Source organism: Accipiter gentilis, chromosome Z, assembly GCF_929443795.1.
Source record: "Accipiter gentilis chromosome Z, bAccGen1.1, whole genome shotgun sequence".
Taxonomy (NCBI): Eukaryota; Metazoa; Chordata; class Aves; order Accipitriformes; family Accipitridae; genus Astur; species Astur gentilis.
The window spans coordinates 61,782,945-61,854,687 of NC_064919.1; the positions used below are offsets into that span (position 1 = coordinate 61,782,945).

Here is a 71,743-nt window from a genome sequence, read left to right on the forward strand (position 1 = left end):
TCCTTTTCCCTCCAACCTCTGCCCCAGACTTCTTTTTTCCTCCTTCAACCAGTGACTGCCAGATTTTCTGGCTATGATAGAAAATAAGAGCCTGACTATCAAATTACTCTCCCTGTTGTGACCCCATTAGAACTGCTCCAGTCCCACTTGGCCTCACAGGCCAGGGGCTGGGGTTTACACGAAGGGATGAAGCAAGCTCACATCACCTTGGAAAACCATGCTGTCAGCAGCATGTGCTTGGACTGCAGTCTACCAGCACCTAACAGGATCAAAGGCTTTCTGAACAGGAGTCAGGTATCTCAGAAGTTTCAACCACTGTAGTCAGGTATCTCAGAAGTATTTTAAGAAACACTGTGTACTTACACACTAAAGAAGTTTCTGTTTTATTTGCAGGGCAACTCTGAATGTCAGTCCTTTATGAATATTGCCACCTTTGCATACCAATTCTGCGTAGGGATAACTTAAAGAATTAAAATCCATATATGTAAATTTATACTTAAAGTGCTGTTTTGAAGAGAAGCATGCAGAACTTTCAAGATCTGCTTAAACTAGTAGGCAAAGACAGAAGACAGACACACAGTCTGTCACATGACTTCAATATATTAGCATGGGCTTTGTAGTCTGATTGGGGAGCAAATGAAAGGGTATTGCAGCTGTTGCTTGTGTTGGATGTTCTGTAAGATCTGCCTCCGAAGCTTTATCTGTGCTGTGCACTGTGTCTTGCATAAGCGATTTATATAGCGGTTGCTAGCAAGAAGGTTTATTTACAAAGCACGGTGCTAGCCCTGGTGGTGTCTGTTACCAGTCTTAGGAGTAGCTCAGCTGTGTTAGTGTGATACCTGCCCAGGTTAAATTACATTTCTGTGCATGGTCCAGGTCCAAGCACATTACAGGCAACAGCAAGAGCTAGCTCTGCCTTAAATCTGTCACTAAAGGATGAGGATTTCAGCTAAAGGTAATTAATTTTTTTCCCCAGATGATTATCTGGAGTATATGTGCACAAGACCATGCTAATTATTTAAAGCCAGTTAGTCACTGGTTATGTCTGTAATGTTTTGAGGTTAAAAAGTTAGGGCAAACTGCAGTTCTTCACTTAAAGCTGGTGTTAGTCACAGGTGAAGCACAGAGACCAGATACTTACTGAGTCCAGACACACAACCTTGCTGTGCTCGGGTCTTGGCTGCTGTCCTTCATAGCTGCTAGGTACTGCACATCACCCTACTGGTAAGATCTTGCAATCTTCAAGGAGCAACATACTTTCCTTTGAGAGACAGAGCATCTCAGCAGCCCATGTGAGTCCTCAAACACTCTCCACTGACAAAATGTATTTGCTAGAAATGCCTGAAAAATTCTCATTAATCTCAATTATACCACAATGTCTCAAGACAGCAGGTCTCAGGACAGCAGGAGGAAGAGTTAGAAGAGTATTGAAGAGTCCCCTCACATACCTTCAGTATTTGCATACAGCTATGCAGGGGGAAGGAAGGAGGAGTCTTGCTTGTGTAACTACAGAAGCTGAGGAGAAGCTGTGGGAGGCTGAAGAGCAATACAGCACAGCTGCATCAACACTAATAAATTCAAGCACACCTGGGGACAGTCCCAAGCACAATTCCCTGGGACGGCACCCTTGCACATCACACCAACCATGCCTGTGGCTCCACTGCTCCTGCGCAGCAGAGCAGGACCCTGCTGGCCACCCTTGTCCAGGAGCGGTGGGCAGCTGGCAGAGGAGCTGGTGCCTCTCAGCTCTAGCCATGGCAGAGGTGGGAGCGTGAAGGGCATGGAACCATGAGGAGCTGCTCTTCCCTTCCCTGTTTGATTTCTGCACATACAAGAGGCGGTCACAGGATTGTGCTGGGTCTGAGGCCTGGGGCCAGGCAGAACGTGGCCACTGCTGCAGCTGTGGCCTCCGCTTGCTCTGTCAGCTGCCCGTTACTGATGTGAGAGGGACTGCCTTTTCTTGCAGGCACCTTCCTGGGCACTAGTGCCAAAGCAATCGAGGAGGATCTCAGTCTTGGTGAGCAGACTTGTGCACTTTGTTGCATTTGCTGTGACCAGCCACAAAGTGATGGGGAAGGTGGCAACGTGCCCTGTGCCTCAGGCAGTTGCTACGCTAATATGCATTCCTGCTACTTCTGCTTTGCATGCCAGAGTAGCCCTGGGACACTGTCACTTGAGAGCATAACAGGTCCCCCTTCCTCTCCCCTAAAGGACATTTCTTGCCTCTGTGTAGCACTGGTTTCACCAAGGACCTACGTGACCTCAGAAGATGCCATGCCCCCTCTTCTTTCCATCAGGCAATCTCAGACACAGTTTTCATTCACCAGCTCCAGGCTTGAGGGCCTGGGTTCCCAGTTGCTGCTGATGACTTTTGAAAGAGCCAGACCCTGGCCCCAGGTATCAGCCCCAAGCAGTTCAGAGAAGGTCTTTTCCATTAGTTGTCACTGCCTGTAGTCAGGCCAGGCAGTCCATCTCCAACTCCTTCACACAACCCTGTAGGGTATCAGAAAGACTGAAGAGAGATAAAGGAACAAAGTGTTCAGGAGAAAACTTCACCACCCTGTGGCACAAAGTGGTCTGAGAAGCTTGATTATAAGGAAGAATTTTTGTGTTGTGAAATTTTCCAGATTTCTCTGAAGAGTCATTAAACAAGGGTGCATTTATCAAAGTCACAGACCTTTGCCACTGGCAGCCATCTGGCCCCTCTGAGAGTTTTAATGGCTTGAGAATATATTTATTTCTCAGTACAGTATAGCTGTTGAAATAAGTTCCTAATTCTCACCCAGATTCCTATTCAAGATTACGCAAAGAGTAAAGCAGTATTTTTATATCTCTGTCCCTGACGGCTACTCTGGTAAAAGACAAATTATTTGTTATTAAAATATCTTGAAAAATCAAGCTAGCACAGGGCATATTTTTCTCCTCTCATCTGAAAAGCTATTAGTGTGCTCCTCAGGGAAGAGGTGATTAGTTTGTATTGGCAATGTAGTAACAGAATTCTCCCCTAAGTCCTCTCATTAGGCAGAGGAAAATATAGATGTTCACCCCAGAATTATGATGCTGGGACTAGTTAATGACCAAGAAGTCATTTGAACACAGACATGACAGCAAGCAGCATTACACTTTCGTACTACAGCATTCTTGACATGAGTAGCTGGGTTATGAGCACCATTACGAGCAAGTAAACATCCATGGTGCTATGCCTCCACTGTATGTCACCAGAAGGACAGAATTACATTAACAAGTTCTGGTGTGAGGGACCCCACTTACCCCCAAGGTAAGTACCACCTACATTAGTAAGTATGGATTGAGAACAAACAATCACTGGAGCAACCTCCCCAGAGATGTGGCAGAGCCCCTGTCGCTGGAGGTTTTCAATATGAAATTGGACGGACTTCTAGATAGAAATCAGACAGACTTCTAGATAATCTCATCTAGGATCCCTTTCCCACAAAAGGTTGGACCAGGTGATCCTTTGGTATCCCTTCCAACTCGTGCTGTTCTATAATTCCATGAAAAATCCAGGAAAAGTACCTGAGAAAAAGACTGCCAAGAAATACCATTTGAAGAGAAGAGCCTGGTTAAACCAAACGTTTGGAAACAACTGGTTTGCAAGAAGAACCTCCATATGGAAAGAAACCATTGTAATAGCCTTTGAGGAAAAGAAAAAATGTGTAAGTTGAGAAGTGCTTTGAAACCATGGTCTTGGGGGAATTTTCACTGCTAACCTTCCTGCTTTCAAAACACAGATGCATTCCTGCTTACTTGTCTAGTGGACAGCAAGACAGAACTTTTGCAGGGCTCTGCTCATATAAAAGAAATGCTGATTTTTGTGGTTTATTGATGTTTGGAAAGCCAGCTAAGCAGGGTGTTGAGAAAAGAAAGACATCGTAAGTTTCACCACAATGCAGAGTGATCCCTCCAAAACACCTGCTACACCTCCCTTCTCTGGCTCTTCAGCAGCATTTTTAGAGGTGAGCTGAACCTCAGCTATGGTGTGTCCCTTCAAGAGCACAGCCTTCCTACTGATGCTTTGTGTCCTCCTTGTTATAAATATTCTTCACGATCTGTTTTAGAACTTGATGGAATATTTTGGGAAAATGATATAAATATTTCTAATGAGGATTACAGGAGGGAAATAGTTATGTCCCTCTAAGTACAATGACTCAGAAAAATTGCATTTTTCATAATAAAAGCACTAAACCCTCTAAGATTCAAATGTGTGTGTGATGTGCAAATACAAATTTACAGTTAAATGCAGAGACAAGTTCTTACAGTACCTCCACAAATACCTTTTTAAAGTTTCTACTGAAAGACCCTGTTTCAGAAGGAAAACTCTGGAACATTCTCTTCCAGGACACACCAGTCCCCAGAGGAGAAACCACAGGAAAATCATAGGGGCATAATTGGGAACAGGATATCATGTCGAACATTGCTTATTTGACACAACTTTTGTTCCGTTCCAAAGAGATGGAGGCTGTTCTGGATGTGAGGAATGAATCAGACTCAAGAGGCTGCTGAGAATGAAAAAGAGCTAAAACCCCACAATCCTAAATGTTACTTTACCCCAGAATAGAAAAGACAGTAATTTTGCAGAAAAAAGTACATACTAGATAAAAATCGTATGTATTGTCTATGTCTCAGCCCAAAGAGTTGTAAAAATTAAAAATTTGTCTTCATATCAAAACCACTAATAACCTGGACATTGAATTTCATTTGGATTTCATTTAATTATCTAATAATAAATAGTAAAAATTGAAAAATAATTGTATTTCATTTTAACCAGATTAAATCCAATTTGGCTCTTATTCAGATAATAAAGCTACTACGATCATTTTAATTCACCAGGCTGCCAGTGGAAGATCAGGTAATTCATATGGCATACTTATTAAAACAGGTCACACCTGATTTGCTCTTAATTAGAGTCTCAACGTAATGCATTGCAATATGAATAGTTACATGCATCTCTCCATGGCTATAAATGACTACAGCAGTTTTGTGATCATTATGCCAGTTAATTGATAATACACATAACAGAATTTCTCAAGAAATATGAGTCAGCTGAACAGAGCTGCCAGTTTAATTAACTGGGTGATGAGGTTTCTTCCTACCTTCCCTCACAAAACTGTCTCTGGGGTTTTTTTGCCACAATGACCCAGATAAAAAAGGACTACATTTGCAAGAAAAACTCCTTTAAAGAGAGCCCTTTAGTTGTCACCGATTTGTTTACAATGTGTCACAAATTCACACCTGCACACCATTCAATATTTCTGTGTTCCTTTTGATTCTCCATTAAAACGAAAACCTAAAAATTATGCAACCTGTAGCATGACCATAATGGGGGCAAGTGGGAAAACTGCAACTTGCACAGCCAATATTTAAGTACTGCAGATCAAATAGGTGTAACACTCACATGTTCTCCCAGTGTGATCAGTCATGAAGAGGTGGACACACTTCTCTACCCATCATTTTTATCACGTGATAACGAAGTCACAGGCAGCTTTCTTGCTTTTGAGCCACCTGCTTCTACATTGGCCTGTGTGACTGTCTCTCTTTCTGTAACAACCACAGACATCTTGATACCTGGGGCATGCTACAGGCAGAGAAAAGCCCTGTACACAGTGTGTAGGCAAACCACACATGTCTATGTAACTGCCCAACCCTTGTTAATTTAAGGTTTGCAGAGGCCAGGGTGAGGAGTAGGAGGAGCATCAGCTGGGCTGGTACAGAAGTGCAGGTGGAGCAGATGGAAGTGGGACTGCACATGGGTACCTGGAAAGAGCAGAGTGGGAAGACACGTTACTTGGGTGCAAGCATACCATAGGCATTTGACACCGAAAGAGCATACCCCAAGAAAGGAAAGAACAATCTCTCCTGCTGCTGCACTGACGAGGAGGCATGCACGACAAGCTAACAAATCCACCACGATGGTCATGCTAGTGGCATCCTCGTTAGACGAGGCTGTAGCATCTCAGAGAGGGTTAGCTGCAATAATTTTGGCACCATTAAGAGCAGATGTTCTTCCTTCTGGGATCTCCAGCCTGAACCCCTGGTATTGAGCTCCTCTCTCTTCAGAGAATAGCCTACATTTACTACTCTGACTCTTGCCTGCATTAATCTATTTTTGCCTTTGCAACTGAGCAAAATTGTCAGAGTTTGTTTGAAATGACTAAGCGAAGATGGCAGACATTTGGCAGCTTTATGCCACTGGAAAAAAGTTGAATAGCCTTTATAAAACACGGAACCAGAGTTAGAATCTAAGCCAAGGTGTTTAGGTTGGTGCTACCTCTGTGACCTGTCCCTGCTGGCAGGTGGACTCACAGCAACAGGTCTGTATGTGTATGTGCTGTTTGAGGAGCTGCTCAGGGGGTAACAAGAAAATGCAGGCAATGCTGTCCTTTGTACAGCAAGAAAGAGGCATCCATATTTATTCCTCTGCAGTTAACATCAATTAGAAGTTCAGAGAAGAGCATTCCAACTTTGGAGCAACTTGGGTGCCTGTGTTAAGGTGTCTGTCCACTTTACAGCACTGGAGATACAGATATTTCCCAGCAGCAGCGATTCCTAAGGAGAAGGGTACGAAGAAGCTGACTGTCTCTTAGACGCAGGTGACTCACTCTCTCCAGGGTACCAATTGCGACAGAGGCAACAGGCAAGCCTTGCTCTGTTACTGTGCTGGCGGCCCTTAGATCAGACCATCTCAAGGGACAGCAACAAGCTGTTTTCGGTGGCTGACTCCAGCACCAGTTGATTGAACAAAGGTAAGATTTGCTATTTTTTTGCATGTGCTGCTTTTGCCCAGCTCTTTAAGAAAACTTCAGTGAGATTGAGGAGCATAAGGCAGGCTTCCACCACTCATCAAGTCAACTTTATAGCCCTGTTTGTGTGCTTCTATATTGATAACTCGCTTGTGTGCCCAAGCCCAAATTGCATGGAGAGAGGACGAAAATCAGGTTAGAAACCTAGCATTTTGCCTAGTTCAGCAGTTTTCAGGACTGTTTCCCGGCATTTAAAAAACCACAATACTTAAATGCCATCTAGTGGTAAAAGCTACTTTCTTTTTACATTTCTGCTTTACCGAGAAACACAACTGGTAAAGGCACACTGTGCAAAGTCATGGTTAGACCTATTTGGATTTTTTGTGTTTCTTTCACGTTCCTATCCTCGAATGTCATAAGGTCAGAAGCACCAGGAATATTGGAAATACATTCACAGGACTTAAGCTCTGCAGTGCTGTGTACTGTGGTGTCCCACTTTCAAGTGTCTCAACATGGGAGGAGGATCCCTAGTTGCAAATGAGGAGACTGTTCTTGCAGTAGGACAACAGGTGTGTCTCCTACATGCAGTAGGTCTACGTGTCAACCCAGAAGCCTCAGGATGCTGGGAGGGGAGATGGCTACACATTATGCAAGAATAAAATGAACGTCACATGCAGAAACTTTAAAGCCAAGATATGCTTTATGGTATCTTAAAACTGGTTCAAAGATGCTGCAAGACTGTAGCAAGCAGTGCCAAGCAAAACACCAAGATGTAGTTCACTGATTCTATTTAAAAACCCTGGGCTGGCTCAAAACAAGCTGTCAACATTGGCTAAAACAGTCTGCATAGCATGAATTCCAATTAAAATTACTGACTTCTTGGTAGTACCTTGCAGTCTTTTGCAAACACTTCCAGGTCCCACTTGACAAAAAGCCTGTGCCCCAATGTCCTCAGTACCTACCAGAAGAGAGATCACAGACCAGCTGCCTCCTGTTTGAATACACGTTGCTTTGGGGCTGCATTTCTGCAGAAACACTCCTCATGTCTCTGAGAGGATGCTGCTGGGACCCCTGGCCAGCCCAAGACCAGATCAAGGCTGGGCCACTTTGCTGCCCAAACTTTGAGGAACCAGATGGAGTCCTCTGGCATGACACAGACATACTGTCCTCCTGTACTTTCAAATCCACATTACAGAAGAGGAGCCTTTAATCCATCCCCAGGCAATTTGCCTCCTCCGAAGCAGCGCCATGGCAAGCGGTAGACAATGTGATCCCAGTGGATGCACTAAGGTCAAACACTTATTCTCCAAGCAGTGCCACTACAGCCAATGCCCCCACCATTAAGAAAGCTTAGGAAAACACCAGAGAGACTCGATCAGGTTTAGAGGTGTCTATTTTTCAAGCAATGTACATGCATATGAAAAGGACGGTGGTGGGAGAGCAGAACAAGTCCAGCTCTGGATTCCTTGCTGAAAAGAGCTGCAGCCTAATCTGCTGCAACTGGTTTTCTCTTTCATTTCTTTTCCCTGTAGTTGAGTCCTCTTTAAGACATATGCATAGGTGGTGGCATGTACAGTAGTGTTACTATTACTAAAGTAGGTTGTCCAGGCACTGAACTTGGCATATGTCATTGCCTGATCAAATGTGATACGCTGATGAAAGAATCATTAAGCTCCAGGAAGACTTCTGAGGATTTCCCTGTGAAAAGGCAGAGCTCAAGGCATGTTATCACCACCTGAACAACATTTTGGAGAATCTCCATATCATTGGCTAGAAACAAGTATCAGTCAGGCTGTCATCACCACTTCCTAAGAAACCCAAAACCAGAAAAGAACAGCCAGAGGTCTACCACCTGCAAAGCAGTGGAGCTGGCTCCAGCAACCCACATGGAGAAGACGCACAAGGGTACAGGATAATGAGCACCAAGCCTACAAATTGCATGAAATTAGGAATCGCTATGTTTAAGCTCACTTTTACGACAGAGAACAGTTGCATTGCCACACACATGAAATCACATTCACAGAAGCCTTTAACATCTCAGAGGTGGGACAAAGCAATTGCCTCAGTCAAAAGAGGCACTTTTGATGAGGCACATGACCCTCTACTGAAGCACCAAGCAAAAGCATAGAGACCCATTTCGCTTCAGAGATTCCCTCATTTTCTTAATCCAAAGCAGCGCAGGGCACAGTCAGGGCAGCTAATTTGATGTTACACATAAAGTGACAGCTACTGCAGGCAAGCAGGTTGTATCTGGATGAGCGAACAGAACGCGTGGAGGGACAGAAAGCTGAGCAAAGCAGCCAAGCTGTGAGAGAGCAGTGGGAGGTCCATGGTTCACTGGCAAAGGCAGATTGTTTGAGACATGCAGTGGCAGACAGCAAAAGAGGGCCAAGCAGGTCAATTTTCAAAACTCACTGTAGAGAAAGATGGAAATGCCCTAATGATTTGCTGCTGTAAAAGGACTGTGGTTTGACCAGGCCATGAAGACTGTGATGGCAAAGATGGCTTCAAGCACTCCTCCACCTCCTTCATTTCTTTGTGCTGCCCCTCAGGAGAAGGGGAAACTTGGAAAGGAGGAAACTGGAAACAGTCACAGATGATTGTTTCTCGAAATAAGCATTCGGTGATTGAGTTAAGTATTCTTTATTGCAGCGCTGGAAGCACAGGGGATCGCTTCTCCAAACGTGCTTCCCGGCTGGGACTAATTGTATAGGTTAAATATATGTCTTACATACATATTCATAGAATTTCCGAGAAATAATATACATATTCATTGATTTTCCGAGAAGTCATTAGCATATGTAAATGTCCTTTACACATGCGCATTGAAGGTCTTCGGTGGTCTTCTGGAGTCCTCTGGTGGTCTTCCATAGTCTTCCTCACTTGTCCACTGTTTGACCCTTGTTGTATGAGTTTGCGCAGTACGATCCCCTTCTGGACCCCACAAACAACTTCTCTGCTTATCACCTAGCTTTTGGCTCAGTCATCACAAGAGGCAGAACATATTTTCTCATCAAACAGAATACCTCCTCAAACAGGGCATGTTATCTTTACAGACACAGGAATCTTGTGCTTTATGTCCTTGGCTTGTCTACGTAAATCAACTTATGCAGACAGTCGTTAACCTTCTAACAAATTCCTGAGTCTTTTATTTGGCAATACACTGAGTCTAAACATACGTTCTATTTCTACATCTGCTAGGCCTAGTGTCATTCCCTGCATCGATTCCCCCCTTTTCTTTATGCTTAGGCGGATTCTTCCGCCTGTCACAGATTTTATGTGTGTATTTAAGCTTCATCAAGCTCCATTTGAGCCAAGTAATACCTTCATTATCATCATGATTTGGAGAATCGCAGAGTTGTGGGCCCTTTAGGGACGACTGTCCATGGTTTCTCGGGTGCTTTCTTCACTCTCAAATAGTGGATCCAGGCAGGCTGTTCTTTGATCCTGATAGCAGTGAAGGTATTCAGTAAGACTTGATAAGGTCCTTCCCACTTCTCCTCCAAGGGTTGTCCTGAAAAAGTCTTTATATACACATAATCACCTGGTTTAAAGGAATGAATCGGTTGATCTAATCCTCTAACTCTAGCTCCCAAAACTTGTTTATTTTCTCTAGTTGCTTTTGGAGGGAGATCACATCATTATATATATCCCGTACCTTGCTGGGTTATGTCCTCCCCTGTAAACTGAAACAAGTATGGTCTCCCATACAGTATTTCAAATGGACTTAGATTCTCCTTCGTTTTTGGTTTCACCCTCAATCTAAGCAGTGCTAAGGGGAGAGACTGGGGCCATGTTAAGTTAGTTTCTTGACTGATTTTTGCTATTTGTTGTTTGATCAAATGATTCATTTTTTCCACTTGCCCACTTGCCTGAGGTCTATATGGGGTATGCAATTGCCAATTTATTTTTAGGATCGTACTTACTTGTTGTACTATTTTGGCGCAAAAATGAGAACCCTGATCAGAGGATATCATGGCAGGAATTCCAAAACGAGGAATAATTTAATTCAATAATATTTTAGTTACTTCTCTCGCCTTGTTCGTTCGGCAAGGGAAGGCTTCTGGCTAGCCGGAAAAGGTGTCAGTCATAACTAATAGTTATCGATACCCCCCTTTTCTATAGAGCTCTGAAAAATCAATCTGCCACTGTTGTCCTGGATAATTTCCTCTGCCGATCGTTCCCGATTTTACTTTGTTGGTCACATTGGGGTTATTACGTAGGCAGGTTTCACATTGTTGGGACACCTGCTTCACTATAGTATATAAATTTCGTCCTATCGGTTTCTGATTTAAGCTCTTATACAAGGCATCTGACCCCCAATGTGTTTTATTATGTTCAATTAAAACTGTAGGCCATAATAAGTTAGATGGTATTATGACCCAACCATCCGCTATATGGACTCACCCATTCTCTTCCATTTTACCTTTTAAATCTTTAATTAACTTCAAATCTTCCTTTGAGTAGATTGGTTTTTGATTTGTACTTACAGTTTGGATTTTACCATCTGGTATTAAGGATAAAACCTTTTCTCCTGACTCCGCCACTCTCCTGGCTTCATAATCAGCCGGACGATTTCCAATTTCTGAGTCAGTATTTCCTTTCTGATGTCCTCAGCAATGCATAATGGCCACTTTCTCTGATTGTTGTACAGCTTCTAATAGTCTTAGGATTTCTTCTGCGTGTTTTACTTGTTTTCCTTAGGCAGTCAATAGTCCTCGCTCTTTCCAAATATCCCCGTGAGCATGTAGTACACCAAACGCATATTTAGAGTCCGTCCAGATGTTTATCCTTTTCCCTTTTGCTAACTCTAATGCCCAAGTTAGAGCAATTATTTCTGTTTTTTGGGCCGAAGTTCCCGGGGGTAACGGTTGCGATTTGATTACCTGTTGAGTTGTTGTAATGGCATACCCAGCCTTACGTTGTCCTTGTTGCAGGAAACTGCTCCCGTCTGAATACCAGGAGTCCTCTGCATCCTCCAAAGGTTCTTCCTTGAGGTCTGGTCGGCTTGAATAAGTGGCTTCCATGGTTTCAATACAATCATGTATCACTGGCTCATCTAGGGTCCCACTGAGGAAAGAGGCTGGATTGACAATATTAGTAACCACAATTTCTATATCAACTTGTTCTACCAATATTGCTTGATATTTCAGAAATCTTTGAGGTGAGAGCCAATGGCTCCCTTTCTGTTCCAGGACTGTTGATACCGTGTGGGAGACTAGTACTGTTATTTTCTGGCCCATAGTGAACTTTCAGGCTTCTTGAATATTAATCACAACTGCTGCTACAGCTCGAAGGCAGCTCGGCCAGCCTTTGCTTACTTCATCTAATTGTTTAGAGAAATAAGCCACTGCTCATTTGTAGGGACCGTGTCTCTGTGCCAGGACTCCTAAAGCAATTTCTCATAGGAGAACAACCAAAATGGTTTGGAGACATTCGGTAACCCTAGGGCAGGGGCCCTCATTAGTTCTTGTTTAAGGCTGCTTAAATGCATTTCGTGCTTCACCTGTCCAGACCAATTTCGACTGATTTCCTTTTATCAGTTTGTACAGAGGTTTGACTAACAATCCATAATTGTATATCCAAAGCCGGCGCCAACCTGTCATTCCCAGAAAAGTCTGCAACTCCTTTACCGTCTGTGGTTCTGGAGTCCGACAGATGGCCTCTTTCCATTCAGGTCCAAGTTCCCATTGTCCTCCGGAGATTTCCAGTCCTAGGTAGGTCACGTGTTGTTGGACTAGCTGGGCTTTCTGTTGAGAAACTCGATATCCATTTAAACCCAAGAAATTAAAAAGATTTACAGTCCACCGAATACAATCTGCCCGAATTTCTGTAGCTATTAGGAGATCACCTACATATTGCAACAAGACTCCCTCTTGGCTGGGCGGTTCCCAAGTTTCGAGCTCCTTTGCCAATTGATTCCCAAAAACGGTAGGGCTATTTTTAAAACCCTGAAGTAATACTGTCCATGTTAATTGAGTTTTTCTTCCTGACTCTGGATTTTCCCATTCAAAAGCAAATAAATTTTGGCTCTCGGTGCCTAGGGTCAGGCAAAAAAAGGCATCCTTCAAATCCAGTACGGTAAACCAAACTTGATTATCTTTTAATTTTATTAGTAAAGTATACGGATTTGCTACCACAGGATGTATATCCTCAGTAACTTTGTTTATTGCTCTCAAATCCTGAACTAGCCTGTAACTCTCTCCGTCAGCTTTCTTAACTGGTAATATTGGAGTATTATATTCTGATTCACATTCTATCAATAGACCATATAGTAGAAACTTGTCTATTATTGGTTTTATCCCTTTTCTGTCTTCTAATTTCAAAGGATACTGTTTAATTTTGACAGGTTCCTTTCCACCCTTTAATCTTATCACTATTGGTGCTGCATTCTTTGCTCTTCCCGGGACTTCAGAGGCCCACACCCCAGGATATACTTGATTTACAATCTCCAGAGGAGTATTCGTATCGCATTTCACTTTGGCTTGTAACAGAGCTATACTTAGGACATCAATCAATTGGTTTTCCTTAATTCTCAAGGCCATATTTCCTTTATCAAAGGTGATTTTTGCATCTAGGTGTTCTAATAGATCTCGTCCCAATAGAGACTGTGGGGACTCTGATAAATACAAAAATTTATGTATTCCAATTTGTTTACCTAATTTGCATTTGAGTGGTTTTAAAAAGTATGCTCTTGTTTGTCGTCCAGTAGCCCCTCTTGCTGTTACAAATTCGGTGTCCTCTGGTATTAACTTTTGATTTAACACTGAGTATGCTGTCCCTGTACCTATTAAAAAGTCTATTTCTTGCTGCCCCTCCCTAGCTTAATTTTAACCAGAGGGTCCGCTAGGATGGATTCCTCCGGTTCCCTTCATGCTTCGGAGGTAACATTGGCAACGACAGCACGATTCTCTAATTTAGGGCACTCTCCTTTCCAATGACCCGTTTCTTTGCAATAGGCACATTGATCTGATTTTAAAGGCTGTAGGGCACCCCTTCGATTCCCGTTTCCTCGACGTCTCCCGCGGAGTGAGTTGCCTTGTCGTCCTAGTGCTGTCACAGTGCTATGGCAATTGCTGTCCCCAGTTTCTGTTTCTCATCCCTTTCCCTGTTCCCATATACTCTCCAGGCTTCCTCTATTAATTTCTCTAAGTCTCTAATATCCGGCTCCTTTAATTTTTGGAGCTTTCTTCTTATGTCCTCTGAGGATTGCCCAAGAAATAAGGATACTAATTGCTGTCTCCCCACATCAGATGAGGGGTCTAAAGTGGTAAATTTTCACATGGCTGCTCTTAACCGATCCAAAAATTCCACTGGGGTCTCGGTCTGACCCTGTTTTATGGCATACAGATTCGACCAATTAACTGCTTTTGGTATTGCATTTTCAATACGTAATTTTATCCATTCTTGATATCTCTTCAAAAGCCAATATTCAGTATTGTCATTCGGGTCCCAACTGGGATCCGTCCTGGGCACATGATTATCTACTGTGCCTGGTAAGGTTCCAGCAGTGATTTGAACCTGAACCTGTGTTCGAGCTGTTCTTATTACTAGTTGTTTTTCGGTCTCGGTTAGAACATCCAACATTAAATCTATGTCTTTCCAATCTGGGTCCTGATTTTTAAAAATCAGTTCAAATCTTTTAGCAATCCCTTCAGGATCATCACAGTATCCTTTTACCACTTCTCTCCAAGAATCCAAATCATTCATGGTGAAAGGTATTTTAATTCTAGTGGGGCCCGCCGTTCCCGTTGCTTGTCTTAAGGGGGCCAGAAGCACCGGTCTTGTCTTACTCCAAGTACGAGCTGTAATCAGAGTAGAACCCCGGTCTTCGGAGTCCTGTTCGGTGTTACCATTACCCACACTCGCCCCTGCCCCTTCTCCTTCTCCTTCAGGAGATCCTTCCATTACTGCCGGGACTGGGGGTGGTAATGGTGGGGAAACAAAATCCTCCATTCTCTCCTCAATTTCTCTTAGTTCTAAACACCTCTGCCCTATGTTACAGGCTGAGCAACATCTCTTCAGTTTCTCAGAATCTCTTTTTTCCTTTTCCATTGCTAGCAAAAGTGGGTCTTGCGGGGCTATATTAACGCCGCACTCTCTTTGCCACTCTGGATGGTTTCTCAAAGTGAAAAACATATCTGCATACATGACTTCATCCTATTTTCCCTCCCACCTTAGAAATAACATCAGTTGTAGCAATGTGTTATAATTCAAAGTTCCATTAAAAGGCCACACTTCACTACAGTCCAGTTTATATAAAGGCCACCACTGATTACAGTATTTAATTAAGGTCTTTTTGTCTACACTTTTACCTGGAGGTCCCCCGATTTCCTTCCAATGTGCCAGGATAGAGCCTAAGGGGCTCTTTTTCAATATTCCACCGCTCTGTTTACCTCCCATTTTACGTACTCTGATTTCTATCTTTCCAACCACAAATTATTTCCACTATATACGTAGCTCTCTCCCTCTTGTCTCAGGAAGTCCAAACCCGACACTTATGGCATTCAATATCCTTTCCACAATCTATTTTCAACCTTTGTTTACACCACACACACTCTAGGATATATATAGGTTTACACTCATTTCTCAGATGCAAAAGACACCATTCATATACCCACATTTATATAACACCACCAAATAGGGAACTTCTTACAACACCACCACCACAGGATAAGTAAATCAAAAATCAAGCTCAAACTTATAACTATAATAATAATGTACAAGTTCACGTCCCAAATCATCAGTGAGTCAGTCACACCTCATTCATCTCCGGCCGTACCTCCTACGAAACGGGCACAGATGAGGACCACATCCTCTGCGGGGTAGGAGAATGAGGGAGCAGGGAGAGCAACCCCAGAGCCATGCATGCTGGGCTGGCACATCCCCCTGCAACTCTTGGTTGTTCCTGCATGGTGTCAGCCTGGGGAAAGAATAGGCAGATAGACCTCTGTGTCTTCACCCTTCCTACCCCTCCAGGCCCTCCCTGCAGGTTTTGGGCTCCTGTATTTCACTCACGCAGCATGCACAGTGGCATTTTCCTTCATGCAGATTTGGGGTTGTGATAGCTGTGTGCCCTTTGTGTTGTGGTTTAAGCCCAGCCAGCAACAAAGCATGATAAAGTTGCTCGCTCGCTCCTCCCCACTCCAGCCCTGGTGGGTTGAGGAGGAGAAAATATAAAGAAATGCTCATGGGTCAAGACAAGAATGGGGAGGGGTCACTCACCACTTATGGTCAAGGGCAAAAAGACTCAACTCAGGGAAAAAACAAAATCGATTTAATTTACTACCAATCAAATCAAAACAAGGATAATGAGAAATAAAACCAAATCTTAAAATACTTTCCCCCCATGCCCCATTCCTCCCCAGCTCAACTCCACTCCCGATTTTCTCTACCTTCTCCCCCACAGTGACACAGGGGGACAGGGAATAGGGGCTGTGGTCAGTTCATCACACCTTGTCTCTGCTGCTCCTTCCTCCTCAGGGGGAGGACTCCTCACTCTTCCCCTGCTCCACCGTGGGGTCCCTCCCACGGGAGACAGTCCTTCACAAACTTCTCCAGCACGGATCCTTCCCACAGGCTGCAGTTCTTCACGAACTTCTCTGGCATGGGTCCTTCCCGTGGGCCGATCTTCAGTCACAGACTGCTCCAGCACGGGCTTTCCCATGGAGTCAAGACCATCTTGGGGGGGCATCCCCCTGCTCTGGCATGGGCTGCTCTATGGGCTGCAGGTGGGCATCTGCTCCCCCGCTCCCCTCCATGGGCTGGGGGGGGGGGGGGGGGGGGCGGGGACAGCCTGCTGTCTCACCATGCGTTGCAGGGGCATCCCCTCCTCCAATGCATCTCCTCCCCCTCCTTCTTCTTCACTGACCTTTGTATCTGCATAGGTGTTTCTCTCACATTCCAATCCCCTCCCCTCCTGCAGATTCTCCTCCTCAAATACGTTCTCCCAGAGGCACTTCCACTGTCGCTGATTGGGTCGGCCTTGGCCAGTGACAGGTCCAACTTGGAGCCAGGGAAGCTTCTAGCAGCTTCTCACAGGAGTCACCCCTCCAGCCCTTCCCTGGCTACCAAAACCCACCACACAAACCCAAAACAGGTGGCAAACTCACCTGTGAATGAAGTCTTCTTTAATACAGAAGGTACAGGAACCAGGCACCTGTTTTCCGTTTACCTGGACTGGGATCCCACCTACATTTGCAAGTGTAACTACCCCATCCCAGAGGAGCAAGGGGTATGGACCAGGCAGCTGCAACAGCAGCTCATCAGTCCATGTCAAGGGCTCACCAAGAACATGAGCAGCAAAGGGGCACATTCAGAGGCACTGACAGATTGGCTTTATCATGAGATCAAAGAAGAGCAGAACTGAGACCTTAGACCTGTGGCTAAACCATTCACCTATTAAGAGATCTGTCTGCAAGTTGGTTGCTTGTGGGGACTGCTGCCACCTCCTTCTTCTTCAAACAACACCACTGCAAACAGATGCAAATCACACTCTGCATACCCCATTCCTCCACCTGGTCTGCTGCTATTCCCATCTATTGCTTCCTGACAGCAAGGCACAGTGGAACAATAGCCTGTGGTGACAGCCAAAGCACCCCAACATGTTTCCGCAGCTAGCAGTGGTGTGCATCTCCTCCACCCCTTCCATTTTGATCCGCTGCAAACCTTTAGGAACACACACTACTTGAAGTGCTGGCATCATTTCTCATCCTCTTTTCAACGCTTAAGCTTTATAATTCATTATTTTTACAATGAAATACATGACTTGCTCATCAACAGCCTGAGATGAGGCCAATCTTTTAATAAGAAGATAGTGTGATTCCCTGAACTTAATACAACCTAATACAAGACAGTGGATGAAATCTCTGTTTTTTCGGAAAGTATCTTCCTCCAGCTCAGGTCCTTTTTTACTTATACACATTAAGTGAAACCATCTTGGTACAAACAAAAGCATTACCTGAAATGAAACACTAATTCTCAGCCAATAAGACATACCATTCTGATGGGAAACGATGGAGGAGCAAAACTGAGGTCTGAAATTGTGTTTTTTGTTTTAACATCTCTCAGGACCTACAGTCCACACTAGAGCTTTATCCCCTTTTACAAAATGCTTTAAAGACAACAAGCTACATACGCTTTTTGCCCATTTCCTTTTCGTTGGAATATGAATAGATGTAGATTTGCCTCTTGCCTGCTCACGTAGGCCACCATCTGGAGTTCACGCATTTGGTTCTGTCAGTTTCTGGTCAGAATGGTACTTAATCAGCTGCATTTGAGGGCGAGACCTGATTGCCTTTGCAGTAAAAAGTAGTGTTCATGCTAAAATAACAGTGCAACATACTATGATTTACAAGTTCACATGTCTTTGCACTTATTATTTATTGGAAATGGGTCATTATTTCAGTGTCTGAAAGAAGTGAATAAAGGTAACACTACCTCAGCTTCTAACTCATAGGCTGAACGTGTTGTATTATCTGCTCTCCACAAGAGCTACACAAGGTTCAGGCTTGCTTGCGTTGATTGAGGTCTAGCCTGGAACCTATTGTAGTCCTATGTTGCTACCAAGCTTTAGTAAGTAATGGCATGAGGCCATTGTGCCTAGATAGAAGTGCCTAGATAGATTTCAGAAGTGCCTAGATAGATTGCAATGGCAAAAATAATCACTTATTTGATGGTGAGACAGAAGTTCTACAGGCAGTAAGCCACCCCCTTGTATTCAGCAGCCAAAAAGCAGAAGCATGGCTACAACTCTGTGGCCTGCAGCATGACACACTGCAAACTTTAAAGCCCTCATCTCTTTGGAGACTCCTTCAGCATAGCAAGGACCAGCAGTCAAAGAAAGGCCTAAATAAGAGAAAAGGTTATATAACATATCACCATATATGAAACATATATATGAAATACCTCTTATACATATATATGGAATGTATACATTACTTCAAGTAGTCATGCAAACACTTCCTCTAAAGGTGGTGCGTCATTCAGGACACATCTGCTAGCAGGAGTCGAAGTCCATGTGTGCAAAACATTTACTATTGTCAGGTCTAAAAACTATTAGGTGATGACCTGCTATGATGTGCTTCTTGTTTCTGGAACAAGACACAAAACTGACAAAGGATATCACATTTACGGTTTGTTAACAACTGAGAAGCATTGTGGTCATCAGAGACAAAGCACACAGGAAACAGATGCCTGCGAGGTGAAGGTTTGAAAATTATAATATTGAGATGAGGCTGCAAGGAAAACCCAAGAACCCCCTGCAGCTGCCTCTAGAGATCCCAGCAACAGAAATTTACACAGGACTGCAACACTGCAATTCTCAGCACAGCAATACTCTCCAAACATTGCAATTTCTACCCAGGATATGAAGTGGTTTGTCACAGTACAGGCTAAGAAATCTCAAGCAAAAACAACCCTCCCTCCCCCACCCAAAAAATAAACCAAGCAAAACCACACAGTACTTCTGTGGAATAGCACACATGCTAGAATTACTTTTCACTCTATCGTGTGTCACAGGTGAAACCCTGTAGTAGGCCCACAGCAAATAGCTCTCCCTGGCACGACCAAGTGCAGATGCCCGTGGAGGCCGCTAGCAGACTTCGAGCACTTCCAGCCCCAAGACAACCCCCTGCAGGCCCTGACCTTAACACCCCGGCTCTCTTTGGGGGTTTCGAGTCACCCCTCAGCTTCTCTCCGACGCTGCCTCCCTAGCCCCCAGATGAAGATTCACCACCCCACCCCCACAGAGTTTCCCGCCCGCAGCTGGTTTTAGCGGACCTGGGCCCCGCCCGCCCCAGCGCGTCGCCTGGCAACCGCACGCTGGTTCCCAAGCGCATGCGCACTCACACCCCCCCCTGCCAGTCACTTCCGGCTTCTCCTGGTGCCTTCCGGGTTGTGCAGGGTTCCCGCCGCGCGCCGCGGGGAAACTTTTCCTGCTGCAGCGGCGCCGCCGGCTGAAGCGGGCGGACGTCGCGCGCGCGCGCGCGCCCTCGCCACTGCTGCCCTCGCCCCCGGCCGGGCGCCATGGCCGGGGCCAGCGGGCGGGGCCGCGGCCGCCGCTTTGTCCCAGGCGCCGGGTGGCGGCCGGCGGGTGGGCGCTGAGGAGCGGGCGGGCGGGCAAGCAAGCAAGCAAGCAAGCATGGCTTCCCCGCCCGGCGGCGAGCAGCGGGCTCTGGGGGAGCGGGTGGCGGCGCTGGAGGCGGACCTGGCCGCCTGCCGCGGGCAGCTGGAGCGGGCGCAGCGCCGGTTGCGCCGCACCGAGCGCCTCTACCGCGAGGCGCGGGAGGACAGCGAGGCGCTGAGGAGACAGGTAGGCCCCCCCCCGCCCCGGGAACCGCCTCTCCCCACCCTCTCTTCCCCCTCCGGGCCGGGCGGCACCCGGCCGCAGCCCTCTCGGGCATCCCCGCTGCCGTCACCCCCGACAGGGCACCCCCTCACTCCCCCCCCGCCCCGTCCCGACCGGGCTGAGCTCATGGGGCAGGTGGGCGCCGTGAGGCCGCCAGCAGGCTCCCCTGGCCTGCGGGACTTCAGCGACCGGAGAAAGTGCTGCTGCTGCTGCTGCTGGCTCGAGTTTGCTGTCCTGTTTGGCTCGACGGGCTGAGGGGGGCTGGGCTGGGGCGGGCTGGGGGGGGAGAACGGTAACGTCTTCTCAGCCGCAAAGCGGGTTTCGCAGTCTGAAGGAAAAACTACATTGAGAGGAAGGAAAGAAGCTTAATAAACAAGGTGAGGTAAAGGAAGCGTGGAAGAAGTGTCCCACGGATGCTCATGGCAGAATAGGGAAGTTTCATAAATGCCACAGCTTGTCACCACAGAACCAGTGGTTACTGCTTGAAACCCAACTTTTCAGGGCGGGCATCTTAAAAATAACCTCGGCTAAGTATTTTGTTTTTCTCCCAAGTGCTTGCCTTTATTATTATACCCTTCATGAGCAGGAGTTGTTTTTCATCATTTGAAACACCTATGATGCCATTATGCTGTGTTTGAACTGTAGAATGTAAAATAGGCTGATACTCTTTTCTGACGTAGGTCCCTAAAGTGCAGCGTTGTGTTCTGTAACATGCTGTTCTTCTTTCAGGTTGAAGAGCTTACTGAGGAAATCCACAATAGAAAGGAGAAAGATACATCTAGCGTAGAAGTCCAGACAGAGGACTATGCTGCATGGTCACAAGCAGGTAGAGAGGGTGGTGGTTGCTTAAACAGGCATCTAGAACAGTACCTTGTTTTGATGTTTTTTTAAATACAAAATACGTTTCAAGTCTGTATCCTTAGCTGCATTAAATTTAGTAACCTGACATTATCTTTTGGACCATTTCCTACATATTCAAGCCGTTCCTTTTAGAACAGGATAAAATGTAGCATGGACTGCAGCAGAATTCATGCCATACTATTCTGTTACATAGTAATCTCATACATTACACACGCATATGTTTTACCAATTTTTAAAGTACATTAAAACAAGACATAATTTGTTCAGTAGTAGTAGAATAAGTTCAAAGCAGAGGCACTACCTAATAATTGATTTTCATTAGACTACTTACATGCATAAATTTCCAGTTTAAGATTTGGATTCTTAATCTGCATTGTGCAAAATATTGCTTTGCTAATTTATGCATCTGCATCTCCCCCCACCCCCGCAGATTATTACTACTATGAAGATTATTACAATCACACTGATACTCAAGATCATGCTTCTCAACTGCCAGTACAGCACAATCATGGGACTGAAGGCACTGAGCATAATTCCACAGAGGAATTGCAGACTGGTGTTAATATTCCTTTAAGGATGGATAGCAGCAAAGTTGCTGAAGGTGGAGAAGAGGAAAATTTTGTCCAGAATTCACAGGTTATAGAACTGTTTGGGGTTTTACCAATTTCACAGTCAGCAGTCTATTAGTATTTTATTTCATTTAAAAGATATGCTTTTGGTTTTGCTGTCACTGTATGAAGTGATTTTTTGTGATGGTCTGGTGCTGATGATAGCAGACAAGCATCCTTGTGCTTTAAAACTATTTCTTCTGTAGTATGTTCCAAGTATAACATACTTGTAGATTCAGGGTTTTTTTACAAAAAAAGCACATTCTAAAACATATGTCCTACATAGCCTGGTCATGGCATGTTTTTAATCAGCAGAGTATGCTCAATATGGCCTTGTTGACTTTCTTAAAGTGTGCTTTTTTTTTTCTCTATTGATATAAGGAGGCAACATATAAGAAGAAAGTTGTTGGGGGGTGGGGTTGCTTGCTTATTGTGTTGTGGGGGGTTTTTTTGTTGTGGGGTTTTTTTTTTCCTCTGCTATCCAGCCTTCTATTAGATCATTCACTTCATCTCACTCCCTTAACTGACTTTGTGCCTTAGCACGTATAGCAACTGAAACAGAACAGAGAGCAGAAATCTGTTTTAGGAATATACTGAAAGATACTCACTGTGTGTATTTTTGATGTGAACCACTTTTGAATAAAGGTTGGGGAAAATGAAAGGCACAGGATGAAGTCTTGGTCCCACTGAAATCAGTAGGAGTTTATCAGTAAGTTACAGCTAGATTTTTGCCTTCTTGTTTAATAGTTCTTGAAACAATCCAAGTCCATAGAGCACTAATTTATTTTATTTAAAATAGGGCATTGTAGAATGCTAAAGAACCAAGCAGCTTCTTTTTAGAAGAAAATTTAATTGTTTACTTTCTGATATCAGGAAGCAGAAGATACATCAGTACCAGAGGGTTCTTTGGCAGAGAGCTTGAGAGCTGCTGCTGAAGCTGCTGTTTCACAAACCGGATTTATTTACGATGAAAATACAGGATTGTATTATGACCATAGCACTGGATTCTACTATAATTCGGTAAGGATCATTTTCAAAACCCTTGGCATTTTTTTGTCCATTGCAAAAGTTCTAGTAGTAAAAGTTGATGTGAGCAAAGAACTAAGATCCAAACTGACTTTCTGATTTGAAAAACATGTTACTGAAGATGAATAGTAATGGAAGCTTGTTAATTAGTTGCTAAATTATTTCAGTCCAATTAAATATAGCAGGCTAAGATATAAATATAGATTTTCATTCAGTTCTTTTTGATATCTCCTAGATCTTTAATTTGCCTGGCATTGTAGAAATCTTATACTATAAAGCTGCTCTGTAACTCTTTCAAAATTAAAAGCTTGAGGTAAAAGATGACTTGTTTAGAAAAAGACAGAGGTTTTGTTTGCAGCACTACATTCAACTCAGTTTTTTTTTTTTTTTAAAAGTGCATGTGCGCCATGGTTTAACCCTAGCCAGCAACTAAGCACCACGCAGCCACTTGCACCCTCCTCCCTTCTCCCAGTGGGTTGGGGAGGAGAATTGAAAAAAAAGTAAAACTTGTGAGTTGAGATAAGAACTATTTAATAACTAAAGTAAAATGTAATAATAACTGTAATGAAAGGGAATATTTAAAAACAATATAAATAAAACCCAAGAAAGGGCAAGTGATGCAGAACGCAGTTGCTCACCACCTGCTGACCAATGCCCAAGCAGCGATCGGTACCTCCCAGCTAACTTCCCCCCCCAGTTTATATATTGATCATGATGTTCTGTGGTATGGAATATCCCTTTGGCTAGTTCAGGTCAGCTGTCCTGGCCATGCTCCCTCGCAGCTTCTCATTGGCAGAGCATGGGGAACTGAAAATCCTTAACTTACGATAAGCACTGCTTAGCAACTACTGAAACATCAGTGTGTTATCAACATTATCCTCACACTAAATCCAAAACACACTGTACCAGCTACTAAGAAGAAAATTAACTTTATTCCAGCCAAAACAAGGATAATGTGGTACACAAAACAACTTGTTTTGTTTTCAAGGACACTTCGTGACCTAATTTTTAAAGTCTTAAATGATAGCATTGCTTTTGACGTAGTTTGTGGGTATAGTTGGATACACAAATGTGTAGAGCTATAGATTACCGTTTATGGTACAATTACACAAAAGATTATATTTTCTTGTTCAGTAACTGTTCTGAATTACAGGAAATCTTGTATTGTGTTTATTGGCAAGGTTTTGGTAGTGGGGCCAGGGGCTGCAAAGGCAGCCTCTGTGAGAAGAGGTCAGGGGCTGCCTGGATATGACTGGTTCTGCTGCAGGACACCACTGAGCCCACAAAAAGAGCTGGTGGTGCCTCTGTTGAAAGTATGTTTAAGAAAGAGCAAAACGGTGCACAGTGGAGTGTGTATGGGGTGGGAGGGGAGTGTGAAAAGCAACGGTGCAAGGTCAAAGAAGGAGTGGGAGGAGATTCTCCAAGCACTGGAGCAGGCAATTCCCTGCGGTTTGTGGAAGAGGACCACGATGGAGCAGATATTCACACTGCAGTCTGTGGAGGACCCCACACTGGAGTAGCTCCTTAAGGAGCTGTGGCCTGTGGAAAGCCCATGCCAGAGCAGGTTCCCCTGGCAGGAGCTGTGTCCTGTAGAGGACCCATGCTGGAGCAGTTCTTGAAGGACTGCCACCCATGCGAAAGACCCGTGCTGGGCAGGGGAAAAGTGTGAGGAAAAAGGAGCAGCCGAGAGGAACTGTTATGAATTGATGGCAACACCCCATTCCTCATCTCCCTGTGCCACTCGGGCAGGGGGAAGAGAGGTAGAAGAGTTGGGAATGAAGGAGTGAAGTAGAGCTTGTGGAAAAAGGGGCAGGGAGAGGTGTTTTGTCTTTGTTCCTCATCTTTCAGCACTCTTTTGAGTCGCGATAAATAAATTTATTTTCACCGAGTCAAATCTGGCTTGCCCATGATGGCAATCTCCCTGTCTTTATCTTGACCTATGAGCTTTTCATCTTATTTTCTCCCCCAGTCCTGTTGAGGAGGTGAATTGAGAGAGCAGGTGGGTGGGCACCTGGTAGCCAGTGAGGGTCAAGCCACCACAGTTCTTTAGTACTTCAAGTATTTTTTTTAAACTTAGTATGTGCTTCTTTATTAACTAGGTGTTGCTTTGAATAATGTGTTTATTGAAGTGATGGTAACTTCATTCTTTATGTTTCTTATAAAGGAAAATCAACTGTATTATGATCCAGCAACTGGAATTTATTACTACTGTGATGTGGAAAGTGGCCGATACCAGTTTCATTCACGAGTGGATCTGCAGTCTTATCAGGCCTCTGGTACTAAGCACACCAAAGATAAAAAAGGGAAAAAGAAGAGAAAAGAACCAAATGAGTATAAGGTAACTTTAGAACTGACAGTTAGAAAATGCAAAAACCTGTTTTGTCTTTTTTTTCATGATGCAATTTATGGGCTGTGTGGTTTGGTTTTATGTAGAGGATGTATGCTTATTTTCTGAAGTATTCAAACATCTCTAAACTATATACAGGTTGCTAACACGTAGTTATAGTGTTCAAATAATATTCCCATTGAGTGATTAAGGATCAAACTTTAAACTTAGATCCCCTTACTTTGTCAGTTTTATTTTATTACAATACAACTGTATAGATCTCTAATTGAGTGTCAGTGAAGCTCTGATTAGCCAGCACACTAGAGTGAATTCAGGGTACTGTGTGGGCTGGATTTACATCAGAAATTCAGTGTTACCTCACTGCCTTGCTTTGGGGGGGTTTGGCTTGTGTTTTTTGTTGTTGGTTTTGTTGGTTTTTTTGTTGTTTTTTTTTAATTCACGTGATGAATCAAAAAATGGCTGAAGGTTTTGAAAACACACACATACGATCCCTTCTCTGTGACTGTATTACAAAGCTCATTCCATTGACATTTTCTGTCTCTCTACCATCATTTGGGATTGATGAAACATCTGTGAGGCTGTAATTCTTTGCATATTATGCTCTCCTATTGATACTGTATTTGGTCAATACGTTTTTGTTGTCCACAGTGTGTGGATAAGGTGTACATCTTAATAAATGCCCATTGTAATTAACTTGTATTTTAAGGTATACTAAACATAACTTCCTTTCTGTTGTTTTTCTGACTGCTAAGAAAGCATGCCATGTAGTACATAGTGACTGCCTTGAAAAAGATTACTCCTAAATACCAGTTCTATTGTAACACAGCTATTAAACCTGAAGAAGTATTTTCTTAATGAACACTGGTACTGATGTTGAATCAAATTTGTATAGTCCTATTCTGCAAATTGATTACTTAAGATTTCATTGAATGTATTGATTTCCTAAGTTTGCAGTGCTCCTTATTTTGCATTTTTTAAAGCTATTGCTTTAACTGTTGCATAATTTCGTTATATAGGCCCCAGTCAAGTTGACTGGTTGAAATCTGAAATAATTATGTTAGTGTACAGGTACTCTTACATAATAGTTATGTAGCATCAGTACACAGTTTTAAGAATTTTGTATCAGGAGTGAGGTCTGAAAGCTTTGGACATGGAAACTGTTTACATTAAGAACCAGTGGAGGTAGGTTAAATGGACAGTGGTAGTTGAAAGATTACGGACTGTGGCTAATGTGCTAATTTCTGCTCTTTGAGAAAACCGCATGTGAATCATTCAATTCTGAAAGCTTGAAGGTGGATACTTAGCAACACTAAGTTTAATGATCCTTCAGACTTGAGAGGGGAGCTAATGGAGTTGAAGCTAGAAGTTTTAACAGCATCCACGTTCTGGGCATGCTGCGTGCAACTGCTGAATTAGCATTCTGCCACTCTCAAAAGGCATTCTTATTACAGAATTTTATTCATCATGTGTCAGGAAAGCATCGTGGAAAGCTTGTAGGAATAAGCGTTTATCATATAGTTCGGTTAATAAATCTCTTACATTTAGTTTATGATGAACTGTTACATATTGACCTAAATCAACAAGTGTATTTCTAAAAGTTCTGTGGTGTATATAGGTCTGACCTAACAAATAGTCTTGACTACTTTTGAGATCCCATCACAATCCACTTCTGTCATCTGATTATACTAGAAATAGCTACTTGGCTTTAGCTTATTTTATATTGATAAAATATTTTTATATAGATGGTCTTGTTAAATATTTTGTGTGAAGCTTGCACAGTCACAAGGTAGGAGGTAAACATCCACTTTTTCTGATGTGTTCTGTTGATGGTGAACTGACTACTTTGCTTTATTTGTGAATTAATTTGACAACAAGATAACAGGAAAAACATTTAAAACATTCTGTAGTACGCAGATCTTTGCATCTGTGAACAGTAAGTAAAGGCTAGTGTCATAGCAAGGATCAAGGCCTTTTCTGTTTTTTTAAAACAAAAAAAGGGAGAATACAAAGTGAAACTTAAAACAATTACTCTCCACTTCTAAATTTCAAAACTAAATTAATGCCTTTTTGTCAGTGCACTTTTATGTAAATGCACTGTTAGACTTGGAAAAAAAAGCACCTTACTGTCGTATTTTACATAGCTGAGTTCAAATACTTTATTCTTGTTGTACAGTTCTTAATCATAAGAAATTAGTTCATTAGTTTAAAAAAAAAACCACATTACATTAGTATAAAAGATTAAGACTTATTAGAATAAAAGAGTATAGATTTTTCTGTTATAAACTATTTTTTCAGTTTTATAAGCTGCACAATCCAGTTCACAGGTGCCTTGGCAGTATTATTTTGTCCAGTTTAGTCTGATATTGGTAAAGGCACTGATTAGTTCCTGCTAGTTATCATTTACATCCTAAAACAAAACAAAAGTTGTCTGTTTTTAAGTAGAACTTCGTAGTTTCAAGGTTGTCTATTGAAATGCTTTCCTGTACACTTATGCCTAGCCTTCTCCCTTTTCCTTTCATTCCCTTTTTCACTCTTGACAAAAAAAATACAAAGTTAAAATAAAACCTGTCCTTGAACACCAATTAAATTATTAAAGTTGTGACAATTATTTTGAGGATTAGTACTTCATTATTGCTTTTCCCAAGTGGTTATTAAATTGTGCTTCTAGCCTGAAAAAACCCTCCAAACATTACCTAATTTCTTGACCAAAGTAGGTTATATTCGACTTTATTTTCTACAGTGAGTACAAGTAGCAGAATGGTTTTGTTTTTTGTCCGGTCTGTGGACCACTAATAGTGTAAATAAAGCAATGCCAAGGTCTAATTCTGGGAATGTGTCATACACCCCCTGAACTTTATTATTCCTGGATGAAGATGGGGTTGTTTATAAGAATATGCATGTGAAGCAAGGGAAGACCGTGAACAGTAGTTATAGAACTTCAGGTACATGAGACACTTGTTAGACTTCTTTTCTCTCTTTTTCAGTTAAAGGATTAAATGTATACAAGTATTGACAGATACTTAGTATTACTTAAAAGTTGCCAAATATGAGAAATAAGGAAGTTCAGCAGCTGGCATGTGTAGATTATCACAGCAAATATTTCTACATAGACAGTACTAGTAGCTATATAGTTTTTACAAAAATTGCATGTGATTTTGATTGATTTACTCTATTTAAACCAATGTTAATACCTTTTTAATCTAAGGTTTTCTAGTTGTGGTTTAGTGTTTGGCTATTGTGAAGAATTTGATGTGCTCAGGTATCTTACATACAGTACCTATTTATCTAAGTAGGGATGCTTAACATTGCGGAAAGGGCAAGTGTGTTCTCCACAAATACTGCAGTGTTCTTGAAAAAGCAATGTAAATCTGAGGTTGTAAAGAATATAATGAATCTGTTAAAATATTATTGTATTTTTAACAAGCTGAATTACCAAACAAGAAAATACTAGTGAGCATCTGCTAAAAGGAATGTACTTCTAATTGAAAAAAACCCAAACAAACAAACCAAAAAACAGCGGAGGGGAGCTCACATGCTTAGTGTCTTCTGAGGAACGTTCCTGATTTATACAAGAACTTTCTTTAAAGAGGTTCCTTTTCAGTCACCAGACCTCTATGTTACAAATAGTTTTCTTTTTACTTGTGAAACTAAGCATGCTGCCCCCATGCTTACTTTTAATAGACAATCAGGAATTTTATTTGCCAGGTTGAAGTATTGGATAGCCCCTGTGCAGCTCACATAGAAGGATCAGTGGAATACTCTGGAACTTTCAGGCATATAGTTCAGTTCTGATATCTTTTTGTAGTGGTAGACCAAAAACAAGTGGGGTAAGAAATACCATATTATCTCCTGTACCAGAAAAATCCTTAAATAAGTAAATTTTGAAAAGTTTTTAAAAAAAATGAAATCACAAGGTGTCATAAATGATAATGTGATTCCTGGCCTAATATCTAGATCCAGCACTTCTATACAGGTTGGAGAATAGACGGTGTGCAATAGTGATCATGTAGTTCTACTTGCTGGATTGCGGCTGTTAGAATTATGTAGCAAAATTTAGATGCAGGGTCTGACATATGCCATTTTTTTACAGAAATTATTTTTACAGTTTATTCTTAAAATACTGTCAATAAATTTCATTTCAGTGTTGTGCTCAAAATTAACTTCTGCCATATTCTTTTTCATTATAGACGCATCCTAGCTGCTTCTGCAGGAGGGACAAGGCTTTCATAGTTGTATTTCCCACAGAACTCTTGAAGCAGTGATTTTTTTTTATTATTATTTTTTTTTATCATGTGTAGTTTACTTTTTGCTGGTATTCATCCCATCTTTAGGTACGTCAGTTGACAGAAACCATGGCTAATCTGAAGATTTCTTCTTTTGGATTGGCAGCTTCTGGTGAAGGTAGTGTTGAGACACCAAACACATTAGTCTGTGGATGTTTACCTTTAACCTTGATATTTTTATTGAAGGAAAATTATATAGTAGTTGATGTTTAGATACCTGTTTTCCTAAAGGAATTAATAATTTTTTGAAGCTATTTGATCAAAATCAGTTCATCTACAAAGTAACTTTTAAATATATTTGAAACACTAAGTGAAACATCTGAAGAAAACTTTGATGACATTCTAGAATATTTGGGAAGAGACATATTTAGCATCACTGTATTAACACAGAGTGTCCTGACTAAAAAAACTGTGCATTCTTTGGGTAAGGCAAATTTATGTTTCCTGTATTTCAGAGCTGTCCTCCGGTGTATAAAATGGCTTCTTTATGATATAGGAAGAGCTTTACTCTTTTTCTGGCTTTTAATTAGATTTTTTGCATTGGAAGTTCAAGTATTGTGTAGGGTGGAGGACAGTAACTGAAGTACTTGTGAAATGGTGCTAGCAAGTGAAAACTTAGTCATCTGAGAGAAAGCTATTTTAAACTGTTTGAAAATGTTTTTTAGTAAAATACCAAATTTCAGATTAATATTTCAAATTGTCAGTGCTAAAGATCTAATATTCAGCCCTTTAGATGAGAGCATTTGGTAGCCATGATTCCATTAAGTCACCCACTGAACTTCTAGCAAACCAAGAAGCAACAGACTTCACATTTCTGAAAAGTTGTATTTGTACACATTTTTATGTTTTGTATAAAACTGATTTAGAAAACAATACAGTTTAACCAGTGTATTTCTTAGAATTAAGCTAATTATACTCTCAATAATTTTTAAGTTCTGATTTGTAGGCAGGCTGAAGAATTGCATGAACGTGCGTGTTGATCAGGTATAATACAGAAAAATGTAAAGTTTTGAAAGACAAAATGTCTTGCTCTGTCACAGTGGAGCAGCAAGTATAGTTAAATGCTTAAAATATTTTGCATTTTTCATTAAAAACACTTTAGTGACTATGATCATTCATGTATATTTTGTAAGTAGGCCAGTCTGCACTTTAGATGGTCATTGTAATCAGTAGTTTGTGGACTATTCTTTATAAAGCAAACCCATCAGTTCCAGTCACACGAACGTGATTTGTGATTCCTGTAAGATCACTCCCCATGGGATACATAAAAATCCTGATTTCAATTGCACCTTTGATTGTCTGTCTGGAATGCAGAAATATGAACCGACTCAACCCTGTAGTTAAGAAATAGTTTATCACAGATCACATTTATTCCACCTCTCAACTTATGCTTAGAGAGAGAAAAGCCAGAGATCATGTGGTGATACCCCCTAGATACAAAGTTTATCAAAGCTGAATCATATTAGAGGCAATCCATATCTAACATGTGACTGTTGGAGTAGGTGTACTGACTGTTCAGATTTCTTAGGCAAAGCAACACACAAAGAAACATACACGCCTAGTATCATGGTATAACAAACATAGTTATAATGAGCATCTACTTGCATACTTTGTGTGTTGTATCATGAGTTTGGGATGAAGAGTTAAATATCCTGCCATTGAGAAATGAAGTGCATTGTTAGTATTTGTTAGGTCATTCAGGGTGATAATTATTGAATACTCTGTTTACTTACTGCTAGTTATTGTTTTTTAAGCAGTGGCTATATGGAGGCAAGGTATCGGGTGCTGTTTGCATAGTTACACTTTCATACATGCTACGTGGGTTCTGTGTTAGTCATATATAATGGAAGAGAATTTTTCAGCACAAGTAAAGACCCCCTCAAATGCTTTAAGAATGTTCAGCAACTCCAGGCTTAATGTTGAGACATCGTCAAGATGTGTATTTTAATACAGATCTGTGCAATCATAAAGTGCTCAAAATCCATATTCTTCAGGAATGCAATTTTAAAATCCTCAGTAGTTAACAATTATTTAGTTTATTTGGTTTCTTAGTAGTTGATTGTAGTAATAGTAGAAAAAAATACAGAAACTGCTGAGAACAGACTTAATGGTTGTACTGGCAGAATGTATGTACAAAATCCTTGGTCTGTCTATAAGAGTGTTTTTTAAAATTCCTGTTTTCAACCCAGAACAGACAGTCTACTCTTTAGCAGTCAGGCTTTGAAACAGCACCTTTTTATTTTCTAATTTAGAAAATCTGAAGTGATGCCAAAACCAAGTATCACTGAATTCACTGTGGAGAAAGAGCTGAGTGGTTGGAGCAGTATACTTGGACATCAGTACATCACAGTCATCTGTTGCTTTGCCTCAATTGTGATTTGAGCAGACCATTTAGTTTCTGTGTTTTCATATTAGATTAGTAAAACTTTGGTAGCTCACAGTACTATGGGAAGAAATATATTTAGGATTGCAGAGCACCTTGGTATGTCAGGTATTGATCTAATATTCACACCAAACTTAAATACAGACAAAGATAAATACACTGAAAAAAGATCATTCATAAAAGTGAAAATGAGATTTGCCAAAAGGATTTCTAATGGAATTAATGTCTGGCATTTATGAACTGCCAGGTCTTTTGGCAGGATTACTATATCTCTTATTTAAAATAAACAACATTAGGCAGTGACCTTGTGATCCTATTCCTTTCTAGTGTCCACACATAGAGAATTCAGGGAGCAGGGCTAAAGTATTATAGAGAAACCCTAAACAAACTGATAGTGCTTCAGTTAAAGCATGAGGTCTTTTAAAATTTGCTGATTATTCCTGAGAATCTGCTGTCTTACTGAAAGTGTTTCAAAAGTACAGTGTAAAGTCCTATCCAACAGCTTGACTGCTTGGCTGAGAGGAATTCTTGTGTTTGTCTTACAGCTGTGCCACTGATGAGTTTCTACAACTCTGAAAAGTGAAAGTGCTTTAATTTCCATTACATTAACATTCACATTATTCAAGTATCTTGAAATGTAAAATGCTCTATATGAAAACTTCCTGAAAGAAGTCAAGGATGTTTTTTATTTTAAGTGCTATGTTGCAATATTTGGTACAATGCAGGGCAATTGAATGCATTCATTCTGAAGCCAAGATGGCAAATTACTTAAAATCTGAGAATTTTTTTATTTACCTTTTAAAGCCATTTGTGTTCTTTTTTTTTTTCTTTTGTTTTTTCTTTATTTTTAAGATGGTCATCAGGGCTACTAGATTGAGAATCACATTTTCAAGGTACTCTGGCAAAATTAATATGAAACTTTAGATTTCTCAGTTAAAAAAAATGTTGATGGTCTTTTTTCTGCTGGTGAAATCAAGTGGCAATGGAAGAACCTGCAATAAACTAATCTGTCTGATATTCAGAAATTTGTTGCAGTAGAAGATAGATTCTCAGTAGAACTGTTCCACATAGCATAAATTAATGCTACAGTATCTTGATGAAAGGCTTTGTTAAAGTTGCAATTTTGAAAGGAGAAGGAACAGGTCATTAGGTGAGCATGGGTGGGCATTCCAGATATTCTGAACCATTGTGGAAAAAAGAGAAGAAAAACAGGAGGAAGATGTGATGAAGATCAATTAAAGGACTTTTAAACAAGTTTCAAGAATTGAGTAAGAGAGGGACAGAAGTAAGTGTCATAAAAGCAAAACTGGAAAATATTCAAGATGCTATTGTACAAGTCTGAAAGTGAGTACAAGGTTCTTAAGTTTTATGTGAGAAAAAAGGAAGGAATAAGTGAAGTTTAGAAGAGGAGTGCAGCCACACTTTCCCAAATAGAAGATGCTCTCAGTCATGTCAAATAGGATGTGAAAATTTTTCTACTGACATGTTCTGTTGACTGCATGTGCAAAACTTTCTGGAAACTTAACCATTTCTTAGTAGTTGTAAAAATAGTTCTTCCTAGTGAAGAATTTACTTCCAGGCTGATAGCAGACTTTACTATAACTCAATCTGTAAAGAATGTAATGTTCTGTAACTCCCCTCCAGGATTTGGACACAGAAGAGCAGAAATCATCTAATAGTCTGAATTGCTTTTCTGCTACTGAGCAAGTAAGTTCTACTGAAGAAGAAGAGTCTCCAAATATAAGAAAGAAGACTAAAATGGACACAAAACCACAAAACAGTCTAACAGCCAAAGAATCAATTTCTACAGACAGTATAAATTCACATTCACACAAAAGTACACCTGATACTGCAGCATATACAGATGACAGTAGAACAGCAGACACAGAGAGTGAGCCAGAAGAAGGTGAAATTACAGATTCTGAGTGCGAAGCCTACAGCAGTGAGGAAGAAGTAACAAGTGAAGAAACTTCTGATTCAGAAGACTCGGAAATCGAAGGTGAATTATTGTGGCTTTTATGTATCGTATTACTGTGTTTTTCCAGGAGCCCATTAAGAAAAAACTGCAAGAAAACAGTCTGGATAATTGGGAAAAAAAACCCAAAACAACCACTTTGAATTAAAAAGTGTTATATGTTACCAGTATTTATTTTCTTCTCTTTACTTGCACAGTAGCCAGAAGTAGTGGTGTTTTTGTAAAAGCCGTTTATGGGTATAACATCCTGTGCTTGTGTAGAAACCTCAGTGGTAGGAGTAAGGTTTTTTTAGATTAGGATACTGACAGGAGAAAAGAAAGTCTAATTGCTAAAATAGAGGTTTTAGTACAGAGCTCACAGCAATTCTGTGTATTAACTCTCTTCAACTAATGTATAATATTTCTGATACTGTTCATAACAATCGTGTAATTCAACGTAATATGAGTCTGCTGTGGTGAAAAGGGTGAACGTGGAATACTCAGTACTCTTTGAAATCCTGTTTTGTACGTATTCCAGTGGCAGCATGTAGGAAATGGGTATAGAGAGGAAACCTGTATACTGTTTTGTACCAAAGAACCTAGGTCCTTAAGACCTTCTCAAGAGTTGAATTGTCTCTTGGGGGCTGGGGGGGGGGAGGGGAGGGAGTAACCTGTGAAAAGCTTAACGGAACCAATTGGAACTATGTATGCAAAGGATATTCCAAATCACAGAATGTAATACAGCCTATAGAAGTCTACACTGCAGCCTGTGCCCTGCTCGCAGTTAAAGAGTCAGTTTTTCTTCTGTAGTCATTACTGTACATACTCAGCTACTCAGATTCTGAGTGATTAATGCCATTCAAAATGTGCTTGCTACCATCAGGCTTTCAGATTAAATTTCCTTCTCTTACTATTTTCCTATAATCAGTTCTGCAGTAATGCAGGAGTAATAAAAAACAGAGACAGTTTCTCTCCTCCTAGTACCTTTTGAGCTAGTGTCTTCCCATCTTACTATGTTTATTCCTAGCTGAGATCCTTGGAGACTCTTTCTGCAAAAGCACATCTAAGAACAGAATTCATACAGCTGTTAGAATTACTGTTATGGACCATTAGTCATAATAGACTAATAGCTGTTATAATTACTTCACAAATACTGAGGCAAAAAAGCATGTGCATCTGTAGGCTCATCTATTATTTTTTCTTACCTGTATTGGTGCATAGTGCTAATAAGAGTAAAAACTTGTAAAAATACATTTGATGTAGAAATCGTCAAATAGAAAGTTCTATATGCATTAGGTTTATGATGTGAACAGAAGGGTGCTGCCTTTTCGCAAAGTAAAATTGTAGTCTAGTCTATTATGACTAATAGTCCATAAATTTATAATATGCTAGTAAATTCTGTGAATGTGTTTACATTTTATTGCTGTAACTAAACAGTTATGCACATGTAAGTAACCAGAATTTGGAAAACATGAATACTTTAGTGTGCAGTCAGAAAGCCTTTGAAACAGTAGTCTCATCAAAGTTTTCTCTCAGATGTGCTTATACGTTTATTTTTCTGAAAGTTGCATGGGATTCAACTAGATGATGGCTGAATGTATATCAGTTGTTTGAAAGCTATGTACTATAGGGTAAAACTGTCATTTGTTGGTATTAACAGTATTTATTTTCTTTTATAATTACAGATGAAGAAAAGATCTGGCCTCCTTGTATCAGAGTGATTGTAATAAGATCACCAGTTCTACAAACTGGATCACTTTATATTATCACAGCTGTGAAACCTGCTACAATTGGAAGGTAAAACTGAATGGAATTTGTTATATATATCTGAAACTGTACCTCGCTTTCAGAGATGTAGAAGCCACTCAGGATTGCTTGTCCCTACTCTTCATGCTTGTCTTCCTAGCATGCAGCAGTTGTGAGGTACTCTGAGTTAGGTTAGCACACAGTAAGAAATTTAAGTCATGTCATGTAATGTCATGCTTGCTGTGATAACAGTATACGCAGTTAATGTAGCTCAATAGTCGTGAAAATTTGTTAGTGATAACTTGATCTTGTGTCCGAGTTCTAGTGGCAGCACAGCTGCAAATCATTCTTTGAAAACTGCTGTTTTCTAGAAAGTTAGTAAGCTTCTTTTCTAAGCCACTAAGGCAACTTTTTCAGAAATGGAAGAACACATTTCAGAAATTCAGGGTTACAAGGAAGCATAGTCTGGACTTCCTGATGTATTCAAATTCCAGTAGGGTTGGTTCATTGTTTTTAAATAAGTTGGGTTTTGTGGTAGCCTGTACGCATTCGTCCAGTTCTAATATTAAAAAAAAAATAATAATCTCGTTTGTTCATTGTGGATGATGAATTTAATGATGAATTAGTGCTTTCTTCCATGCTTACTGAAAACCTCACCCCTTTACAGCTGCTTTTATCTAATGCTGATAGATGTGTCTTGATTTGCTCTTATAGCTGCAGTTTTCTGGATACATTTATATGAAGATTAACATGACAATTCTGCCTGTAACTTGCATATAGGTCCTTTGCTAGCTGCATTGCTTCTTCCTTCCCCAGTATAAGAAACTCATACACAAATACCTTTCTCCTACTGCAGTGTTTTTGACGCCCCTCCAAAAATTCTACACAGATTACTCTTTCATTGCTTGTATTACCTGCCTAATGCTACCAAGATTTCAACTTCAGCATTGAAGACTGATGCCAAGATGCACTGAAGAGCCTGAACGATGCAGAGTTTGAACTATTATTTACAGGCCTTGTATGAGTATAAAAGTTCAGATAGAAATGTCAGGTTTATAGATAAAAATTTAATGGTACAGCTTTATTGTATATTCATTGCCTACTGTGTATAGTTTATAGATGGAAGAAGGGACCTGAACCAAGTCTTTACATTGTGTATGTAGCAACACAGTGTTTTACATCTGTAAAGCTCCCTAATAGCTCAGAAGAGAAACATGGTATTGAAGTTCAGCTGAAATGCACCTTTTGTAAGCCACTTATTAGACCTGTTTCTACTTTGTTGTGATTTATATATCAACTTGCCTTTCCAGAGAAAAAGATGTTGGACACACACTTCAGATTCCTGAAGTTGGAGTCAGTAAGGTAACTCTTGTTTCTGTCTGCTGAAAAGTAGATGAATGAAGCTTTAGATTTTATGGCTTTCAATTTTGCAAAATCTGATGTTCAATTTTTAAAAGAACTTTACGAAGGAGATGAGGGTTTAGCCACATTTGAAGTTAGAAAAAGGAAAACATACAGTATTTTATTGAATGGGAATTTAAAATGAACAGCAGTGTGATTTCAAAGTCTAGAAAAGCTAAGTGTTTTTTTAAATTGGAGTTTTACTAACCCACAGTGTAATGCACAGTAAAAAAATTATACTTTGAGTCTTGAATTTCTTGGTTATTGAACTTGAAGAAAACTTACTGCTCTAAGTACTAATGGTATACAAAATATTGATGTCAGCTAGTTAGAACTTTGTCATAAAGTAATCCAATCCTTGCAGTTCAGCTTAGAGTAACAGGTTTTATTTTATTTTTCTTCACTGTAACTGATGTACAGGGAGCTTGAAAATTTAACAGAATTTCTTTCAGTGGCAGATTGTAATGGAAAATTTTTCTCCTGGTTAAGAAAGATTAAAGATAAATTACGTGCTCTGTTTTGCTAACTACTTTAACACGTATCATAAATACAGCACTCATAATAAAAGAAAAGTAGATTGACAAAAATGTCATACAAACAAAACAAAAATTGGTTAAAACATCTGCAAATGCAAGTATCTGAAATATACTTTACTATGTCTGTTCCAGATGATAGTTCTGATTAATTGGCCATGTACCTTATTTCATACTAAACAATTTCCAGAGCAAATCTTTCCCTGCTATTAATGACTTTTTCAGGCATGCATCGAGTACATAAAGAAGCCAAAAGGCTTTTATTTTTCTGTAATGTTACCATTTTATACTTCATGAGTACCTACCTGTTTATGTTAAGAAGTTATTTTGCTTTGCAGGTAAGGAGTCAAAGGCAGGAAGATAAATGACATATCTATAGGAACAAAAAGTTAATTACCAGTTTGTTTTCCTCACTATTCATAGTTAATAGCTGTGGACCACTTTGGCATTTGCTTTACTTGAGTGTAAAGTGAGATATAAAAAAATGCTACACCCTGCAGATTTAGCATCTTTAGAAGTAAAGTTTGGGTTTATCCTATTCAATGAAACAGGTAGAAACTAAATTATCTATTGAATGGGCTAGTGAGTCTCCATTATGGGAGTATTGCTGTTGTAAATACTAGCCAATCTACAAAATACTATTTTGGTACTTTTTATTACTGAATAGAGCTACTGCTGTTGTTCAAAGATAAGAGATTTGGTTTTACATGAACAGTTTCTTCCCAGTTTGAGTCTTGTTTTTTTCCTCCACTATAGCAAAATGGATCTTTGCTTGTCAAATTTGAAACTGTCACATTTTTTGACTTCTGATTTTTACTGGGAGTCTTAGTAGGCTGCAGAAGTTGGTATTTTGGTTTGCTCAGTGGCCATTTTTGGAGGTAGTATGTATCTTTGAGTTTGGCTAGGAGTTGTATATTCTCTGTTCCATGTGGGCGTAGAGCAATACCTATATAGAATTGCAACAACAAAACAAACAAAAAAATTAGACTGTTAGTCTCAATTTCAGAAAGGATATAAAAGGAACAGCAAAGGATGGCTCGTCATTGTGTACTGGGCATTAAGATGCAGGTGAAGGTGAATTACGTGAAATTTACAAAAGCATGGCATTTAGGGAGCCATTTCAGATATGAAAGACCAAATAACCTGAAGCTGTAGAATGAGATCAGATTTCTTTTTAATTGAAAGAGAAAAAATTGAGTATTGTAACATACCTTAAAGGAAAAAAGTCTTTTATTTGTAAGAACAGTTTAAAATGCTGTATTACCGAATCTTGCAGTCCTTTAAGTAAAGCATACTTGCCACATTGGAAGTATATGCTTTTTCAGTACTGAATCAGTTTATGGTCAAAATAGTTATATTATTAATAGTATACTTTTAGCTCCTGCTGCTGTGGCACATTCATTTAGATGTCACATTGATGAAATCATAAGGTGTGGAACACTATTAACTTAGAGTACCAGAGCCACTCATTTAAAAGGCCTCAAAAGATACTCTGAAATCCGATTTTAAAATAGCATATAAATTGTGACGTATTTGCTTAATAACATCATTTCACTTAGACTTCTGTTTATCAGTTCCATGCAGAAGTGTATTTTGACCATGATTTGCAAAATTATGTTCTCGTGGATCAAGGCAGTCAGAACGGAACAGTTGTTAATGGAAATCAGATTCTCCAGGTGAGTACCTGTTGTTACAAAGCTGTGTACGTTGCAGAAAACTGTAGTCATGTGATCATTTTAAATATGTTATGGCAAATCGCTAACAACATAATTATACGGCTTCTTTCATACATAGTCTCTTCCTTGGTTCCCTTCTGGTTTTAGTGTGACTTACAATACTTCATGTTTGGTTTATACTAGGAAAAATCCACTATGGTTGCAGTTGCTGGAGTGAAATACCCAGTTATTTCCTTGCCTGCATTTGTGTGACCAAACTGAATTACTAGATTATGAGCAGTATTCATGAAATAGAATTCATGCCCTTCATTAGTAAATAATTAACATGGCTGCCAAACCTTTGTTTTGCTGTAGCCTAAAACAAAATGTGATCCCTACATCTTGGAGCACGGAGATGAAGTAAAGATTGGTGAAACTGTACTTTCTTTTCATATACATCCTGGCAGCGATACTTGTGATGGATGTGAACCAGGACAAGTCAGAGCACATCTTCGCCTGGACAGGAAAAAGGAATCTTCTGGTTAGTCATGTTATCACGGGATATGTTTTTTATTATGTTTTTTTACTTTATAAACATAATAATTACTTAAGTATTCTTACAATTTTCTTGTCAACTGAGAAGAGTTCTACAATACGTGATAATGTATTTTCTTCTTGGTAAGCATGTCTATGTGTAATAATGTTAGAACAAAAATTCTCACAGTTGTCTTATGTTTCTAAACATTGTTACATGATTCATTAGAAATTCAATCCTGTGTTCTTCCTTTTAGTTTGCCCAGCACTTAGCAAAGAAGAGAGAGAGTTAGTCAGAAGAAAAGCATTAAAACAAATACGGGTAAAATATGGTTTACAGGTGAGTTTACAGTAGAAGATGATTAAGTGTTTGAAGTCTACTTTGTGATTCCTATTTTTAAGCCATAGACTTCAGTGAATAAGGAAGGTTCTCAAATGCACTCAAACTTGAGCCTGGTAGTTTAACTCAACGTTGTCTTTTGTACACTAAATAATTATTTACAAACCTTTACAAAGAGAGATGATGGTAACAGGACATGAAAGTTCTGTTAAAAGTTTAGGAAAAGAAGATCCGTTCCAATGTGTACACAATTCCTCATCTTTTTTAGGTTAAGATTTCTTAAGACATTTTTATTTCTGCAAGTTAAGTTTGCACTAAATTGCAGTGGTGTCTTTTACTTGGAAAGGAAAAATAATGAGCAACTGAAAAAATGATGGAAGGAAGAGGGAAATTTTTAAAGTTTTTATTTTAAGCCTTCTTTGCCATAGAAGAATGCCAACATGAATGTGCAGGCAATATAGTATGCAAGTATTCAAGTTACTTCTGTTTTAGAGATTATTTTAACTATGTGGTTACATGTAGCACTTGTAGTAAGTATTCGTGTAGAAAACAGAATACTATAATTTCTCTCAAATTCCTCAACTATGAAAACAGTATCAATACAGAATCTATACACATGCTTATTTATGTGATGTACTCTGAAGAAATAGTTCCTGAGGAACAGGCTAAATGTTTCAACAAAATGCCAGTGGCATGTCCATGTGGTTTTCTGCTTAATATGGAGAGATTGATTCTTCATACCAAGAGAAGATTCAAGAGAATCTGTTTGTTTATTTACAGCCTTTGTAAATATTACATTATTATTTACAATATTATTTACAGCCTCTGGCAATATTATATTATTATGTGATGATGGCAATAACATACCTTACAAGGTATGGCTTTAAGGTAAGAAAGTACTAAATGAGACGTATAATTTTTTGGTTAAAATATTTAGAATTAATGAAATAGGCTGAAGCTGCCTTCCTTTTGGAGGGAAGCCGTGAAGTTACCAAAAATAAAGAATTTAAAGCCTGCTTTCTTTGTCTCGATGGAATTTAATATGCTTATAAAGAACACAGAGTATGAAGACAACAAAGCAGTGAAGAATCCAAAGTACAAAGATAGAGCAGGAAGACGCAGAGAGACCATTGGAAGTGAAGGAACCTTCCAGAGAGATGATAGTCCAGCTTCTGTTCATATGTGAGTTTGTTGTGGGGTGGGGAATCCTCCATGTCCTTCTCTAGTGAATCTTAAAAAATGATGATAAAGTAAGTATCAATTAGTTACTAGGATACAGTTTTGTTAGATTATGAATTACCTGTATATAATGTGTTAGGAGAGCTAGAAAATAGTAAGCTGTTCTCACTTCCCAGTTCACATGGTTTTTATTAACTCCTCATCTTCCATACAGAATTCAAGTTGGCAGTAAAGATGCCTGGATCACTCCTTACCAACTCAAATCAAGGAACTCCCCAGCTGCACTATTACACCTTCAACAGTGTCTGTTTTCACATGTCTCAATTTCTATTCTTCCTTTCCAGTCCCAGCAGTAGTACACATGCAAATTTTTCACCTACAGTTTCTTTCATTGTCAATATCCAGCCTATCATGGGACATTCATTTATATACCTCTTAAATGACACTTTAATCTCCCTCTTTAATTATTCCTTTGCTCCTGTAGCTGTAATTGGGGTGGGCTTTTTAAGAAACATGAACTTGTAGATGCTTCTAAGTTAGTAAAAGGAAGTGTGAGACAATGAAATAATGTGCGTTAGGATGATTTGGTGGTGAGGTAGTGATACTGCCTTTTCCCTAGTGCAGTCAATTCCCTCCCACCCACCCATGCTGTATCTTTTAACTCCTAAAGCAAGCAAGTAGTTCAGAAGGAGTTTTAAGAAAGCTGGTATTGACCAGAGGCTTGGAATAGCTTTGGTAACTGAAGATATTCATGGAAGAACTCACAAAAGGTAGCACTAGGGTCTTCTGGATAGCTGTTGATAGAAATAGGAACAGCACAGTAGTTCAGTCCTGGTTTCTAGAGCAGCATGTACATGCACATTTCTGTCCTTCAGTATTTGTGTAGAAATTATACTCTTTGTTTAACTCTTGCTTACCAGTTATCTTAAACTTTCTTTGAAGTGAAATCAGCAACAGCAACAAAGGACATAAAATGTTGGAGAAGATGGGGTGGAAGAAAGGGGAAGGCCTGGGCAAGGATGGTGGTGGTATGAAGGATCCAGTAGGTCTTTCTGGTTTTTACTTGGAGCAAAAAGGAATATAAATGTATTTGCAGTGAAAAATATCTACCTGTAAGCCACTATTCACTTCAAACATTTCAAAGTCCTGGTGAGGAAGGAATAATCACAGTAGGACTAATCTCAAATTATTCTTTTACTTGATTAATGAAGTATTTTGAAGTTTTTCAATTATTTTGTCCCTTCAGTAGAAAATGCCAGTAATGTCTGCGTTAGGAAGCAAAGGGAGGACAACAGCTTCTAGGCACTGAATTAATGATCTTGTATTTGAACACAAAGTCTGGAGGAAGATTTAAATAATTAAGTGTTGTGAATTCAAGATGGGCGTATGTTGGAATTCCTCACTTTCGCTGAGGCTGATGCAGCACAAAAATCAAGCTAGATGATGGCCTATGAGAGAGGAAAAGCTGGATGAAGTCACTCTAGCCACTGAGTTCTGGGCCTCTGTGGCAGCTGTGTTAGCCCCATTTTTATCACCAGAGATGTGTTGTCTTTTGGCACTAGTGCTGCTCAGAGCCACCCTATACCTTTTGCTGTCAAAATATGCAGCACAGGGATCATACGCTCTTCACTCAGTGAGGAGTACTTCACAGTAATTTTAGTGGCTTTTAACATCATTCAGCACTCTAGATCATAGTTCTAGAGGTGGTGATTTGACCCATCATTTTAACAGTACTTTAAATGTCCGTGTATGATCTAAGTATCTCAGAGTCTTAAAGAGAAGCACTTGGGAAAGGGGGGTGGAACTAGTATTATAAAGTACGATTGAAAGTAATTAGAATACCTAACTTGCAGTTACAACAGTATTTAATGTATTTGACAGATCCACCTTCAGTTACATAAAACACATGCAGGTTTGGGTACCAGTAGACCAGCCTCAGTTGAAGATGTTCAGATAATCCAGAGCAAGAATAAAAAGAACTGGGATAAAGCAAGAGAAAGGTTTGCTGAAAACTTCCAAGAACCTAAATCACAAAGGGATATGCCTAAGACTACACCTTGGATTAGAGGGACTGTAGAGTAAAGTATCTGATCCCACAGCAGGGTAATTCCTGTGTGTAAATACTTGGAAGAGAATTTATTTTTATTCTTTTTTCTTTTGCTAAAGCAGAAGTTTTGTGATATGTAAAATAAAGTTGTGGAAAAAAATTATACAAGATTAACACTATTATGTTAATTGGTTTTCTGTAGTCTTCATGCTTTTATAAAAACACATTTTTAATAAGAAATTAATGGAATATAGAAGGGGATATTAAAATTTAAGTACTTGAAAGTGATTCTCATCATGAGCAGAAGTTTCTTCAATTGTGTTTTTAACACAGTTCTTCATGGAAAGTCAAACAAAACATCTGTTTTAAATATCATACCTTTAACATTTGAACAGTGGTTTAAAAGCAAGCTGAAAAAAAACGGAAAAAAGAAAATCCTGTGGACCCCTACTACCAGAGTATCATATTGTCATTTCCTCTCTTGTATGTTTGTTCACGTTTGCCATGAAATGCTCGGCAAGCATACACCACTCCTGAATTCATACAGTTCAGTACTAATTACATGTCTCAGCTTACCTTAAGGGTGAAAAAACCTTTTTAAATGATTCATCAGTACTGTTCAAAAATAAATACTGTACTCCATGAAATAAACTACCAGCATTGGTGAAGAAAACAATGTTCAGAGGTGGCCTGTAGCAAAATTTTCTTCTGTGAAGAACTTGCTTGTGATTTGTTTAGTAAATCTGTATCATGCCTTTTAAAGAGGAGGTATGTTTAGAAAACTGCTGTCTGTGTGTATTATTTATTAACTTCTTGTTCTGATACATCCATTGCTGGCAATGGAGTTTATGCCAGAAAAAAAAACCCCAACCAACTGATTTTTGGTGGGGAAGGATTGCCAAACTAAAGCTAAAAGCTTGGTGTTTATTGAATGTCCCTGAACACAATAAATAACTGTCAATTTAAGCAGTGTGCTTCTTGATACTACCTTCTGCATATGCCAACTAGGACTGCTCTTCTAAAATGAGAAAAACTTAATGCTAATTTAGTCAAGTTAAAAGTTCCAAACTTGTGTAAGTAAAGGAAACTTGGTAGTCTCACCATCCTATCGGATCATGCAAGCAACTGTCAAGCACTCCTGAGAAAAAAACAGGACAAGTTGCTAGCTATTTATCTTAATGTATCTTTAGATGCTGCAGTAGGTTGACCCTGGCTGGATACCAGCTGCCCACCTGTCCAGGTTTCAGCTGGGATAGAGTTACTTTTCCTTCTAGTAGCTGGTACAGTGTTATGGTTTGGATTTAGTATGAGAAAACTGTTGGTAACACTGATCACTGATGTTTTCAGTTAGTGCTAAGTAGTGTTTAAGTCAAGGATTTTTCAGCTGCTCATGCCCAGCGAACAAGAAGGTTGGAGGGGCACAAGAAGTTGGCAGGGAACGCAGCCAGGACAGATCACCCAAACTGGCCAAAGGGATATACCATGCCATGTGACATCATGTCCAATATATAAACTGGTGGGAGTTGGCCTGGGTGGCAGATTGCTGCTTGGGAACTAACTGGGCGTTGTTTGGTGAATGGTGAACAATTGCATTGTGCATCACTTGTTTTGTATATTCCAGTTCTTTTATTATTGTCATTATTATTTTCTTCCTTTCTGTTCTATTAAACTGTTCTTATCTCAATCCACGAGTTTTACTTTTTCTTCACAATTCTCTCCCCCATCCCACTGGCTGGGGTGGAAGTTAGTGAGCAGCTGCGTGGTGCTTAGTTGCTGGCTGCGGTTAAACCATGACACCACCAAAGTTGCTCTCACTCCCCCTCCTCAGCTGCACAGGGGAGAGAAAATATAATGAAAGGCTTGCAGGTTGAGATAAGGACAGGGTGATCACTCACCAATTACTGTCATGTGCAAAACAGACTTGACTTGGGGAAACTAATTTACTACCAATTAAATCAGAGTAGAGTAATGAGAAATAAAAACCAAATCTTAAAACACCTTGCCCCCACCCCTCCCTTCTTCTCAGGCTTAATTTTACTCCTGATTTTTCTCTACCTTCTCCCCCTGAGCAGCACAGGGGGATGGGGAAAGGGGGTTGCAGTCAGTTCGTCACACATTGTCTCTGCTGCTCCTTCCTCCTCAGGGGCAGGACTCCTCACACTCTCCCCCTGCTCCAGCGTGGGGTCCCTCCCATGGGACACAGTCTTCCACAAACTTCTCCAACGCAAGTCCTTCCCACGGGCTGCAGTTCTTCATGAACTGCTCCAGCATGGGTCCCTTCCGTGGGCTGCAGTCCTTCACGCACTGATTGCTCCAGCATGGGTCCCTCACAGGTCACAAGTCCTGCCAGAAAACCTGCTCCAGTGTGGACTCCTCTCTCCCTGGGTCCACAGGTCCTGCCAGGAGCCTGCTCCAGCGTGGGCTTCCTATGGCGTCACAGCCTCCTTCGGGCATCAACCTACTCCGGTGTGGGGTCCTCCACGGGCTGCAGGTGGATATCTGCTCCACCGTGGACCTCCCTGGGCTGCAGGGGGACAGCCTGCCTCACCATGGCCTTCACCACAGGCTGCAGGGGAATTTCTGCTCTAGCGCCTGGAGCACTTCTTCCCCCTCCTTCACCAACCTGGGTGTCTGCAGGGTTATTTCTCTCACATATTCTCACTCCTCTCTTCAGCTGCAGTAATACAGGTTTTCTTCCCCTTAAAATACGTTATCCCAGAGGCCCTACCACCCTCACTGGTGGGCTCAGCCTTGGCCAGCAGTGGGTCCATCTTGGAGCCAGCTGGCATTGGCTCTGTTGGACATGGGGGAAGCTTCTAGCAGCTTCTCACAGAAGCCACCCCTGTAGCGTCCCTGCTACCAAAACCTTGCCACACAAACCCAATACAGATGCATATAATATAAAGCAAAATATTCAATCTATGTTACTTAAATCATTAAAGCACACAAGTTTAACAACCTGAAGCACACCTTACTACAGCAGTATAGAGTTGAAGATACAGTTGTGAGCACTCTGAATGCCTGCAGCAGTATTGCTTAATTCAATTAAAATCAGTTCACTGTTTGCCTTTGTAAGCAGTAATTTTTCTACTGTTTTAGTGATAGTTATGAATTATTGGCTTACCTTGCTGTTGCATTCTTTTATATTGACAACTTCACGTTTTCAGAGGCTACCTATTTCTAGCTGTGAACAAAAAAATTGTTCTCTATGAAACAGCTACATGTCAAGTTTTAGTTCACCAGTTATCTAAAAAGGCATTTCTGCTACTACGAGGAAAAAAATCCACTATGCTAAAAGAAGGTTTTTGCCTTTTTTTTCTTTTTTTTCTTAAGTTGACCCCTGTGGTCTTCATAGTAAATCAAACTAAAAATCTTAATCTGAAGGGAGAGCAAGACATCTTGTACATACCTGAGTTAGGAACCTTAGCTTTCCCTCCTCAATTATTCAAGTAACATCTCTAAGAAAAGTCAAACACTGGTTTATTGTTGCCTTGGAGAAGACACTTGAAAGGATTTAACAGAGTGAAACAGTTTAACTAAGTTTGCATTTCATAAAGTTTTTGAAGTAAGACATCATTTGCCTCCTGTGGGAGGCATGGTCTCATGCAGTCAAGCACTGACTGCTTTCAGTATTGCAGCTTCCTTTTTCAACAAACAGTTCCATCCATATAAAGGGTTGAAGCTTAGTCTCGGTTTAGTGTCGGCATGACAAATCCCATTGTCTCTTGAAGCTGCCTAGAATGTGGAAAAAGTGGTGCCATTAATACACACAGCATTGTTAACAAAACAACTGAAAATAAGGTCTGACTAATCCTCATCAAGCAACTGTGTGCCTTTATTTGAGTAGGAAGACTTGTACTTAGCTAAACAAGGCTTTTCATCCCCTACCTTAGTGACCTCTTAGAAAGTTTAAGTACAAATGAGTTAGGTGAAAGGCACCAATGGTGTGCAAGCCTTATGTGCAAATGCAGTACTGCCTTCCCTCATGTCAGGAGGGGAACAGGAGTTGCCATTGCACTATTATAATTTTGGAGGCTACAACCAGTAAGATACAGCATAAAGTTTAACTGTCTTACCTTCTCAGTCCTCCAACCTTCCTGTTGTCTTTTCCAACTTATGATTCTTAATATGATCACTTAGATAAAGTTGCTTTTCTATACATCCAAAGCCAAAAGTTCTGGCAGTTTACTGTGTGTATATATAAATATTGCTGGTGAATATATATAATCTTAGGGCTGTTGAGAATAACATTACATTCATCAGTTCATATAAACAAACTATTTTCTGTGGTCCTAATAGTGAATTTTGCAAAGCACCAACTTGCCAAACTTATTTCTGAAACTTACACTAAGAAAAGTAGGTACATTCATTTCTTCAGTGCTGAACAATGCAGCTGGCAAGCAAAAAACAGGGAGCGCATTCATCATTGTGTGAAAGCCACTGGATTGAACACCTACACGAAGAGGGGCACTGAACTATTGTATACATACGAAATATTTTTACAAAACATACCATAGATGAAAGTGGAGTTTCTGTTCTAGAAAAACTAGAGCCTTTGCTGCTGCAACTGGTTGTATGAAGCATATCTGACAGGAGCTTTCACCCAGTTGATAACAAATCCGCAGCTGCAGGAAGAGATGTCAAACATAGCATCCTGTTATGAAGAAGATGTATTTAAATGGGCATACCAACAGACTTTTGTTCTGTCTGGACTTTTTGTAAGTGCTGCATATCTTTGTGACCACTGAACGTGGGATTTTTTTCTCATCCAGTTGCTGCCTTACAAATGTTTTTCATCTGTCTCTTCTTTCGATCCGGCAATACCTCTCTGTTGATGAACATACCTGCGTGCCGGTTTCTGCGGCCCAGGCAGCACTGATCGTGGTACAGCCCTACACGGTAGCAGGGCACCATCCGCTCTCATCCGTCTCCAGCGAGGCGTCTCGGTGTTACTTCAGCACTGCCAACAGGGCACACGCTGCCTCTCCTCCTGCTCCTCAAGCTGCTTGGTTAAGGCGGGAGGAAAAACGAGGGTTACGGCCTGGCCGCTCCGCCGGCGGGGCCCTTCCTGCGCGCACACGCGGCTCCGCGCCGGGGAGGCCGGGCAGCGGGTCGGGCCCAGCAACACTTCCCCGCCGCCCCGAGCCAGCCGCCCGCCTTAAGTCCCCGCTTCGGAGGCCGGCCCCGGCCCCGGCCCCGGCCCCGCCCGCCACGGGCCGCCTCTACCTCCCCAGCGGGCCCGCCGCCATCTTGTTTCGGCTCGTCCCGTCCCGTCCCGTTCCGTCCGGCCAGCGGCCGCGGCGCGGCGCCCTCCCCGAGGGAGGAGAGCAGCCCGCCCAGCCCGGACCCGCCGCCGCCGCCGCCGCCGAGCGGGGACTGCGCCTCGCGTTTGAGCTTGAAACTCTTCCTCCTCCTCCTCCTCCACTTCCCCGCCTGCCTGCCTGCCTGCCGCCGCGGCGGCTGCGCGGCCTTGCCGCGGGCTCGGGAGTTCCGAGAAAGGGAGAGAATTGGGGTGTTCCCCGGAGGAGGTGGCAGCTGATGCGTGGTACCCTGCAGCACGGGAGGAGCGGGAGGAGGAGGGGGTCCATCACAGGAGGACAACATGACCAGAGGCCAAACAGCCACAAAAGGAAACGAGATCCACAGATACTAGCTTAAAAATACATCTGCACGACTTTTTTGGACATTTAGGATCAGAAGTGATCCCAAGAATGAATGAGCGGAGTCTCAGGAGTGACCCTGAGAAAGAAATGCTGGGAGGAGCCAGCGCAACCCACCAAGGGAGGTGGCGTAGCAGTAGCCTCAGCCAGTTCGTGGGCCGGAGCACCTCATCCCCCCAAGAGCTGACTCTTGATCTGCCGTGCCCTGCCCTTCTGTTGTAAATGCCTTACAGCGCCTGCTCCTCGGCCTCCCTCTGCTCTCTCTTTGTCTTCCCTCCCTTTTCTAACCAAGGACAACGGTGGACTGGCCTTATCTCAGCAGTCTTAGGTCAAGCCAGGTTGCTGCTGCAGACAGTATGCTTTGGCCAAACCTCAGCTGTTGGGCTTGGTGAGTCTAAAAACTCTGCACAGGTGGTCAGGCTAGATTTTGTAGCGCCTTGAGTTTTGCGCTAACATCTGTTCATCTTCAGCATTTTCCCCCTTCAGGCCTTCCTCCTTTTTGTTTCCCCTGGCTAATTTTTTTCTTTAGTTCACCAGTTTTTTTCATTTAGCTACTTTTTACCCATGGGAAAAAAAAATAAAATCAAAGTGCTGATTAAATAAAACTGCAATACTTGAGTTACCACCATCACACTGCTCACTGGATTTGTTTTTTCAGCCTTTTATCTTCTTTATTCAGCCTGTACCACCACCCGGCAGGAACAGTCTCTAAATTTTTAAGTAAGGCTTAGTGTGAATCAAAATTATAGTTGCAGTTCCTTAACTTCCTCGGCAAACCCCTAATCCTTCTGTTTGATTCTTTATCTGCACAATGGGAATAATAATACTTGTTTTCGCTCTGTCTTTAGAGATACGCAAAAAACTGTCTAGACACAGTCCTGGGCAACCTGCTCTACGTGGGCCTGCCTGAAGCAGGGGATTGGACAAGATGACCCCCAGAGGTCCCTTCCAACCTCAGCCACTCTGTAGTTCTGTGATTATCACAGAAGGTGCAGTGAAGAATTGATTGGCAGTTGGATACTACAGGGACGGAGGCCATAGACATACCTAGGCAGGCACAAAGAAGTTTTGAACTAACGGTAGCAAGAAAACCAACAAAAAGCCCAAGGAGAGTGGGCAGTTTTAGACTTAAAGGCAAGAAACAATCTTTGAGGTCAGGTTTCATGACCCAGAAGAGGTTAAACTGCAAGAAGAACAGCAAGCACATGATGAGTCCGAATGGTAAATATTAAACAGGAGTTTTGGAAAGTACAGAAGTGACCGTTCTTTAGTGTAAATGCCAGCCTACAGAGTGGAAAGGCTGGAACAAAACTCCATCAAACCTTGCCTGAAGCAGTTGGTATTGCCATGGTGGCAGGTGCCATAGGCCAACACCCTCCTCCAGCCGGGCAAGTCCAGCATTTCTCTATGCAGCATAACAGAGAAACACTAGGTTAAAAAAAAAAAAAGTGATACAATGCACAAGTAAGCAGCACAGCACTGGACCATTTCAGCTTTTTGAAACGTCGTCACATGCTTTATAAAGAGCGATTCTCCCTTGTGTGACATTGTCCAAAGTCCTGGTGTTCCTGAACTTTTTCTCAGAGGCAGGTCTGGATAGGACCGTCTGTCCTTTTGTAGACAATTGCTCAGTGTGATGTAGGTGCACTGATCCACCACAAAGGCAGTGGCAGGGAAAGAGCCACTGAGGTGTTTCTAAGGTATGTTTTCTGTTTGGAGATTTTTCTGAGAGATTTTCTGTGTCAACCAAGAGATTGGGGTTTTGGGGTTGTGATTGCTGTGGGAAAGCAGAGCTTCTGCCTGGGTGTGTTATTTGACCATGAGCAGTTATTAAGCTTTCTACCAAGGAGGTCAGTGTGATGTGGAAATAATAACCAGGAAGCACTAGAGATGGGCTTCTTGTGTTTGTTCTGGTTGAGCACAAGTAATTGGGTAGACAAGGCCCCCATCCAGCTTTTTAGAGCTTGTTTAAAGCACCCTACAAGAAGGAGAGTGTAGTTGGGATGTTCTTGAAAAGTATGGGGGTTTTGCGACAGTAGTTCCACTTTACCGTATAAATGCTTCATTTTAGACATGTATCTTTATACAACAAAGACTTGACTTGGAAATTGCTCCAGGAGGAAAATCACAAGTTCTTTAAAATAGCTTTACCCACTATGTGTCTTCAGTGTCAGAAGTATCTAAAGAAGGATAGCTCTTCTGGTGAATTTGCAATGTTTGGGGTTTATTATGGATTTAATTATTCTGTGTATGTTTTGACTTGATGGAGAAATACATGTGAAGGATGACCATGAGTTTCAGCTTTATCTGCTTTCCCACATGTCTGTACACATGGCTCCCTGCAGAGAACCTGCCACTGAGCTGATAGTTGAAATCTGCACCTTGCTTCCTCAAATGCCCATTTACGTTGAATTTTGCCACAGCCAGAGTTGGATGAGAACTGAATGTGGTTTTAAGTTTGTAGTCATTCTCACTTTGGGTAGCTACTGCTTGTTCTTCCTCAGACCTTCTGCAAAAACCAAGGTTACCTAGTTCTTCCAAGGTTCTATGTTTGAAGTTATTCAAGGGATGGTGGAACACTGCAAAAATGTTTAAACAACTGTCTACAAAATGTGACGTGAGCCTCACCTGTATCCTCACTGTCCTGTGACCTGCATTCAGGAAAGTATTTCCTGTCCCCTAGACACTGCTGACACCTGGCTATAGTAATATTCCAATTCCCAGTACTTACCATTAAAACTAATGAACTGTTGAAGCCTAGATAAATCACTTTAGTCGTTACAAATAAAGATTAAGAAGGCTTAACTGAGTGTAAGGCTCATTTTTTAAATGCTGCAGCGGATGCATTGTCAGGAGACCTTTAAGTTGAGATCTCAGTACACTTGAAGAGGCCTCCTGTAGCAGCTGGCAGGATTATTAATAGCTGCCACAACTGATTTAGGTAAAGAATGTGTTTTCTTGGGGGATTTTAACTAACGAGTCATGTCATTTTGTTCACCTTAGTTTTTATTTGTTTTGCTTTGAAAGGAAAAAGTTTTTGTTAGACGGTATGCCTGTTTTTGAAATCTTGAAAGAGCAGCCTACAAATTCTGGAATATAAGGGCAGGAGTCTCAGCTGGGATGTCACTGTGTCTTCAGTGAGTTCATGCTAAACTCCAGCCACTGATGATCTGGTCCCAGATGCTCATAGGCCAGTGTTAATGAGCAGATAATGGTTTGGGTGTTGGTAGGGAAGTCTACACATATATACACATGGCCTAACTCTGCAAGCTGGAGGAGAAATTAAAATGTTTGTCAGACATCCGAGAAACAACATGACCCCAAACTGAGAAATGCGTTCCTCTTTCACAGCACCATCCTCCTGCCAAACTGTGTGTGTGGCACCACAGCAATTAGCCAAGGAAAATCTTTCTATTGTCATTCATTTAGGAGCCCTGGTATGTTTGCTCACCTAAATGAATCATTTACCCCCTGCTTGTATTCAGCATTTTGGGTGACAGCTGCACTAATAGTTGGCATAATCATAGTGCCAGCCAAATTGCAGCAATATTACAGGTGTCAGGATGCTCACTTATTTTCAAAACACTGCACATTTCAGATTGTGCATTTCTCATTTGAATAATTACATGGTTTATATTCTTTTTACATGCCATTAAAAATAGTCTAGAGCCTTAAAAAACATAACTCTTGACAGCTGCAGTGGCACAATTTTTTACTGGCTTCAGTTGGAGTGACTCAATCATCTGACAATTAGCAATGATTTTACAAAGCATATTTTGGAATCTACAAGGCTCATTTAGAGTAAAAAATCATTTTCTGCAAAGTGAAGATAGCAGTCTTCACTTTAGGCTTTCACAGTGGTATTTTTGCCAGCTACTCACCAGTTAAAGTTTCTGCTGATTATGTAAGAATAGGACGTCATTTCATTGATGCTTGCATCTGTTTTTTGTTGGGTTTTTTGTTTTGTTTTTTTTTTATGACAGTGCCTCTTTGGGTTCAATGCAGTTACTTGGAATTCATGCTAGTATTAATAAGAAAAGTATAGGTCCTCAACCCTAGATCCTCAGAATGGGAAGTAGTAACTAAAACGTGGCTGAGCACACTGATATATCACACACAAAAGCAACATGAAGAGTTATGTTGTTAGCATTGTAGTCAGGTCTTCAAGCGTCTACAGTTGCCTGAACATTTTTCAGAATTTCCAGCTGTTGAATGCTCAGCTGCATGATGCCAACAGTGTTGTTTCAATGCAGTTTTCTTGCTTCATGATTTAATGTACAATTATATTCTCACACCCTCTTTACTTCTGAGGTCCCTCTACAGCTTTTATTGTGCAGGAAGGAATGTGCTTAGTTAACAAGCAGCTGGATCAGATTTTTTTCTCTTTTTCTCTTTCTCTACTCATGACTCCTCATCTTCTGGCCTGCACTGAAAATCCCATGCTCTTCCTTGGACCATCCCTTCTTTTCATCATTAGGATTCCCATGCTGCCTGCACTGCAGCATCTGTGCTACAGCAGTGCAGTTACAGCTAGTGCATGAACATGCAGCTGAAGAAGCTGCAGCAAGTGCTGCCAACAGCTGAATAAAATCGTCTTTCATGATTTCAAATATAAGTACGTCAGTCACCTACTATTTTCAAGTCACAGAATCATAGTCATAGCATGGATTGGGTTGAAAGGGACTTTAAATATTATCTAGTTCCAACCCTCCTGCCATGAGCAAGGACACCTTCCACTAGACCAGGTTGCTCAAAGCCCCATCCAGCCTGGCCTTGAACACTTCCAGGGATGGGGCATCCACAACTCCTCTGGGCAACCTGTTCCAGTGTCTCACCACCCTCACAGTAAAGAATTTCTTCTTAATATCTAATCCAAATCTACCCTCTTTCAGTTTAAAACTGTTACCCCTTGTCCTATCACTACACTCCCTGACAAAGAGTCCCTCCCCATCTTTTGTGTAGGTGCCCTTTAAGTACTGGAAAGCCGCTATAAAGTCCCCCTGGAGCCTTCTGTTCTCTAGGCTAAACAACCTCAAGTCTCTCAGCCTTTCCTCATAGGGGAGGTGCTCCACCCCTCTGATCATCTTCATGGCTCTCCTCTGGACCAGCTCGAGCATGTCCATCTCTTTCTTATGCTGGGGGCCCCAGAGCTGAACATAGTACTCCAACTGGGGTCTCATGAGAGCAGAGCAGAAAGTCAGAATCACCTCCCTCAACCTCCTGTCCGCGCTTCTTTTGATGCAGCACAGGACACGATTGGTTTTCTGGCCCGCAAGCGCACATTGCTAGCTCATATTCAGCTTTTCATCCACCAACACCCCCACGTCCTTCTCTGCAGGGCTAGTCTCAATCCACTCATCACCCAGCCTGTATTCATGTATGGGATTGCCCCAACTCAGGGGCACTTCATCTTGTTGAACTTCACAAAGGTCCACACGGGCCTACCTCTCAAGCCTGTCCAGGTCCCTCTGGATGGCATTCCTTCCCTCCAGAGTATCAACCACATCACTCAGCTTGGTGTATCTGCAGACTTGCTGAGGATGCATTCAATCCCCCTGTCCATGTCCCCAGTAAAGATGTTAAATAATACTGGTCCCAGTACAGACCTCTGAGGTATACCACTCATCACTGGTCTCCACCCAGACATCAAGCCATTGACCGCAACTCTTTCAGTATGACCAGCCAGCCAGTTCCTTATCCACTGAGTGGTCTGTCACATCCATGCCTCTCTGTTTTAGAGACAAGGACATGGTGTGGGACAGTGTCAAATGCTTTGCACAAGTCCAGGTGGATGATGTCAGTTGCTCTTCCCTTATCCACCAACGCTGTAACTGTGTCATAGGAGGCCACCAAATTTGTGAGGTGTGGTTTGCCCTTAGTGAACCTTTGTTGGCTCTCCTGTTGGTTATTCATGTATTTAAAGTCAATCAACATGCTTTAGTGCTTTGATGTCCAAAACCAATCTTTGAAGGCTCAACAGTACATGGCCAGTGTCTTACTGTGCTGTATTCTTCCAGAAGAAGTGAAAATCCAAGATCTTAACTTCTTTGGGCTGCTAAAGTTTCCGTAAGGTTTTTAGCACACATGGAAGTCTTTTGACCAAATTCCAACCTTGAGAATCACAACTCAAGAATAAATTTTCCCTGCACTAAATTTTCTCTCTGCTTTTCATTGGTGCTTCTGGTCAGAAATGGTCATGCAGTAGCTATGCACTGGCATACCATTTCCTCTTTCCTGTTGGGCAGCAACACTATTAGCAGGAGTGCAAAAAGGGGAGACCACTTTATTTCCAGCATGGCCACATCAGTGGGGATCACAATCAGAGCAATGGCACAGAGGAGTGCACCTGCATATCTCCCAGGTGCAGAAGAGATTTCTGCACTGGGCTGACATGTACTGTTAAGGGGAGCTGAGGCAGAAACAGACCAAAGGTGTGCAGAGAGTCTGGTCTCACCAATCTGGTGGCTTCAACACCCTTTATAATTGCAATCACAGCTGAAAATGCAGCTGCTTGTCTGGCTGATGATCAAGGGGACAAGAGACCTGGGTTTCCTTGGGTTGGAAGAATGACATACATCTCTGCCCTCACGCTTCTGCAGAACCAAAGCCCTCGGTCTGCATGTAGGAAGAGTGCTAGAAATTCTGCAACGGCTGATTTCACCAAGTGAATGACAGTGGGTTTCCCAATTATTTACAGCTTCATCTAAACAGCCAGCACATTCATCTGCCTTCAGAAACCTCTTTTTCTGTGCAGCCCCACCACCCATCTTGTATTGTGCCAGAAGTTGGAAGTAGTCTGGAGGACCATAGGAAGAATGACTAGAGGACTGGAAAACGTGGTTGGGAGACTGAGCTGAAGAGCTGAAGAATTTGCTTTGTTTGTCCTAAAAAAAAAAAAAAAAAAAAAAAGAAGAGTGAGTAGACATGGACAAAGACTTTGGAGGCATGGTGTTGAAGAGGATGGTAACCAGTTATCTGCCACATATGTGAGGGAAGGGCAAGTATGTATGAGCCTAATATCCAGCAAAAGATGACTGGGTTTGGAAAACTTTCCCCTTCCATGGGCCAATGTAATGAAATCTCCAGGCACAGTGCACATTTATAACACCAAGTTGGACAGCTGTCTCCAGTGGCTCCTCATCTTGTACCAGGTCCTGCCTCCAAGAAGGCAGCCAGGGTAGATCTCCTGGAGCTTTTTTCAGCCCTATTCTCCCTGCTGTTGTGTGCTGCAGGGAACATGTACAGGAGCAACTTAGCAATGTTGTTGGATCACTCAGCTAGCTATCAGCTTGTGGGTCAGGTAGGTGACAGATCAGTTCATTTCTTGAAGAGCTCTCTGCCCTCAACTGTAAATTTCAAAACACTTGGGGTTTTTTTTAACTCTGCACTTCATCTTGTTGTTGGTACATCTTTCAGGGTTAGCCGTTACAGCTATTTGCAAAAGCAACAGAAACTTTTATTTTTCTGAAGGTTTTTTCGGAGTTAAATGAATTCATATGATTTCACTGGCTTCCATACTGTGCAACCTTTGCATCTTGATGGAGTCAGACTCCCTGTTTTGCATTTCATTTCAGTGCGTTCTGTGAGACTAACTAGAACTTACTAGGAAATTCAGTTTTTCTAAATGATTTTTCTAATTTATCTCCCTTTATCATGTTTTCCATTTCTTCTCTGATTTCACATCTCTCCATGTTCTTGGTCTTAGTTTTTCCTGCTGAGAACTGCTGACTGCTGTGCAGCATACGTTTTTCCTGTAGAAACAGAGCTAGAATGGTAAATATTTCTCTTCAGTCTCCTCTTTGCATTAAGGAGAAAAAAAAAAAAAAAGCTCTGTCTTCATATCAATCAGGAGAGAATGTGTCCCAGCAGCCTGTCTTCAATCTGAGCCTGATGTGGAAGTTGATATAACAACTTGCAGTACTGATTTAAGTGCCACATCTGTTACTGACAAACAAAAACCTAGTAAGTGAGCATCCCTCCATGAAATGTTAATCCTTTTGTAAAGACCTATTTACACATCAAAAAACGTAAAGGCACTTTTAGCTGATGTAAGTCAGCATAGGCCCAGCTATGAGGTTTTACACCACCTATTCTGTTTTACACCAAACCCTCTCCTTCATATTAGCAATCTTGCCTCTGGCTATATAGAACTATAATCCATAGATCTGTGGATTGGCACTTCTGGACCTGGCCAAGGAATCCTTGGCAGGTCAAAAGCTCTGGAGCAAGATTTTCTTTTTAAGCAGGCCTCCTCCTCCAGACCTACCATTTAACATTGCTTAGTTTTGATGATTAACCTCAGATTGCTCAAGGTGAACAAATTGAACAAATTTATCTTCTAATAAAGCTGCCGGGACTCGTGTTGCTCGGGTCATCCAAGAAACTCATGCCCCTTCAGACTGTTTACAGAAAATGGGCAGGAAGTGAATTGCAAGCAGGGATTTTGCACCTATGGTAGCCTGAAGTCCATCACCTCTACAAGACCTGGGAGCAGGTCCTGTCTGCACATCACTGAGGTGGTTTGGTTAGAGTACTGTAAGCCTATGTGCAGACCTTACTTAGGGCTGTATGGCACATTTCAGCATAAGCCTGTGTTTGTTGGACCTAAACCTAACGAAAATAAGCTGGGTTTAAACTAAGGGAGGATTGATTTTTGCTGGCTTTTGCACTAAATCAGCTACATCAGGTTTTAAATCACACTTTCAAAGAAGACCCTACAACTCTGCATGCAGGCAAGCCTTTAAGCTTCAATTTGTTTGCGAGATGTACAGACCAGAGAGTACAAAGGGCATCGTTGTTCTCCCCTCAGCTCTGATCCACACATCTCTTTCTTTCTTCACTTGTTATTTTCTGCCAGACCCATGAGGTCATCTCAGTTTGTCTGTTCATTTGTGACTGCAATAATAATTTTTTAGAAGATGTCATATGTGGTGAAAATACCTGCCCTAATACTGTTAACAGCATGGTGAAAGATAGGCTGATCTTCACCTGGCCAGGGCTGGAAGCAGATTCTGGAAGTGCTGTTTTCCTTATCTGGACTGATTTCAGTCTCAAGTCTATTTGCCAGTGTGACATGCCATCAGATTTCCAAAATACTCAGAGGAAGGATTTGCACTTACAGCTGCACACTGATGAGTGCCCCCTCTGATTCCCCTCCCCCAGCTCATTAACATGCATGTCTTCCCTTATTAGTGTTTGTCATTATGTGAACAGCTGGTAACTGTTCTGTTTTCCTTCTCCTCAAAAAGAGGGCTTCACAGCCATGAGGAAAATTAGTATTAGGTACAAGCAATTTTTAATACTGACTCCAGGTCCATTAATTTTTTTCATTATCATTATCATCATCATCATGGTAAGGGTGGGCAGGTAGGCTGTGGGCCTGATTCTCATCTTATTTAGAGGAGTATAAAGGGAGAGAAACTGTTCTGAAGGCAGTAGGAATACATCAATGCAAACCAGGGTAAGTGTGGATCAGGGTCTGACACTCATTACATTTTTTTCATGGCTGCCTTTAAAATATGAGTGGTTTCTCTTCCAAATCCATTTTAACTGTAATTAACTGTAATGAAGATTTTTTTTTCTGCTTGTATTTCTCAAATACATGCTCCACCACAGATTTTAAATGACCCCTCTGGCTGCACATCTTATGATCAAGGTAGAAATTATTTCTCTCACTATTTCACTATGGCAAAGTCTCCAGGAGTAATGTCTGGTGGACCTAGAAATGTTAAGTATAGGAGATTTCCACAGGAAATAAGAGACCTTACACTATGTTGTATGAATGATTTTTTTTTTTTTTTTACAGTAAAAATACTTCATAATTGTACCACCATGGTCTTAGCAGCATACACTTCTTTTGTGTTGAACCTAACTGACAACAGTCCAAAAGTCAAAAAAAAAATTGTGGAAAAGAGGAGACATGAAGCATATTCTGTGCATATATAAAATTAAGTTTAAAATTCTCCCCAAAAATATTGAACTATGAAGCTGTGATGTGTGATCACTGCATGATTAGACCAGTCTCCACTCCTTTTCCAGGTTGAATACAAGTGCAAAATAGTGAATAACCTTGTCTCCAAACCAAACAAGTTCTGTATGTATCTGCAGTTAAGTTAAAATATACCTTGGTGCCACAGGGACTGGAAACGAGTTGGATTGACTTCTGTTCCCTCCATGTCTTCCCTCTGTATTGATATACTGGCTTATTATTTTTCATTTTACTCTAATCTCCCATTCCAAAGAAGATTACTTTAAAACAAATCGGTAGAATACTTTTAAATGAACAGAAGATTTTAACCAGTTGGATGACATGAAAATTAAGGAAATGTTGGGAACGCAATACCGGGAGATAAATAACAAAATTGTTTTTGAATGTTGAGTTCCCTGTCTTCCAAATGGAAACACACATACAGTGATTAATTGCCTGAACAAAGTCAACGAGACGCTACATCTGCTTATTTTTCCCCTGTGGAAGTATCTCTGGAGCTGTTTATTCTCAACTGTACCACTAGAGGGAGCTCAGATAGCAGTATTACTGGGACTTTATAAATCATCTCTTCTAGGATTTTTGGCTTTTATGCAGCTAGGTGTGGGTTTAATTCTCACCTTCTTACTTACTCTGCCTGGTTTGTTTGTTTGCTTGTTTGTTTTCCCTCTGTCTCTTTATTTAGAGCTTCTACAGGCTGGGAGACTTGCTGAATGAGTTAGTTCATCATCTTGATGCTATTTTAATGGCATTCGTCAGCACAGCACAAATAGTCTCACTGCGTTGCTCCTCACATCATGGCCATACATGACTTACCACACCACAAACATGACACCAGCATTAAACAACAGCTTCCAAGTGATTAAAATAGATGTGGTAGAATCGGGGAATCCAGGACCATTGCAGGGTAAGCAAACCTGTAGTACTTTGTTCACTCTCTCCTCTACCCTCTCCCAAAATTAAGCATATTTGTCTTCTCTGGACTTACCAACTTCCATTCCCCATGCAAGGAGACATTCCACAAGCTAAAATTACTCACTTTTGTCACCCATACTAAAAACCCTAAGTAAATACATAGTACTTGCATAAGCCTCATGCTCGATGAGTGTTGCAACTCCCAGGACGTACATTTCACTGTGCTATGTAATATCACCATCCTGTGTTAAAAAAACGTCCACCAGGTGGGAGTCTTTGTAGTGACTCTAAAAACTTTGCATGTAGACTGTTTATAAACTCTCCAGGGAGAAGGAGAGGAAATTTTCTGTAATCAGGAGAGCTGAATAGCTAGCAACCAGCCTTGTGGCCAAAGCAGGCTTTAGCAGTAATTCAGTAATCTGTGGAACAACACATACCTACACAGTACCAACAAAACCCAAACAATGTTATATATTTCCATTTCTGCTCCAGTCTACAAGATAGGTCGAGACATTGTAAAGAACAATTATTTAATTAAAGGTATGCTTGGGAGATTATAGCTGGAAAAAAACAAGCCCACCTTCTAGGGAATTCCTGGGATTAATGGATTGGAAGGAAAGAGCACCAGATGGAGAAGAAGAAAAGCATGTGTGACTGTAGGCCATTCACAACATTCAGAGATGGGTGAGAAAAAGGAGGTAAAGTCTCTGTAAAGAAAGAGGTCAGAAAAAGTTCCTGACTACCCTGTGGGTACAGAACTGAGTGCCTTTGCTGTATACAGCTCTGCAGGCATATTGTGGATGAAATTGCTCCAGCGTAAGCCAGAGCTTTTACTTACTTGTGGTAAGAATGTAATCTTTCAGGGACAAAGACAAGGAGTTTTCTTAGAGTTTCAGTGAGGTCACTCCCTTTGATGCCATATTTTATCTCTGATTCTTTTCTTCATTGCCTCTCTTTAGAACAGGGTATCTTATTTCTTTGGGGAGTTTTTGTTGACCTTCTGCTGAAGCAAATGTATTCGTATGATGGTGGTCTTATTAACTACTAGCTGATGCTAAACCACTCCTTGTACAAAGAATGATAAGGCAATCCATCTGCCTTCAGTATTTCCTATCAGTCTCATTTCAGAGCTATGTGACTAAAAGAGCAGGAGTAGCTATAGATGATGACCTTCTCACAGTGGACAGGGGTATCATATGAATGCTACTAGATGAATTTCGGTTTGTTCATCCTGCTACTCTTGGCCATGAGATAGGATGAGCACATGACGACAGTCACAGCTAGGAAGAGGCAGAACTGCTTTAGGATAGTTTTTCCCACTTGGTTGTATTTGATCATTCCTTGTTTCCAGTTGATCTTTCCTGTATGTAGAATCATACTTCTGGTCGTGCTCAGGTGACTGAGCAATCCCAATTGCCCTGTGAGTGAATGGTCACTGTCGCTATTTACTCTTCGAGCAGGGAGGGACACAGATAGGTGGAGAACATCATCGGCCTTTAAAAGAACAACTTGATGAAATAGAGGGAAAGCATAAGACAGAGACCTGATTTAAGGGGTCATCACTTAATTAGAGGAAAATTAAGTTGATAAAGCAAACAGGATAGTCCATTGTCTTGGAGGTGAGAGAAGGATGATGAGAGAAGGCAGTAGTTTGAAAACCAGTTATTGCTGAGGAAAAGGTTTTTTTGGAATGGAAAACCAAGGTGTATCCCTGTAGGCAGGTAGGGGGAAAGGGAAAAGACTGTGAGAGAGAAACTACTTAGAGAGAGAAGAAGAAAATGATACAAGGGAGGGAGAAGTAATGGGATGAATCTGGAAGTTTGAAGGGAAACTGAGGCAGGGTACCCTCTGCAAAATCACATCTCTTTTTAAATGAAAATTAACTAGTTCTGTCATAAGTCTAAGGCAGTGTGATTTTTTTCCTGGAGTTTGTTTCCTTCTTTAGCTGAAGTTGTGGTATTTGTTATTATCTGAAATTACCTACTATGGAAAAATAATCACTCTCATACAATGCGCTGAGAAACCCATTATGTCATTTTAAAGGTCAGATTTTAAAATGGATTTGAACTTGGTTTATTGATATGAGCCTGGAAACATTGTACACAGTGATTTCTGTCTGCAAATAAAGAATATTTTACCTACCTGACTTGTGGGTGAAAATGGTCTGGGTCAGCAAACAAGTTGCAAATAGCTATATATTGTTGCAAATGGTCTTGCACTCTAGATTACAGTGGAGAATGAAAAAGCCTTTTTCTTTCACATTTGGAGTTCATTACATTTTCTAGAAGGTGTTTTCCAGAAGTCAGTAGGACTGCCATCTGACCTGCAATTTCATGTGCTCATTCTGTTACCAAAAATGAGTTGAGGGGGAGTCATGGCTTTTGTACCCTTTGTCCTTACATTGGAAGCCTTCACTCAACTGAGTAGTGGCTTTGCCTTTGTTCGTGACTTTTGTCAGGAGTGCTTTGCTTTGGAGATCTCACAGTCTGTGCGGTATGACTAGCACATAACCTTTCCAACCTAAGGGGCCCGTGAGGAGATGGGCCAGTCTGCCTCTCCTAAAGGAGGACATGCAGCTGCTGTAACCACAGCAGCCAATAGATCCCAGGGTCTTCTGCTGTGTTCCCGGGTAGGAAGCAGAGACATACCTCTACTACACAGCCATGAAGAGCACATGCAGCAACCCAGCACAATGGCAAAGAAGGAAGCAAGGTAGGTAGGAGCTGGTTACCACCACTCCAGCAATTCATCCACACCTCTGTGGAGTCTGCAGGCTGGATGAGCTGCAGGCTGCAACCAGACTGGGAGCCCTTGGCTTGGTGGATATCTCGTTGCTCCTTCGTGAGTAAAACTGTTGGTATGCAGCCATTCATTGATCAGCAGCCCCCAGGTTTATGAATTTCAGGCTGCCTTCAGGACAGAAGGACCAAAGTGCCGTGCGTGGGATGACCGCGCCTCTTTGTTGCTGCACTTCCAGCATTGTGCCTTGAACCCACCGCAGTCTTTTATACTCTCATTTGCCCTGTGTGACAGACTGATGTGCCCTTTGTGCAGATACAATTTTAACACCCCTACTACCACAGCTGGGAAGAGAGACTAAGCTGTAGTGAAGACTCTTGGATGCTTCTTGGACAGCAACACAAGTCATCATTGCTTGTGGAAATGAGCAGATTGCAGCTGTTGTGCCTCAGACAGGACTGTGCAGCTCAGAGAAAAATGTGTAGTTCTGCCACCATATCCCTTCACAAACTGGTATGTTTTATGATTTTATTTTTAAAGTGTTGCTGCTTTTATATTCCTGCTCTGGAAGTGGTTTTTCTCCAAGCCTTCTGTAACTACAGCTAACTTTGTAGATACCATGAGACAAGCATAGGTATTAGAATAAAGGATATACAATTTTATTGTAACACGAAGTAGAATGGTTCAGTGATTTATTTTTTTTTTTTTCTGTCAACTGCTGGATCTAGCAGATCTTCACTACAAGGTTTTCTAAAATTAAATTACTCTAGTCACTCCTAGAGTAATGTAATGTTATTCTTTCTTGTACGTGCTTAAACTAATTCATCCATGTGTATAATAGAAAGCAAAAGGGCCAAGAAAAGGGTTGAACTTTCCAAACTGAGCCTGTTTGTAGATAGCTGTGACTTGCAGATCTGAATACCAGTATTTTGATGCAATGGCTCTGGGTTAGACACTATGGCATGCAAAGAAAAGGATTTTTCTTCTGCATCTGTCTCCTTAGTTGTTCAGGAGTGATTGTGTTTGTGCAGGTTCATTACATTATAGCAAAAAAAAAAAAAAAAAAAAAAATCAAATTATTTCTATACGATGAGCTGGGTAGTGGTTTCTCAAAGCTATAACACTAGAGAGGTTTCAAATGCACCTGCTAAAGTATTTGTTTTCTAGCAGGTGCAGAAGCATTCATTTGTAAACATCATATTAACACGTGCTTTACACAGGCATATTGTCTTTTGTCCCATAAACCCAATGAGTTCTACAGATGTTAATGACTTGTGTGAAGTCTGCATTCATCATAGCTGCCTCGGCATGAGCCCTGTGCCTGTCCATCCATGCATGGGTGTCGCACAAGTACTCAGTCTGTGATGTAATCATCATCTTTGACAAAGGATTGCTTACAACATAGTCCTACTGTGGAGTGGTCTAAAATAGTGGAATTCATGTTTGTGTGTTTGAAGTGTTACCCTGAGAGTTTACAGACACAAAATTATTCATGTCACTTCCTTCTTTTGTGCTCTGGCCAAGTAACATGGTTCTGCCAACTAGTGTAGTTTTTGAAAGCCATGCTCCTGTCTTTCCAGGAGGAAAGATATCTTCTGCAAGTACACAGCCTGCCAAAATGAGTAGAAGAGGAATTTCCCTGCAATGGCTAAGATGAATACTGCTAATATGATTTTATAGCAAAATTTATGTCAATGAGTACTCAAGAGCAAATCCCCAATGCTATTAGTTAGCGTTTGTTTGTGGGAGACAGTAAAAAGGGTAGAGAACTTTGCTTGAGCTAGAGAAGATTTTTATTTCACACTACTTTTAATACGAGTTTGCTCTGCAATGACTTATTTTTTGAAGACACAGCAGTACAAGTCAGGAATTACTGAGTTCCTTAAAACTTTTCTAATTAGAGAATGCCTCCTTCATCTGATTTTATTAGTGGCACAGTTTATTCCAGAGTCAGGAGAGGACCATATGATCCACCAAAGCCTTGTGTTGCCTAGTGATGAGAGAACAAGACAATGTCTTCATGTGAACATCACTGAGAGAAGGGCCTGCCCTTAGGTGTGCTAAATATACTCAAGGGAGAGAAAATCTCATCTGAAATATGTGGTGAAGTGTATGTTCTGTCTTTTAGATACAAATGGCTCAGTGCTGCTTAATACTGCTAGACTGGCTCCTCGGGTTGCATGTTTCAGTATCTTTAGTTCTTCACAGCGTGGCATAGTGTTCTCTTCTGGTTTTCAGTAAGTCTAGAGAGAAGTGATATCCCTCATGAGTGTTTTCTTTGTGTGATGTTTGTGGCTTTCTGGCCTGTAGTTTACAAATTTTCCTATGCTATTTTTGTACAATTTTATAGTTCATTACTTTTTATTCACTTCATAAGAACACGAAAGTGTACAATCAGATTACCAGTTGAGGGCACATTTAACAATAAATTAATTGTCTACCAGCCAAATTAACCACTCCAAGGCAAGACAAGAAGCTACTGTACACATCAACTGATGTAATTTATAGCATCAGCTGATATGTACTTAAGATATCATGCCATTGACTGCATACAAAGATTACACCATAAAAGATTAACTAGGGCAAATTAAATAATTGATATACTCTGAAGCCTATAGATAACAACAGCATTAATGAAGGATCCTGCAGCCTTTTACTCATGCTAGCAGTCCCAGCAAAGTCAAAGGCTATCAAGGACTATCTGAAGCCTGCTGGGAACTCTTTGAATGGAGAGTTCACTCACTCTCACTCTCAAGTGACCAGTGACCATTTCATGCCACCCCCTTGTTTCTGCAGGCCAGGCTTAAGAAGTGGGAGTGGGAATGACTCAACTCTTTTGTGCCTTTCTTTTTTTCATCAAAAAGTCCATGGAGGTGTGTGGTAGTGTGGGACAGAATTAGCCCTTCATTTCCCCTGAAGGCTTTTCAGACAGCATCAAGCAGGGAAAGAGCCTGGAACTAAAACGCGTATCCAAGAACCAGGCACCTAAAATGTGGCATAAAGCCCACAGCTCTATCGGCTTTATCTATTATGTAAAATGGCAGTGAATTGTTCAGGAATGCAAATCTATTACTATTGTTGTTGTTATTATTATTTATTATCATTATTATTATTACCATTATTGAATGACATTTCCTCTCTGAATAATGGCTCTTTCTTAGTCAGTGACAAAAGCAATGCTTTTTTGAGCACATCACATGACAAATCTCCGTCAGGCAGTATCCTATTCACCCAGCTGTGCTCTGCCAGAGAGCATTGTTAGATATCTATTTGCCTCAGCTTCTAACATCAACCTTTAATGATTTTTTTTGTTTGTCCTTGTGATGACCTGAAAACCTGAGAAGAGCTTAAACCCAAGCTAGTGTATAAGGACTAGATAAAAAAAAAACAAAAAAAAAAAAACAAACAAAAAAAAAAAACCATGCTCTGTGCTCCAATTTGGCTTGCAGTCTGGCAAATCATGGCCTCTTCAGGATTAATATCCTAACCTATATATAGGTTATGTACGTTAAGAGATAAAAACTGTGCATTTTAAGCACAGCTAATTTTAGATTATTTCTTATCTATTGAGATCTAGCAGCATTTTCTATGCTGGCCAATTATAAATAAAAAAGAAAAACCTTCTTGTCTAAGTGGCAAAGACATCCTACTCCTGTGTACCGTGAGATCAGAGGAGGAAATTCTGATGGCAAAGAAATGAGTGAGGATGCCATTCATGGGACTGGGTCCATCTGCAAGACTGGGAATGTTTTATCAAGTGTTTTGCTAATGCCAAACAAATGGCCAAGTGCAAACTTAATCTGAGCTCTGGAGTCTGCCTGAGCCTACGAGGACAAAGCTCTGGTCCTTGCAGCTGGGAGGGAGTGTCTGGGCAAGCATTCCTCAGCCTGACCACTAGCAGGTACCTAGAGCTTGTCTCTTCGTAAACTACATGTGGATGCTTCGAGCTGAAGCTACAGCCAGGCTGCAGCCAGCTAAGGAGGCACAAATGGGTTATGGACCTTGCTGTACCTAGACCTACTGGTCTGCTGCTGGAGTTTGTCATCTGCTTCCATAGACTGGGGAATTCACCCAGCAAATGCGGTATCCTGGGTCTTATCTGTGACGTGCCTTGGATACCTCTTTCAAAAGTCCCAGAATCCATGGAGTGGGCATTTTGTTTGCATAAGAAACATGAACTCTACAGCCTTCACAGTACAAATCAGGCACAGATGATGTACTCAGGGAAGTCCACTCAGGGGGATACACAACCACCCACTTTCTTACTATTTTTTTGATTGCAATAGTGTCTCAGGAACAGGCTCCTCACAAACAGATTTGTGGATGAGAGGAACTTCAATGGCAGATTTATGCATCACAAAGAAAATCACAAAGGCCAAATGTTCAGAACCTAAGTGGCTGTGCGCAAGAAAGAGCAAAGTGAACAGCACAGGAAAGAAACAAGAGACTTACAGAGTGATAAATATGTTGAAAATTACCTCCTTGACACTAACAGAAGAAAGACCCAAGAAATTAGCGTGAAAATGCAACCTGAAGGAGAGTTGAAGTCCGTATACATTACCCACTAGGAGGCACAATGTTTGCATACTAGAATTTAAAGGTGTTATACAGGACGCTGGAGTGTACTTACAATATTCTCAGAACACAGCAGAAGCAAATTAAGAGTGATGAAATATATTAATAAAAAAAGGAATAAAAAAGCCATAAAGTTCAAATGAAGGGCCTAATTCTATCCCTATTAAAATATAAAGAGCCACATTCCCATTAAGTTCAGTGGGAGTAGTATACCGAGCCTGAAGTGGGGTCCTTAGTGCATGCTAAAACCTACATGCATGCAAAATGTACTAAAAAAAGCAGACAATTTACTTTTTATTTTACTTCTACATCTAAAAGAAAAGTAGGCAGAATAATCCCCTACATTTGGGCTGTTTCCCCAGAAACAAAGACTGAGTTAATTTTTATCTTCTAAAGCGCTGCAGTTAGTGTCAGCAGCCCGGTCCCAAGTCACAGGTGAATAAAAAGTGAGTGGACCTGTGCCTGTGCTGTTTACTCAGGGAAAGACTTGCTGAGAGCATGGTCGCTGCAGGATGGCGTCCTCCTTTTGGAGTGCAGGCAAAATGCCGTTTGTTTGCCACATACTGAGTGTTGTCGTTAGTGATGGGACTGAGCCTTCTGTATTTCCCATGTCAGCTTCTCAGTGCTTGCAAAGAATTGATGTTCTGGCTGGTCTCAGCATTCCTCCAGTGAGTCTTCAAAAGCCACGTCAGCTCGAAGGGGACGGTGCAAGGAGAAATGCAGGGAAAGGCCTGTGTGGGAACCGCAAAAAGTCTGTGTGGCTGTCTCGAGTGCTGTGGGCACTTCTGAGCCCTTGTGTCCAGATTGAGCACCTTGCCCTGATCGTGATGCCATGTCTGGGTGAGATCCTTCCTGCTTCTCCTGAGCCTTTGTTGGGAAGGCAGCCCAGAATGGCAGGAGTAAGAGGCATGCTTTGTTTAGTCCCTAATTTGTCCACCTGGGGAAGTCAGGGTCCCAGGGCAGGCTGTGATGCCTGCTTGTCTGACAATCCTTTGAAACAATGGGGGAAAGCCGATTATAAGTTTTGCAGTTGGCTGGTTGACACCTGGCACTTGTGCAGAGGTGCTGAAGAGGAAAGGTTAATATGTCCTCTGAGACCACACCAGGGCTGCAGTCCCAGGTATCCAAGAACGAGGCTGCGTGCCGCTAATGCTGTAGCAAAACTCTCATCCACCTCATCCATGCAGGACCAGGACCTTTGAGAGAGTGCCAAGGGCAGGAGCTCCTAGACAACAGCTCTTGCACATATATGGCCACAAAAGGGGGGATATTCTGACCTGCTGTTGAGGACATTTCAATATGTGCGCTGTTTAGGGTTTCTGGGGAGCTCAAGGAGGATTGTGTTTGCTGACTGTATGTCTTCTCCCCTGGAAGTAGGGCAGCCCTTCACAGTCCCTAGCCTCAATCTGACATAACTTGCTGACCCATGCTGGTTGTGCTTCTCCTCTCCAGAACTGGTTTGCTGCACAGGTTCAGTGCGTTGGGTTTATTTTGTGTTGCGGTCTGTGGTTTTGTGGGTTTTTGGCTAGGCAGCCGCTGTGACTTGACCACTACTTGTCTCACAGCTCCCAGTCATCTTTAAAGTTGCTCTACTTTTGTGACACTCGTATGCTCTCCACTGTCTTATGCAAGCCTTTGACTTTTTTTGGGTAGAGGTTGTTTTTTCTTGTGTTTGCTGAGTATCTTGTACAGCTCCCTCATTGAGGCCTTATGTGCCACTACAGAGCAATGATAGTATTGAAAATATTCAGGAACTCCCAAGAAATAGCAATACTCCAAAAGGAAAAACAGCAATAAGCTGTTCTTAAAGCATGAAGGAGAGAGCAACAATGTGAGACAGTCAAGTACAGTCAAGCCCAAAGATGTCATTCCCAAGATGATGCATTCCACCTACCTGGTCCTTGCTGCAAACTAGAACATCTCAAAGGTAGGCTGTTTGAAATATGTTTCTGGTACCACCGCTGGCGGTTGAGATTTGCTCCCGATCAGGGCCGTGCTTGCCTTTCTCAGCCCCAGGCAGTTTGTCTCCCCTCTCCCTCAACTGCGAGGCAGGATTTTACCCGAGGATCCTGAAAAGCACCAGCAACGAGCTATCTATCACCTGCTCCGTGGCTGGATTTACCACTCTCTCCAGGGGGGTGTAAGGGTTTGCCTTTTTCCGAAGGCTGTGTAACCACCAGTGTACCGAACCAAGCCAGGCTCAGAGCACGTGCAGCACCTTGCTTTCCCCCAGCCGTTTTCCCCATTATTAAACGTTCCCGATCAGGGCAGAAAATCATCTGTAGGGGGCACAGGACGGCGGGGGGGGGGGGGGGGGGGGCCGGGCGGGGCGGGACAACTCGGGGAAGCCCGTTGGCCCTCCTTCCCCAGCGGAGCGCCGGAGGCAAAACTCATTTTCCTGGAGCGCTCCAGCCCGGCGGGGCAGCTCCGGGGGGCGGGCCGGCCCCGGGGGAGGTGCCGGCGGCCGGCGGCGGCGGCGACGGCGATGGCGGGAGCGGGTTCCCGCCCCGCTCACCTGGGCAGCTGCACCGGAGCGCCGGTCCCGCTCCCTGCCACTCCTCGGAGGATGAACGAGCCGGCGAGGACGGTAAGGAGAGGCCGGGCGGGTCGGCGGGCAGCGGGGCGATCCCGAGGGGCTCGCCCCGTCCCGCCCCGCTGCGGGGTGCCCGGTGCCGGGCACAGCGGCGCGGGGTGCAGACAGTGTCCGGGTGATCTCCCTCTCCGGGCGGCACCCCGGGGGCTGGCGGGGACGCGTCCGGCCGCCGGTGCGGCCACGCCGTCTGCCCGAGCCCGCTCCGTGGCCGGGCTCCGCGGCCGGCGGCTGCGTGCAGCGGTGCCCGGCGCGCAGAGCCGGAGGCTTCCCGCGAATGCCGTGGCCACCCGAGAGGGATTTGCTGTGCCGGTACTCAAGTAGTCCCGCAGAAGAATAAATCAAGGGAGCAGGGGGGTGCTGTTAAGGTCATAACGAGCAAAGAACAAGCGTTTTGTGAGGAAGCGACCACCGAAGTCTTTCTTGGTGGGGGGGGCTTTTCAGTGCCTGATAGGAGAACCACAGTCGCTTTTCTTTCAGTGCCGTGAAGTACTTTGGTTCGGTCCTCCTCAAAGGCAAACCGAAGGGTTTGGTGGGGAGCAGAAGTCTCAGCCTTTTTAATGGGATGTGATCGCTGTTGTGCCAGAAAATTTGCTTATAGCTAGAAGTATCTGGCCACTGTCCTGCCAAAAGTTGAGCTCCTCAAGGGGGATAATGCGAACACGTAATACTACTGCTGCTCACTGAAGCCTGTAGTTACTATGTATTTTCATACATTACTCTTCCTCTTCAAAGCGGAGTAGTAAAAGGTTGCTGTGTCTCTCAAGAATATGCTGATACAAAGGACAGTGCCCAGTTGGCCCATCCTAGGGAAAACGACTGCAGGTGTCTGTCCCCAGGAGGCAATCTGCATCCCTGGGGCAGCTCATCACCTGCCAGCAGTCAGGAGCAAAATCCCAGGACTGCATCTTCTCCTGCCCCTGGGGAGACAGAGAAACAGCTGCAGACAGAGGAGGGCAGGAACCGCAGCTCTTCCTTTGCTCCCACACAAAAGGGTGGAGAAGGTAGAAAGTGGAGGAAGGTCGCTGCCCCTCCATGCACTCTCAGCACAGTTCGTGCCTCGCGGCATTCACAGCGGCGCGGACTGCCAGCGGGAAGGGAACCGGACTGAGTTCCCTCTTCAGCTCTGCTCCCTTAAGTGAGCTTGGAAACAGGCTTCTCCGTGACTCAGTTTCCCCACTTGCAAAATACCCATAGTGCAAAGTATTTCATGAACTTCTGGGGAAAACTGAGACAGCTGGCATTGTCCAAGCCAGTCAAAATCTGACTGTAAAAGAAGGCCAAAGTCAGGTTTCACGGTATGATTAGCAAGCAATCCCAGCAAACCCATTCTGCCTGAGCAATACCTACCTGAGGGTATCTTATTTTTAGGGTGTTGCTATTGGGAGATTGTTATTCACAGCACTCACAGAATTTAGTATGCAAACACAGTATAACAAACCCATCGTAAATTAAACCACAGTTTTGCCACAACGAATGATTTTTCCAAGTTATGAAATGAAGGGAGTTGGGGGGGGGGGGGGTGGAAATAGGACTTGATTTTGCTCTTGGTTGAGTTGGAGAAAGATCATTGCTTTCAGTGAAGTTACTCTTGATTACATTGGTGAGAGAGTCGTTGAATTTGTGGACTGAAAAATACATTCTGCTCTTCCTCAGGCAAAAGAAATAACCTTCACCTCTTGTATTTTATATCTTTCTGTTTTCCAAGCACCATCACGTCTTGTATTGTTGATAAGTAAAAGCACGAGGTTAGCATTTAATAATCTAGTATAGATTATCAAATTACTATAGAGGTGGGGGGTTTTAACAAAATAAAGGTACACAGAGAAGAGTTCTATTCTAGCTCTCATGATTATTATTTTCCTTGTATCTATTTTAAGTCAAAAACACAGCATGTAGTCTGGATAGTTTAAATAATTTTTAGGTATTTACTTTGCTCTAATCTGAGTATGCAGCATGTTAGTTTTTACTGTACTTTAGAAATCTGTTGGACCAATATGAAAGGACTGAGAAACTGTTGAGCCTCCTAAGAGCCTAGTAATTTTTTTTTTTTTTTTTTTTTTTTTTTTTTTGTACAGGCTTATTTATACATTCTTAAACTGGTTTTACAGTAAATGAACCATGAATAGAGGTAACTGTCTTCAGTAGCTGGTTGTCAAGTACCAGATTTTTAAGCCTCTGTAAAATGTGACCTCTGAAGTAGTATATTCTTACGGCAGTGAACTGGGATTTACAGATGTTACTTCCAATAATGCCAACATAAACTTACCAATCTA

At 41.8% G+C, this 71,743-nt stretch overlaps 1 protein-coding gene, 1 long non-coding RNA gene and 1 other non-coding gene across 6 annotated transcripts; 1 reads left to right on the forward strand and 2 right to left on the reverse strand.

The window, feature by feature from the left end:
* Positions 1–19,742: 19,742 nt before the first annotated feature.
* Positions 19,743–45,311, forward strand: AGGF1 (angiogenic factor with G-patch and FHA domains 1). 2 transcript variants are annotated; one of them, XM_049794421.1, is made up of 14 exons: positions 19,743–20,070; positions 20,836–20,932; positions 21,398–21,603; positions 22,449–22,595; positions 24,766–24,939; positions 29,280–29,349; positions 35,254–35,365; positions 36,625–36,676; positions 38,823–38,924; positions 39,279–39,444; positions 39,695–39,777; positions 40,832–40,959; positions 41,899–41,998; positions 42,838–45,311. In XM_049794421.1, exons 1-14 carry the CDS (start codon positions 19,900–19,902, stop codon positions 43,036–43,038), a joined length of 1,809 nt encoding a protein of 602 aa, XP_049650378.1. In that variant the 5' UTR covers positions 19,743–19,899; the 3' UTR covers positions 43,039–45,311. The 2 variants fall into 2 exon arrangements, with proteins under 2 accessions (XP_049650378.1, XP_049650377.1); XM_049794420.1 differs by lacking the exon at positions 29,280–29,349 and adding an exon at positions 33,259–33,613 and having other exon boundaries at positions 42,838–45,310.
* Positions 45,312–46,466: 1,155 nt separating this feature from the next.
* LOC126035676 (uncharacterized) lies at positions 46,467–48,311 on the reverse strand. Of its 3 annotated transcripts, none has more exons than XR_007505017.1 (3): positions 48,230–48,311; positions 47,516–48,005; positions 46,467–46,738 (listed from the first exon to the last, which is right to left on the reverse strand). It is a non-coding gene; the product is annotated as an uncharacterized LOC126035676 (long non-coding RNA). The 3 variants fall into 3 exon arrangements; XR_007505016.1 differs by lacking the exon at positions 48,230–48,311 and adding an exon at positions 47,080–47,191 and having other exon boundaries at positions 47,516–48,219; XR_007505015.1 differs by lacking the exon at positions 48,230–48,311 and having other exon boundaries at positions 47,516–48,219.
* On the reverse strand, positions 46,966–47,094 carry LOC126036645 (small nucleolar RNA SNORA47). The gene has a single exon (XR_007505202.1). It is a non-coding gene; the product is annotated as a small nucleolar RNA SNORA47 (small nucleolar RNA).
* Positions 48,312–71,743: the final 23,432 nt, after the last annotated feature.

Bases quoted from the DNA above. Each gene is read 5' to 3' on its own strand.
- AGGF1 (XM_049794420.1), top strand. From the start codon at position 19,900: ATGGCTTCCCCGCCCGGCGGCGAGCAGCGGGCTCTGGGGGAGCGGGTG. The intron at 33,614-35,253 runs GTGAATTATTGT...TTATAATTACAG, and splicing joins AGAAGACTCGGAAATCGAAG to ATGAAGAAAAGATCTGGCCT. The intron at 36,677-38,822 runs GTAACTCTTGTT...TCTGTTTATCAG, and splicing joins CTGAAGTTGGAGTCAGTAAG to TTCCATGCAGAAGTGTATTT.